A 72,089-nucleotide genomic window follows, 5' to 3' on the forward strand; every position below is an offset into this window, starting at 1 on the left:
CGGTTTGCTGCCACTTGGAATGGCCGTTCTTTCTTTCATGACCTCCAGTGGTCCACATCCCCTGATCTTGATCTCTTTACTGATGCTTCTGATGTAGGCTTTGGTGGCTATTATGCCCGCCAGTGGTTTTTGGGACGGTGGCCCGCTGAACTGCTTGACGAACCGATTATGGTTCGCGAGCTGATCCCTATTGCTCTAGCTTGCGCTGTTTGGGGTCATGCTTGGTCTGGCAAGCGGCTTATGTTCCATTGCGATAATGAGGCTGCTGTGCTGCCATGGCGGAAAGGGTCATGTCGTAACAAGAATGCAATGGCTATTATCAGATTTCTGCTGGCTGAAGCTGCATCTGGCAATTACATTTTGTTCATACGGCACATTGCTGGTGTAAATAATGCTGTGGCTGATGCGTTGTCTCGGTTTCAGATGTCTCGGTTCCGAGAACTGGCCCCCGCAGCCTGCAGCCATCCCGTACACGTGCCTTCCCCCAGCTCGCTGCTCTGAGTACGGCCAGTGACGCGCTAGTTGAGGACTCCGTCTGAAAGCGTACCAAACAAACATTTAAGCCTGGTATTGCTGCTTATTTAGAGTTCTGCCGTACTAACTCCATTGTGGCACTTTCTCCTACTACTGAAAATATTGTGTCCTTCACCGCTAGTCTCTTTGTTGTAAGAAGTCTGTCTCTGTCATCAATTCGCGTTTACCTAGCGGCAGTCCGCTACTACCTGTTGTGCAATGGGGCGGCAGTGGATGTTTTAAAGTCTGCTCGCCTAACAGCAGTGTTGCATGGCATAGAGAGACGGCAACCCCCTCAGCGTTGGCTCGGAGAGAGCTTTCGGTGGACGACTTGATCCATTTCCGGCGATACTTACAACGTTCAAATTATGCATATGTGGATCAGACTATGCTGTGGGCAAGTGTAACTCTAGCCTTCTATGGCTTGCTGCGTGCCAGTGAGTATCTGGCGCCTTCTATTCACACGTTTGACAGCCAAAGAGCACTTGTGTGGACGGCTGTCAGTATTGCACCCGACTCGGTCACGTTGCGGCTGAAAGTCACTAAGACGCGCCAATCTGGCGACGGTGGAACTGTCACGGTGTCTTCTACTGGCGACGAAACGTGCCCGGTACTGGCAATGTCCGAATTCCGGCGCACGACAGCTCAAGCCTGCAGCTCTCAACCTGTGTTCGCTTTTGCTGAAGGGAATTACCTTACTCCGCCATGTTTGAACAAGATACTTCGTCAGGCTCTCAACTGCAACCAGGTGAGCTCCCACTCCATGCGGATTGGTGGGGCGACACTCCTGGCGTCCAGAGGTGCAAGTGAAGCGGTGATACGACGGGCAGGGCGGTGGCGCAGTACAGCTTCTGAGCGCTATGTTCGGCAATCGGCCGGCATGCCACCCCAATGGACAAGTAGTGTAGCATCTCTACGTGACAGGGTGTGAGTGCAAGTGAGTGTTATGCTCTGCTGACATTTATTGATTCCGTGACGAAAGGCGGTATACAGATCCCATCATTTAACTATAAGCATTAGGTGGGGTTTGCCATTGTCACTCATGTCGGCCCTGATAAGCAGTGTGATGGATGCGTTTGGCTCCAGGTGTCTGTTTTTGGGAGGGCCACGTATACATGGCTGCTGTGTTGCTGCTGCAATGTTGTGGCAGCGCCATCTTGATATGATGGACTGGTGTTGTAACAGTGTGCCCATTTGCTGTTGCTGGGTACCGTAGTTTGTCAGTTGTGCCTGTTTGAAGTTGCCAGGCCAGCTTGTATTGGTGCGTTCCCGTTTGCTGTTGCCGGGGCACCATGTTTGTAACGGCGTACCCGTTTGCTGTTGCCGGGGCCGTGTTTGTATTGGTGCGTTCCCGTTGAGTTTGCCGGGGCACCTTGTTTGTAACGATGTACCCGTTTGCTGTTGCCGGGTGACATGTTTGCCAATTGTGCTTGTTGCAAATTGCCGTGCTGTGCTCGTTATGAGGCGATAAGAATTATGAGCCATGCATTGGCTTGTGCCCAATGGCTCTTGCTAACACGGCAATTTGCTATCATTGGTGATATTTCAAAGAGTGACAAATGTGAAAAAAAGATAATGGCAAACCCCCCAACTAGGTTCTATGCTTGGTGTGCTGGTGCGAGCAAGTTTTGCAAGCAAATTGCAATGTGGAATACATGCGTGTGTATACATATTAATTATTATTACGCTTGGCCACAAGGCCTAGCGGGCGTGTGCACGCACACTTGGGTGTGCGGTAGCAGGTGCATGCATGTGGGTTAACGCATATTTGAATCGCACGAAACCTTTTTGTGGACATAAACAAAATTGCCAATTGTGAATTTCTAGCGTAAAACAGACCCACAGGCATTGTCAATACCCACTGAATTTATTCACCTGCGTAATTCTTCTTTCTACTCATATACAAACAAGAATGCATCACGGATAATAATTATGACTTACATTCGTCTTTGGTTCCAACGAATGTCCAGAAGTGAGAAGACATTCTACTACAGAAACATGACCACGTTTGGCCGCAAGATGTAATGGTGTGTCACCACCCTGGAAGTAGCAGCAAAATTAAAGACAAGACATGTACACACATACACACACATGTTGATGCACACACACATGCACACACACATATGCACGTGCACACACACACACACACACACATGCACGTGCACACACACATCCAAAAACACACACATAAACACAAACACACACACACACACACACAGACCTCAGACGTCAGACCTGCCCATCGCAGAAGCAATGATAGCGTACAGCTACGTTAGACATAGCAACTGGTGCTAGGATTACACACACACAGACAAACATACACATACACATACACTTACACACACTCACACACACACACACACACACATACACACACACACTCACACACATACACTTACACACACATACATACATACACATACACACACACACATACACATACACACCCACACACATACACACACACACACACACGTACACACACATACACACACATACATATGAGCCGTCAAATGCGAAAAGGGTGCTTATGGCATCACACAGTAAATCGAGTAAAGTGCGTCAGAGTGACAGGCTGTCATGAACCTGTCACGTGCATCAGTGAATCTTGATGTGACGTCATTTTTTCGATCGTTGCGGGTACCGGGTGCGTGTGCATCACACAGAGCTGGCATATACTAGCGCACTGCTGAGACTCCCATCTTTCCGTAGATACTTCAACCGGCCTGATACTCCAAAGCACGGCGGAAAAAAACTGCCTTTTTGGTGGCGCAGTCCGCGATATTCATGTTAAAACAAAATGGCGCCACGATTTATTGAAAGTGGTATAGTTGGTGGTACGAGTGTTCAACTTCATACTGTTCGTCTTCTTTTTGACATGCTCTCTTTCCATCGTCCTTAGCTTTTGGTTGTTGAGAGCTGTTTTGGCTTTCTCCTATACCTCTGGGGGATGCCAAGTGATGGTTTTGAGAGGCTGGTGATGGCTGTGAGCGAGAGTTTGCCGATCGGCGTCGTCCTCGCTATAGAAATACTAGTTACTGCGCACCTGGCAGATATCACAACACGTCGGAGCGTCCAGGAGAGAAGGAATATTGGGTTTTCACTGGTATCTAGTTCCTCCAGCATCGTGTAGCCCACCGTCGGTGAATGGCGGTCCAGAAAGGTTGAACCTGGTCTACTGCAGCACCTCGCAGTCCTGCGAGGCACACCGTGTACGCCTGCCATGTATTGTACAAATAAAACTCATGCAGTAGTGGATTCTACAGTGATGAGTCTCAGCCTGTATGCTGCAAAAGACACAGGAAATGTGACTGGTGTCTGTACACTCAGTGACTGGACGCCAACACCCCAGTCTTCTCCTGCAGGATCTGTTTGACATTGACATTATGCAGTAGGTCGGCATTGACCTGGTTTAGCAGCTATCGTAATAGTATCTGCCTGGTTGGATGTAGCAGGTTGGCGTTTGCTCGTCGTCCAGTCCGGAATTTTCTTGTAACTCACGGTGAAGTACGCGCAGGGTTTGTGATCATCGCTGTTCACTTCAATAATATTAAACACAACGTTCCCTTTGTCACTCATCTTATCCTAAGTACTGAATTTGCTGACAATATTGCACCACACTTGTCACAACCTACCGCCACTGCTGGCGGTGGCGACTGGTTCGTCAATGGCGGTGACCAGGCTGACTGACTAGCTTCGAGACAGCGGCCTCGTTGTCAACCCCGCGACAGCCTAAAGGTTGATTATATCGATCCAGCCTCAGCGCCATGTTGACGATGCCCTAGTGACTGTGTGTCATGGATTGCCTTGCCATCAGCGGTCATTGCCGTCCACCTTGGTGCAGCCCTCAACAACTGGCTCAGCCCATGGGAGTCTCAAGTGGACAAAGTTGTTGCCAAAGTAGCTCGGAAGATTGGTGCATCGTGGTGTAGGTGAGCACATAACTAGGACTTCCCAGCGCCTATTTGTCCAGGCTGCGATACTATGTGACATGCTGTACTGCACATTCTTTTCAGCACTGCAAGGCCGGCAGCTGGACCGACTGCAGGGGCCGCGCACATGCAGGCCGCCTGTTGCCAGTGAAGCATTCTGGAACGTTCCTTCCTTCTGAGATCCGTGGAATAATTACTTTCTTTGCTTCAAAGCAAGTTGCTTACCTTTCTGTTGTGCTCCCAGTGTCCTTACAACAATAACCAACAGCAATGTTTTATTTTCCTTTCCATTCCCCCACCAATGAATACTACAATGTCGATTCTATTTCTGAATAGTTTAGTGTGTGCCCGCGCACGCACGTGTGTGTGTGTGTATACCTCACTCGCCACTCGAAGTTCTGTTCCCCATTACTGGAACGCTGCCTGTTCTTTCAGGACCTGCCATCATCTGCGGATGGGCATTCAATGATTGTATTGAGTGTGTGTGTGTGTTTTTCATTCAGAATCACGGATCCGCTATCGTTGCTATAAGAGAAAATCAGTGGGTTCACATCCAGTGCATTTGTAGATTTGCGTGCTTTTCTCGCTACAGGCGCATACATGGGACATTGTGTGTGTGTGTGTGTGTGCGTCTGTGTGTATGGGGATATTGTCTGTATCGGCTTTTGGTACTAATGTTCAGGTCTGTGCTTGCATGTGTGAACATGAAATTGTTCGGTTCTGTGCATGCTATTGCTATGTTGTATATTATTGTATATATGTGTGCATTTCCACGAACAGTGTAGATGAGCGTGGAGAGTGCATTCATCCCTTATCAACCACTTCCCCTTGGGCTTACGAGAGTTTTTTCTGCGTACCTCTCATTTTTGTTTGTTTCTCTCTGATACTGTATTGATGCCGGTACCTGTACCTCGATGTGTTCCTCTATCTGCAGTCGCCTTTATCCTTCGGTCAAGTTAACGTTTATTGTGCTCTATTTATCGTGCGAATCAAAATAAACAATAATAACACAAGTCATGCTAGAGTGACGACATGTGCGTGTAGTAGGGTTGATGCGATGGGACGTTATAATTAGGTGGAACAGAACACACATTGGGCAGATTGATTGGGCATCATTGATTGTGCTCAGTCTAAACAGTGAACATAATAATTATCTCCAGTGACAGACTGTAGCGGCTAGCCTCCAATAGGTAGCTGGCACTAGTCGCTACTGCTTGTTTGACAGGTGCCGCCAGAACCCCTGTTGTGTCATGCTATAGATGCACATGCCCTATTCTGGGGCATACTGAGGTTGATTTTGTTGACTGCATGTAGACAGCATCCAATAGTAGTACTCATAGACCTTGGTTCTTTGTAGGTCAACCACCATCGCATGGATCGATCGGTGACTATGCACTTGGAGGTTGGAATAGCCCGCGCTGAACAGATCTTGCCATGGCCCAGGGAGTGAACTCGCTTACTCGACTATCCCGGTTTTAGTTAACCAGCAGGAGTGGTGCAATTTGTCCATACCATGTTGCGAGCTCACAGTTGTTTGGGCAGGTTTTGAGCTTCACCACGAAACAAAGCGAAATAACGGAGTGACTGTAGAGCAAGGAAGCGGCGAGACGGCACTTCCAGGACGAGACAGGCAGTATAGATGTGTTCACAGCACGAGCAACCTCTCAAACCCTGCCGGTACTCCACAGTTACAAGAAAATGTCGGACTCAGACGACGCAAACCTGCAAACCTGCTACATCCACCCAGGCAGATAGCTGCCAAACCAGGCCAATGTCGACCCACTGCATACCGGTATGTCAATGTCAAACAGATCCTGCAGGAGAAGACTGGGATGATATTGGCGTCCAGTGTACGGACACCAGTCACATTTCCTGCGTCTTTTGCAGCATACAGGAAAGACTCATCACTATAACGTCCACTACTTTGTGATTTTTTATTTGTAGAATGCATGACAGGCGTATTCAGTGTGCCTCGCAGGACTGCGAGATGCTGCAGAAGACCAGGTTCGACCTTTCTGGACGGCCATTCACCGACAGTGGGCTACACGATGCTGGAGGATCTAGATTCCAGTGAAAACCCAAGATTCCTTTGCTCCTGGACGCTCCGACGTGTTGTGATATCTGCCAGGTGCGCAGTAACTAGTATTTTCATCGCTATAGCGAGGACGACGCCGATCGGCAAACTCTCGCTCACAGCCATCACCAGCCTCTCAAAACCATCACTTGGCATCCCCCAGAGGTATAGGAGAAAGCCAAAACAGCTCTCAACAAACAAAAGCTAAGGACGATGGAAAGAGAGCATGTCAAAAAGAAGACGAACAGTATGAAGTTCAAATGGGTTTGAACACTCGTACCACCAACTATACCACTTTCAATAAATCGTGACGCCATTTTGTTTTAACACGCATACGGTCCGTTCTCACGAGCTCCGCTCTCTGATTTTGAACGAAATTCTTTTGTCTCCTGACCTGCTTGACTTCTCTGCTCTTTTACAAATTTCAAGATGAGCAGGCAGTCTTACTTTACTTGGGATGAGGCTTTAGCCAAAGTTCTTCAGCCCCGACAGGACATAGATGTAGAATGTTTTGGCTACTCTCACTCAGAGTGCGAGCCAGACAAGGTATTTGACCCGAGCGAAAGTGCAGCACTCGAAAACAGCGATGCAATTTCTGATGAAGAAGAGGACAATGCAGAACCAGTCGAAATCCACGTTGGTGAAGTTACGGAGGTCTTTTTGGCGGCTCATCTTCCCAGGAGCAAGCGTGTGCTGGTGCGGCAGCAGCAGCAGCAGCAGCAGCAACAGCAGCTCCTGCGCAAGCGAATCAGGAGAGCAATTTTTCTGCAACTTTTCGGGATACTAAATTGACGATATCTTCGTGATGGGTTTGGATTTTTGAGTCCGATATTTTGGAGGTGAAGTATAAAAGCCTATAGATTTTGCCTGAGTCCTCATCTCAATTTGACCAAAATATGCCATAAGATCCCTTTTCGCATCTGACGGCTCATATATGGACACATACATACACACACACACAAGTGCACACGCACACGGGGGACTGATAGGTATTGACTCATAGGGCTGAAACGATCGCAACATTTTGTATACCGATTACTCGTTTGCTCGATCGATCTAATGATTATAGCCTCTAAAGAGTTTCAATATTTTCCAAAACGCCATTTTTCAAACGACCGGACATAACAAACGCAACTTGGTGGCTGCTTTTGAATATGTCAACGGGATCAAGTTTGGAATGCACGTTTCAGGCACCAGCTATGACGACATAAGAGGGCGAAGGGACTAAAGGAAGACGCAAAGGGAGAATTGGACAATTGACAGGAGGTAAGTGACTACAACTTCAAACAAATAATACTATTCAATGTTCATGTAAATGTTTTCTTTATTTGAATACAGTAAAAGCAAACAGATAGAACTGTCTAGTGACGAGGGAGTAAATGATGAACGTCATAATGATATTATCACTATATCTGTATCAAATATCTCAGTGCAAAATGAAACAGACAAGAAAGAGGGTTTGCACAACAGTAGAACATAGAGGGGAGCACAAGAACAAAGACTCGGCAGGCGACACCAGAGATGTTGTTGTGCACCAAAAACAGAGGAAAGTAATTCGCACCAAAAAAACTGGTGGGTATAAAACCGTCTCGGCTGTTTTATAGGAAGTGTCGGAGAAAGTAAAAGGAGAAAAAGAAAAGAAATAAAGGGAAGCGGATGCCACTGTGGGCAAATGCCTGGGTTTGAGCAAAAACGGTGAAGGCTAAAAAGCTCTTCAGAGCGGGAGCAGGCCAGTGCTCAGCGTAGTGCAATATGGACGAGACTTTTGTAGTGAAGTTGTGGACGAGACTGTTGTAGTGAAGTTGTGTTGTGGCGTCGTGCAGTTAAACAGCAGCTAGGTGCAGCATACAGCGAATAGCAGCGCGCAGTGTTGCGGCTTTGTGCAACAGTAGCTCTATACGGCGAAAGCATCTACAAATAGACTCGCTGCAGCGCGGCACAGCACAAGCAAGTAGACTAGAAAAAACCCAAAGAAGGCTCGACTTGGTTGGCGAACACCCACCCCCGGCACTTTAGAAGCCGGTGTGGCGAGTTAAAACTAAGATTTGAAGGGTACCCAACTATCCTCGCTGGGTGGCTGTCCGACAACCAAGCGCCAACAAACTGCCTCTCGGGGACTTTTAAAACAGTGGCCAGTCGCGCCAAGCCTTCTCACGTCGCCTCAGCCAGATAACGTAGCTGGAATTTAGTGCTGCGTTTCTGCAGTTTCTTCTTAATTGGCGCTGTTTTTCCTTACAACAGCCCAATGCTCGTGCCAGACCGTCCAGGCTGCTGGAAATGGCTCCTCTAGCCCCCCCCCCCTCCGCTGTGAGGGCCTCGACTTCCCAGCCATTCTTCATACACTCCTGTTTGAGGTGGCGAAACCGTGACAGCTTCTTCTCCTTATACTGGAGGATGTGGTCTTCGCTACACACCGTCAGTTCCAGCCAAAGCACCCTTCTCAATTTCTTTGAGAAGAGAAATATGTCTGGACGACACTTGGTAGGTGAAATAAAGTGTGGGAATACTAGCCTCTCGTCCAGATCTGAAAGAAGCCGCCAATCATGTGATCCCGACAAAAAAACATCGCTCAGACCTTTCCCCTTAGGTCACTCGCCAGGGGGGATGTTTTGACCCGGTTTACAGAAGGTAATGTATGTACCGTTCCAGTCCATTCAGAAAAAGATGGGCCCTAGCTCTGGTGAGCTCCCGTATTAGGCGATTTTTCAAGAATTTATTGTACACAGTGCAGTGCTGTGAAATTTGAAATTTGAAAAAGGGTCCAAAAAGGGTACCTGATCTGGGGCTCGAACCATACAATGCACTGTTGCAGCCAGGGTCAAACGGCCTGGATTTTGATGGATTTTCCCAATTCAGTGCTCTTGGGGCAAAACCTTGCGGAAATCCTATTCTCACTATGGCTTGCTTTTTGAAGAAATAGACTGCAGAAACATAATTGGAAGGGGATTCGATAGGTGATTTCAGGAAAAAATTCTAAAAATACTCAACGTTTGACCCATTTATGGCCAAAAGCTAGAAATCCATCGTTTTCTGAATGGACTATAGTGGTAGTTTGCTCGGTATATGACGACTTTTGCTTAAATTATTTGTGCCATCTTCAGTAGGTCCGTCAAATACAGTAATAGTAGGTTTTTCATTTTGACCCGACGAGACAATACGACGCTTGCAGATCACAGCACGAACAGTTCACCAGCCACACTCCACGAAAGCAAGTAGTAGTACTCCTGACAAGTCTTGTTTCGTTCCATAGAGATAATAACGGGGAACTCATCAGAGGAGAAGCAGTTGTTGAATGAAGGGGTTTAGCTGAATAATGCTACTTTATAGACAAGATATTGCACTATTCCTTTTGTGTTGATATGTCACATATGTGAGTTAGTTGAGTGTTTACACCTCAGTGCGCCAATATCTTGTCTATAAAATAGCATTATTCAGCTAAACCCCTTCATTCAACAACTGATTCTCCTCTGATGAGTTCCCCGTTATTATCTCTATGGAACGAAACAAGACTTGTCAGGAGTACTACTACTTGCTTTCGTGGAGTGTGGCTGGTGAACTGTTTGTGCTGTGATCTGCAAGCGTCGTATGGTCTCGTCGGGTCAAAATGAAAAACCTACTTTTACTGTATTTGACGGACCTATTGAAGATGGCACAAAGAATTATGACTTCTCCTGGACCAGGAAATCTGCCATTGACCAAAGGAAGGATTTGATCTGCTGCTCGGATCTTAGCGTTAGACGCCAACCTTGCAGTCAAGATCAGGATGGATACGTCGCCTCAGCAGCCCGCAGTTCTATGTCACACCCAGCAGCCTTCCTTTGACTATACCGCTGGCTGAATTTCAATTATCGAGGTTTGTGAAGTATTTGTCTTGTGCCGCTAGCAATCTTCAGATGTGACGTGTCTAACGTCGTGATGATTTGTTGGCTTTCACTTGGCGTCTATTTTTCACCTATCTTTGTCACTACCTCAGTACCATTTGTGACGTGTAAACTAGAGCAACCTATTCCTGTGTACCTCTCCTTCTCATTGTGAATGATTTAGCACTTGTGATAGTTGTGTCTGGTAGGGTTCAGAACACCTCCATTCTGCACTATTCCTTTTGTGTTGATATGTCACATATGTGAGTTAGTTGAGTGTTTACACCTCAGTGCGCCAATATCTTGTCTATAAAATAGCATTATTCAGCTAAACCCCTTCATTCAACAACTGCTTCTCCTCTGATGAGTTCCCCGTTACTATCTCTATGGAACGAAACAAGACTTGTCAGGAGTACTACTACTTGCTTTCGTGGAGTGTGGCTGGTGAACTGTTCGTGCTGTGATCTGCAAGCGTCGTATGGTCTCGTCGAGTCAAAAATGAAAAACCTACTATTACTGTATTTGACGGACCTATTGAAGATGGCACAAAGAATTATGACTTCTCCTGGACCAGGAAATCTGCCATTGACCAAAGGAAGGATTTGATCTGCTGCTCGGATCTTAGCGTTAGACGCCAACCTTGCAGTCAAGATCAGGATGGATACGTCGCCTCAGCAGCCCGCAGTTCTATGTCACACCCAGCAGCCTTCCTTTGACTATACCGCTGGCTGAATTTCAATTATCGAGGTTTGTGAAGTATTTGTCTTGTGCCGCTAGCAATCTTCATATGTGACGTTAGACGTTTTGTGATGATTTGTTGGCTTTCACTTGGCGTCTACTTTTCACCTATCTTTGTCACTACCTCAGTACCATTTGTGACGTGTAAACTAGCGCAACCTATTCCTGTGTACCTCTCCTTCTCATTGTGAATGATTTAGCACTTGTGATAGTTGTGTCTGGTAGGGTTCAGAACACCTCAATTCTGCACTATTCCTTTTGTGTTGATATGTCACATATGTGAGTTAGTTGAGTGTTTACACCTCAGTGCGCCAATATCTTGTCTATAAAATAGCATTATTCAGCTAAACCCCTTCATTCAACAACTGATTCTCCTCTGATGAGTTCCCCGTTACTATCTCTATGGAACGAAACAAGACTTGTCAGGAGTACTACTACTTGCTTTCGTGGAGTGTGGCTGGTGAACTGTTCGTGCTGTGATCTGCAAGCGTCGTTTGGTCTTGTTGGGTCAAAATGAAAAACCTACTATGACTTTTGCTTTGCTGATACTACTTCTGTCATGAATTTACTGATTTGCTTGTGGACGTTGTCATGGCGCCACGTGTACCTGATGGAGGCAGGAAGGGCAGGCGGTGAGAATGCGCTTCAGTGTTGATGTCTGCTGACAAAGAGGGCAATACTGGTCGACAACAGAGTTGCCCCATCGTCTCAGATTGTCGGGCGAAGGCAGAGTATTAAGTATCGAGTTTATTTGGAACGATATCGTCTTTCCATAGCCCTCGTATAAGAGTTTCCGCCATGTCATGTCCTCGAACATTGTTTCTGCCAATTTGGTCCAGGCCTCTTGCATTTGTAGGCCCTTTAGGTGCCGGAGCTGCTTCTGGCAGTCGCCTTCTCTGATTGTATTGAGGATTGGTTTCCTTGGTTTTACCACGGGTGCTTTTGGCGTCACGAAACCCGGTCCGGCTCTGGGCGGTCGTGAAGCAGGCGTGTCCGATATGGCCGTTTCGGCACATTCCAATTCCACAACCGGCGAGAACCTACTAGTGAACGTTTGTACTTGTTTTCTGTGATGGCAATACAGCTGAGCGATGTTGTGGTCTTTGCTGTGCTTGATAATGTGTCATTTAAATGTTTGTTGCTGTTTCCATAGTGTTGTGATACACGTGAGGCAGAGGCCTGGCCGTTCTCGATTTCCGGTGAAGAGGATGGCGGTGTTTGCAGCCTTGGGTAGGCCTGCCCACTTTTCAATAAAGGAGAGGCTGATGTGATGAATCATTTGGGCAAAACTGCGACACAGGTCAAGTATCTCTAGGTGCCATGATATTTTCAGGATGATCAGATGTTCATAGAGCCAGAGTTTCTGGTGACCGACAAGGTGGGTTTCATGCACCAGTTTTAAGAGGCATCTAGTAAGGTCAACGAGATATTTGCGTTGTCCGTGCGTTGTCCGTCAAATTTCGAGATCTTTCACGTTGTCCGTCAAATATCTCCCCAGAAATTTGAAATGCTGACCATTAAGCCGAGGTACATCCTTGCTGGAAAATGTAAGGCCGGGGTCGAAACAGGTGTACTTGTTGTTAATTATTAGTTTTGCCGCGTAGGTCCTGCATTTATGTGGGGCAGCTTCCATTTGCGACCAGGACAAAAACTTGTCAACAACATCTAGTTTATTTTGTGCGCCATGGGTTCTGTTACTAAAAACGGCTAAATCACCTGCGAAACCAGTGTTAGAAGCAGTGATAAACTGTGATATCTGTCTGCTTGAAATTGTATGAAAGTGCCTGTAGGGTTTTCCTGGAGGGCATCGAGGAGGACTTGGAAGGTGATATTGAACAGTATCAGGGACAGAGGGCATCCCTGTAACACACCTATACTGTACCGGAACGTCCGGGTCTGGGGCTGTTGTACGAAAGCAGTGAGATGCTTGTAGTAAGAAAATACAAGTCCTCTGATTTTCAGTGGGATATGGTACCGATACAGCACTTGACAGTTTAGAGGAAACAGATATCAGCACAACAACCATCAAGTCTCTACTTTCCATCACGACAGCCAGGATCAAGCTGAGTGGCTCCCTGAGTCCCCCTTTCCCAACTGACATCGGAGTGGTCCAGGGAGACCCGATGTCCCCTATTATGTTCATAACATATGCAGAAGGCACAATGCGCAAGATCAGGGAAGGATACACAATTCGCTCACCAATGCCTGCTCCAACAACGGAGTACGCTGACGATACTAGTCTGCATAACCGAAATGACGATGAGGCGAAGGCTCTTGTTGCTGAGTGTGAACCTATATTTAACGAAGACAACCTCAAGCTCAATACACAGAAAACTGAATATGTTGATGTTGCAAGAAACAGCAACGAATGGAGATCAATCAAGCTCCTGGGTTCTCTATTGGGCTCTGCAGAAGACGTGGACATGAGAATCTCAAAAGCAAACAGGGCGTCTGGTTCGATTTCTTGGAGACAGCATTCCTTTCAATCCCGACTGTGTATGTTTAACTGCCTCATAATGCCGATCCTTCTATACAATTGCGGATTGTGGACTCTGTCCAAATTGCTGAACGACAAACTGGACAAATGGCAACGGAGGAAGCTACGCGTACTGCTGCAGATTGTCTACCCGCAACGCATCACCAATAACAACTTATACACAGAAACAAAACAATCTCCAGTTAGTGTCACATGCCGGCGACGCAGGCAGCTGTGGTTTGGCCATGTGGTGCGAGAGGGTCCGGAATCCGCCTCGTTCCAAGCACTGGAGCTATCAATTAACACAAACGACATAAAAAACCGTGGCCGTCCGCCATTGCGGTGGATAGATACGATTCGGCACGACCTGATTGCAGCGGATCTCTTCGTGGAGAGCGCTCTCCAAGCTGCAGGAGATAGACTAACTTGGCTTGACACTGTTGACAGATGCGTCGACTCTCCTCCTGTCTAACAGGTTCAGGGAAGATGCGAGCTGTGTTTATTATTATTATTATTATTATTATGGTACCGATGCAATGCCGCTTGAATTAAATTGTGCTTTACTGATCCGAATGCGTTCTTTAGGTCTATTCACACAATCGCTATGGAGCGCTTGTTCCTCTTCAAGTCTTTCATGGCTATGCTACACAGACTAACATGTTCCACACAGCCCGACATTCCTGGCAGGAAACCTTTCTGTGTCATGCCATCAAAATACTCATTCACCAACATATGGCGAGTATCTTGGACAGCATGGCAAAGAAGATCTTACCATCGCAGTTGGAGAGAGCGATTGGTCGGAACTTTGCTGGATCTGATACACTGTCACTTTAAGCAATAAGTGTAACCCAGGCGCACTGCCAAGATCGCGGGATGACACGAGTCTTCCAAACTGTTTCGAAGATGCTGAAAAGGATATTGTGGAGGAATTTGCATCGATTCCAGATACTGGAAAAGAATAAACTTTCACGGCTCGCAAATTTCGCGTTTTCAAGAATTGCGCTAGTTCACGATGAGAAACTTTCGCGATCTCATCTACTCAATTGGATCTTGAGGAGTCAAAAATTATTGCACAGAGCAGTTCGCGGCAATTTATATTCGCGAATTCGTGATGGTCGTGAAAATAGCTAAATTTAATCTCTAGCGAAAGTTTCTCACTTTACAGTAATGTACGGAATGCCGTTCGAACCAGGAGCTGACTTGTTCCTGCATTTTCTTAGGTTATTTTGAAACAGAGTCCATGTTGGACTCCAGTCAGTTAACGGAGCGGACGGTTTGCTCGTGGCTGGAGAATCCGGCCGGTAGAAAGTTTGACCACGTTCCGGGTCTTCATGCAACTTGGAGAAGTAATCAAAACAAATTTGTTCTAAGAATTCAGGATTCACGGGCGTTCCTTTCCGAGATAGCCAGAAAGGAATGCCTGAAGAAAAGTAATTCGCACCAAAAATCTGGTGGGTAGAAAACCGTCTCGACTGTTTTTAGGCAGCGACGAAGAAAGTAAAAGGAGAAAACAAAACAAAAAGAAAAAAGAAGCGACTGCCACTGTGGGCCAATGCCTCGTGGTGAAGGCTAAACAACTATTCAGGGCGGGAGCAGGCCAGTACTCAGCGTAGTGCAATATGGACAAGACAGTTGTAGTGAAGTTGTGAACGAGACTGTTGTAGTGAAGTTGTGTTGTGGCATCGTGCAGTTAACCTTTATCATCCCGACCCATCAAGGAATTGCCCTATCATTACGAAACTTTCCACACAAGTGTATTTTGGTTGTATAACCCACGTGGCCAAATCTTTTTTATTTCAGACCAAGGATAGCTGAGTTAGAGGTATGTTCCCATATAGGAACAACGGGATCACGAGCGCATAAAAATACCCAATTTGGATGATACAATTGCGAGTTATGGGATTCACCCAAATGACTATGGAAACCAAATGGATAGGCGAGAGAAATATTTCCCAGTGTTGGACGACGTCCCTTGTGCCAAAGTAGCCAAGAGCAATTGATAACGAAGACGCGGATCAACTTATTCCACGATTGTATATCAAATCAAACGCCGTCACTTTTATGAAGTCATGCCCTAGTGTACACTGAGTGATCGGAAACTAAAGAACGAAGGATAAAGCTAAATCCCTCAGTTACAACCAATCATTAGTCGTGTGGAATTGATATTGTACTCGAACTGCTCAACTTCTTGGCATAGCGGAGGGAAACTAAGTATATGGCATACGCGTGCTCCTCCCAGCCTACATGCATTTTCATTCTTGTTATTCTAATTGTGTTTCTCGGCTAATTTCTATGGAAGGAAATATCTCCAAAAGAAATGATCAAGTTCTCACAAGTAGTTGCTGGATTCAAGAGGCATACTATCACCTATTGCCTGCCGTAGTTGACAGAAACTGTGTCCCATACTCAGTCTGACTGACTTCGCAATAATAACCATGACAAGGAAATCATAGATACGACACGGCATTCGCTGAGCAGATACCTGCACAATGTCTTTACTCTTCTGCCATGGAGCATGCTACGGAAGGGTTTCCATGGGGACAACATCACCCAAATCTGCAAGAGCCCCTGCTAACAACTCCACAACAATTGCCAAACGCAAGCAATTTAGTTGGACGCTCTTAAAATTCCCACCAAGTTTGAATATCATTCAATTCCTCAATGTCAAAGGTTATTTTCTTTTCCATCTCTGGAGCTAGGATGTCAACTCTGCCCCACAGCCAACAGCACGGTCCTTCTTCCATGAAGCTAATGGGGGTGCGAGTTCCGACCATATTTCCACCTCCAAAGGAGAGAAGAATTATAGGACATTTTACAGAGCGGTATCCACAGCTCATATTGATAACCTCACGCTAACTGCAGCTACACGTAAGTCTCTTGTGTAAAATATAAATATTCCACTGCACAAGTTTCTTTCACCCTGATATCTTTTCCGTCCCCAAGTAAGCATGGTTGATAAATATGGTGGTAAAGACACACCTGGCAGTTTGGCGGTAAACACCTGCCCACACACGCTCTCTAGGCTGCAAAGTTCGGGCACAGAGCTCTCCTTCTCACCACCACCACCATCAGTTTGCGCCTGGCGCCTGGTCGATGCATGGCTGGCAGTATCCGGCATAGCAGGCTGGTACATCAAGTAGCGCATGGCATATAGATGATGACACAGCAACGACTTAGCTCGATTGCGACGTACGTTTCGTCCCCGCTGGACTCATCAGGCAATCTTCTTCTTGGATGTCTTCATACGGAGCTTGACTCGGGAGAATGAAGTTGAAGACACCACTGCAGCTGTACTTATGGTTGATAAATATGGTGGTAAAGACACACCTGGCAATATGGCGGTAAACACACACCTGCCCACACACGCTCTCTAGGCTGCAAAGTTCTGGCACAGAGCTCTCCTTCTCACCACCACCACCATCAGTTCGCGCCTGGCGCCTGGCCGATGCATGGCTGGCAGTATCCGGCATAGCAGGCTGGTACATCAAGTAGCGCATGGCACATATTGCCAGGTGTGTCGTTACCACCATATTTATCAACCATAAGTACAGCTGCAGTGGTGCCATGACAGGCAGTCATAGCTCAACCACTTGTTTCAGGATGTCGTGTACCGAGTTGCAAAGTGTTGGGTCATCCTCGGTCAATTTTAGGTGATGCGCTCCTCATCTGGACTTGGTTTGCAGCCAACGTCTCCGTTGCTTGACTGCTAATGCGAAAGTACCCAACCAACAACCAACTTCCTGGTCAGCAAGTTCCGTGGAGGAGCTGAATCTTCAAGCATGCATGCATGTGTAAAGGAGGAGGTCAGGTCAGGTCACAGACGTCCAGCCATGATGTTGGAGCAGATGTCATCCAACAAGCTGCAGTTCCTGAATCGTTGTGTACCACTGCGATCACTTGAACAGGCTTCATCCCCACCCTCTTGGTTGCATCAGACACCGTTTCTGCGATCCTCACCCCGGGTGGTGGGGGACATGGAAGGAGAGCAGTCTCGATGACAGCACTTTGCAACTCCAACGCTTTGTTGACGAAGTGGACAGTTACGGTGTGGGTCGCCTTCGATGTCCACGAGTCTGTCATTAGGCAGCAGCCTAAAGAAGGACTTTAAGCGATTCACGTTTGCATGTGAAGAGAAGTGTTGTCAGAGTACTTCTCGGCGCAGATATGATTGCTGGCGTCGGAGGTGTCAGCATAGGCTATGACGAAGCAGGTGAGATCAACTCTGTCACAATTGGACACGGACACGTTGCAGCCTTCGTTCGCTATCGGCGAAGAGCCAGACACACAAGGCCAGCACTCATGTACGTCGATGCCTAGACAACTATGGCCTGAATGACCTGATCTAGGCCAGGCCCGGTAAGGATGCGCCCGCATGTGTGGCGAAGATACGTACATGGCGGAAGGTCGGAGACCAGTATGAGTTCGTCGATATAGGCAAAGCTTACCTGCAATTTCACGTTGATCCAGCTTCACAACGGTACCAGGCGGTCGTGTGGCATGACAACCTGTACGTGATGACGTGAATGGGCTTTGGGCTAGCAGTTGAATTGAAGTTTATGGACATAATGGTGCGATAGGTTCCACGGCCTTGGCCTGACAAGGACTATTACGTTACAGTCTGACGACAAAGCCACCAGAGCCGCTGTCGACTGCACGAGTGCTGGGACTGCAGCTGTCGACATCTGCTAACAGCGACAGCGACAGATTGTCGAGGCGAGAAAACGTAGATCTTGCATTTGAGCGTCCACTGACGAAGCGAGGCGTCTTCCAGTGGACCGGACGACTGATCAGTTACTACCCAGTATGTGCCTGGCTGCAACCCGCCTGCTCATAATTAAAGCGTATGGCAAGCACAACTACTGGCTGGGACGATCCAGTTCGGCAAGGCGTGGTACGGTGTGCCGAGGAAGAAGTTGAGTGCCTGGGATGTAGTGATCATGGAGTTTGACATGTTTCATCAACGTCAGACGGCAACTGGGGAGTCTACTGCGACACGTCTGGAAACATGGAGACATCATTGAGGATGGCACATGGCTAAGTCATGCAGACGACAGGAAACTAATCAACGTCGCTGAACTCCATGACTCAATTGTGTTTTCTGTCACTGGCTGTTGAGCGGGGCCTGGAATCAAGGCGGCTAATTACCGACTCCAAGGCTGTGTTTTGATGGCTACGTCAAATTTTCGAAAATGTGTGCCGTGTTCGCATAGGAGACCTGCATAAGATGCTCATTGAACGTCATTTACAAATGGCAACTGACCTGATGGAGACTGGAAGACTTAAGGTGCGTATTGAGTGAACGCTCACTGAAAAGAACCCAGCCGACCAACTGACTCGTGTTCCGGTGCACTGGGCTAAGTGGTGCAGACCCGATACAGCTGCTGAGAATGCTGCACCATCGCTAGCGCAGTTGACAAGGCAACGAGACAAGCCGTCATGCGTGATGAAATACAGCATGTCCAGAGAGCATCTCCCAGCTGATGCCTGTACTGTCGACCGCCCAGCTAGGCGATTGAGTCGAGGTAGAGCCATTCAACAAGGTCAAAGACCAGCTTGTTCTGGATGACGGAGTGTTATCTCGCAGCTTCAAGCTTCCTGATACCACATGTGTGGAAGAAGCGCATCGGATGTTTGGGCACGGTAGCTGGGCAGTGATGTATGAGATGTTGCTCGGTATCTGCTTCTTCCCCGGTATGAACTCACGCTGCCAAGAATGTTGCCGTAGCTGTCAAGCAAATGGACGTGGTGGAGAGAGGGTGCCACCTACTGCCCAAGAGGCCCCCGGTGGCCCTTGGAGTGTTCTGCAAGTGAAGACACTAGAGCTTAGTGCAGACCGCAGCGGACAGTACCACGGCGTAGTCGTGTGCACTGATGTGTTAAGAAAGTGGGTCGAGGTGAAGCCACTATGGCGAAAGGATGCTGCAAGTGTTGCAGGAGCGCTAACTAGTATCTGCTGCAGTTGGGGTCCGCCCGAAAAGATCAGGTTGGGCAAAGGACCGAGTTCCACAATACTCTTGTCCGGGCCCTCCTCACCCAGTTCGGCGTGCGTGTGAAGACAGGAGCAGTTCGTCACCCAGAGTCGCCAGGTGGCGTGGAGAGCATGAATCGAACTCTCATAACGCTGATGAAGGAAATATTAGATCAAGCATCTGACTGGAAGAAGGAGCTGGATTTCCTTCTGTTCAACCACTGTACCCGGCCGCATTCTACGACAGCAGTGTCGCCTATGCACGTGCCTGGAAGCCCCGGTCATTAGTTGTGGAAGCGTGCCCAGAGGCCCTTGTGCCGAGCGAGTGGGTTGAGAATCTGAATGGATCGGCTGCCCATGTACACGATCTTGTGGAGATAGAGTTGTCTGCACCGAGCCCTCCACAGCTACCCAGCAGCACCCAATCACCCTAAATTCCCGGTGAGGTAGTACTGTTCTGACGACCCGGGCTTCAGCAGAAGCTGTTGCCCGGACCCCCCCCCCCCCCTCTAATGTTCCAAACGTGCAACGTCTCGTTGGGCAATTTTGGTAGGGCACGCGATCGATCTGACAAGAATTCAAGATTGCAACAGATCATAAATCAGTCAAATCTCGATCGAATCCAATGATCCAAATGTCCAAGTTGAGGAGAAATTTTCAACTAATCAATCACGCAGATTCACGGCGCTAATCCACAGCGCAGCTCCATAACTGGCGCCAATAGAGGTTGCAGCTCACACCTCGTATTTCTTCTACTCCAAACCTTTCCCGCATGCCTTGGGTTGAGTGTTGCCTTTGTGAAAGTAGAGTTCGCTGCTGTTGCCTGGCTTTCACAGTTTTCCTCCTAGCCTTTTCTTCAGCTCGTAGCTTTTCTTCGCTGCCTAGCTTTTGCAGTTTGGTCCGTAGCCTCGTAGCTGCCCCGTAGCTGCTTTTCCTTGAACATCGCATACGACGAGTATAAATAAGTCATTGCAGAGTTTGCGTGTCGCCGAGCTGCGTGAACAGCTCGAAATGCACGGCCTAGACCCATCTGGCACCAAATCGGTCCTGATAAACCGACTTAGGGAGCCGTAGACGAACGTGAGGACTTCGTTCCTGTTACTGCAGCTTCTGCGGTTTCTGTTGCTGTTACGGCGGACCTGGATAATTCGGATCGTGACAACTTTCAGCAGGAACTGCGGCATCTGGTGCGCGAAGAAGTATCAGCTGCAATCTGCACAGTGTTATCGGGAGCACCAGAGGCGGCCTAAACCACAGCAACTGTCACCATGTCCAACCCTGCTCCTTCTATTCCCGGGTTGAGCTCCATTGCACCTGCGCCGGCGGCTAGTAGTACCGAAACCTCAGCAGCAGCTCACCTCCTCGTGCCCAAGTCACTTGAAGGTCGCCTTGTGAAGGGTGAGTTCATTGTGCTGAACTTACTGTTGCCAAAGGGGCTAAGCAATTTTTGTCTCTCAACCTGAATCCCGCTCGTTCGAGCTTCGTACTGCCAATCAGTTTGGGGAAAGTAAGCAGTCGAAGGAACTGGTTGAAACCAGCGACGGTCGAGTACACGACATCGAAACATGGCTAGAGGCCTGGACCTTGTACACTTCGGTTGTCTGTACTCACGCACCACACCGTCTCCACGAATTGTTGGCGTACCAGTCCATCATCCTCAAAGCCAACCGCCAGTACCTGCCATCTGCTTGGCTCAGCTATGACCAGCAACTTCGGCTGTCAGCCTCGCTCCAGCCAGGCAAGCGTATTGACATTATAGACAACAATCTGTGGCAGCTATCCGTCACGGGTAAGGCTAGACCAGCTTGTCCAGTATGCCACACTGTGCACCCTCCGTCCAGTCAGTGTCATTTTCTTCCGAACAGAAGCCCCCAGCAGTATCAGCACGGGTCCACACTCACCCGTTCTGAGAGCGGCCGAATCATCTGCCGTAACTTTAACTTCGGCCAGTGCCAGCACAAGTCGACCTGCCGCTTCCTCCATGTCTGCAACACATGCGGCGGCAACCATTCCCGCCAGCAGTGCCCCAAGGCTGGGACCAAATCCTGAACCACTTCTCAGTAAGGTCAGCAACTCCGATAGGTTGCCTTCAGGCACTACTCCCCACGCTTCCACATTCCGCTCACCTTTGCATGTTACCCGCTTTTCTTCCTAGCAATCTACCCACCCAGTTCCACAGTTTTCACGATATGTTCTGCATGGCTTGCATCATGGCTTCGATATTGGCTTTTTAGGTGGTCGTACTGTTAACATTAATTCTGCTAATCTCCCTTCCGCTGCTATTCACGCTCAGTTTATATAAGACCAGTTACCTGCCTCCTGTAGTCGAAGAGAAACTGCTGGCCCCTTAACGTCACCCCTTTCTCGTTTATGCATTGCTCGGGTGTTGGTGCAGTGCCAAAGAAAAACGGCAAAATGCGCATGATCCACCACCTGTCTAGCCCCCTCGGGAAGAGTGTCAATGATGGCATACCTACTGATATATTTTCGATGCAATATGTTACTATTGGTGATGCCATCAATATGATTATGTCTTTACCCCCTCCAGTTCACCTGTCAAAACTGGATGTCAAGAGCGCCTTCTAACAGATCCCAGTATGCATCAAAGATTTCCCGTCGCTTGGTATTTTTTTGGCAAGGCCGGTACTATTATGAACAAGTGCTGCATTTTGGTTTGCGCTCTAGTCCCTTCAATTTCAACACCTTTGCTGATGCTATTGAATGGATCATACAGCATCATTTCTCCATAAGTGATCTTTTAGCTCCTGCTCTTGTAGCAGTTGAGCACTCTTGCGTGGGGTAGTGCCTTTGCTGTTTGCGTTATGCAGAGCTCACTGACTTGTCAGTTTGAGCACTCTGGCAAGGTACGTTCGGGCCTGATTGGAAATTTTTATTTCCATTGATTTCAGGTTCGGCCTCATTTCCTCTGTGCTGCGCTGATGAGTTCAAAAAGAACGAAACAGCATGCTGTCCGCAGATTGAGTATTTCGCTCCTGCTCTTGTAGCAGTTGAGCACTCTTGCGTGGGGTAGTGCCTTTGCTGTTTGCGTTATGCAGAGCTCACTGACTTGTCAGTTTGAGCACTCTGGCACGGTACGTTCGGGCCTGATTGGAAATTTTTATTTCCATTGATTTCAGGTTCGGCCTCATTTCCTCTGTGCTGCGCTGATGAGTTCAAAACGAACGAAACAGCATGCTGTCCGCAGATTGAGTATTTCGCTCCTGCTCTTGAAGCAGTTGAGCACTCTTGCGTGGGGTAGTGCCTTTGCTGTTTGCGTTATGCAGAGCTCACTGACTTGTCAGTTTGAGCACTCTGGCAAGGTACGTTCGGGCCTGATTGGAAATTTTTATTTCCATTGATTTCAGGTTCGGCCTCATTTCCTCTGTGCTGCGCTGATGAGTTCAAAAAGAACGAAACAGCATGCTGTCCGCAGATTGAGTATTTCGCTCCTGCTCTTGTAGCAGTTGAGCACTCTTGCGTGGGGTAGTGCCTTTGCTGTTTGCGTTATGCAGAGCTCACTGACTTGTCAGTTTGAGCACTCTGGCAAGGTACGTTCGGGCCTGATTGGAAATTTTTATTTCCATTGATTTCAGGTTCGGCCTCATTTCCTCTGTGCTGCGCTGATGAGTTCAAAAAGAACGAAACAGCATGCTGTCCGCAGATTGAGTATTTCGCTCCTGCTCTTGTAGCAGTTGAGCACTCTTGCGTGGGGTAGTGCCTTTGCTGTTTGCGTTATGCAGAGCTCACTGACTTGTCAGTTTGAGCACTCTGGCAAAGTACGTTCGGGCCTGATTGGAAATTTTTATTTCCATTGATTTCAGGTTCGGCCTCATTTCCTCTGTGCTGCGCTGATGAGTTCAAAAAGAACGAAACAGCATGCTGTCCGCAGATTGAGTATTTCGCTCCTGCTCTTGTAGCAGTTGAGCACTCTTGCGTGGGGTAGTGCCTTTGCTGTTTGCGTTATGCAGAGCTCACTGACTTGTCAGTTTGAGCACTCTGGCAAGGTACGTTCGGGCCTGATTGGAAATTTTTATTTCCATTGATTTCAGGTTCAGCCTCATTTCCTCTGTGCTGCGCTGATGAGTTCAAAAAGAACGAAACAGCATGCTGTCCGCAGATTGAGTAAGTGATCTTTTACATTACTTAGATGACTTTCTGAACGCCGTTTCTAGCCTTTCTGTTGCTAACCGCCAGCTGGCTATCTTGCTCCGCGCATTCATGCTTTTAGGCGTACTGCTAGCCCCAGACAGGATAGAAGGCCCCGCTCAGTGTCTTACATTTTTTGGAATAGAGTTGGACTGCGTTTCCAAGCAAGCCAGGCTTCCATCCGACAAACTGACTGAGCTCAGATCTCTGATCATTGCCGCCCTCCAGTGTAACTCCATTTCTCAGCGCAGCATCGAGTCCCTTTTGGGGAAGCTCTCCTTTGCAGCACGGGCGGTTGTCCCAGGGCGCACATTTCTTTGACGGCTCTGGCCGGTGTGCAGCACGTATCAAGAGCCCCACTACAAGATAGTACTGGACTCTGCTGCTATGAAAAATATCAGGTGGTGGCAGCACCATTTATGCCAGGGCATCATTTTCAGGCAAAATCTGAAGATTATGCCAGAAATGATGTGAGCATGATCCGCCAAGGGCTACCTGTGGCTCCTTAAACAAGGGTTTAATGTGATGCGTTCGGAAACCCCCTAGAGGTGACCCCGCATACGCGCCTGGAAGGTGGAGAAGATTGTGCCACCATCCACCGTTGTGATCAGACATGTCAGTGTTGCAGAGGAAGTGGTCAACCTTCTGAAGCCAGATTCAGCTCCTGTATTACCGGACACTGCGGATGTCCACAGCGCTCAGCCGAGCCCTGTCGTGAGTGATACCGAGAGTGACGCTAGTGATTGTGGAGCCGTCGGCCTGGAATTTGACGGCGGAGTCCCACTCTATGATCTCCGTGCCCCAGCTAGCCGTCGACGCCCAATGGGATATTTTTCCTGAGTAGAGGTGTCTGGAGGGAGAGGTGTAATTGATTGACCAAGTAACTGTCGACGCCATCTCACCTCTCTCTCTCTCTATTCCTTTCTTAATAACGAACATATTTACTGTTGATCACTACGTATCAATTCTTGTTGAACTTTGTATCATTAATTCGTGCTGTGTTCGTGACGTTCTTCCTTTTTCCAGTATTATTGTCAGTGCACACGATGACGTAGGTCGCCATTTTGTCCGTGTTGTCTTGGTGCGCAAGCCTTTCTCCTTTTTCACTACCTCTTTTAATTTTCGTTCTTCTTGTGCAAAAGCAAGTAACTAGTCCAATGTTGAGTGAGCTGGGAGTGTTGCTTGTTGGCCAGTGTAGACGGGTACAAACTATCGTAACTCCATGAGACACATATGCACCGCAACAGTCACTAAACCGTTGGAAAGGTCTTGAGCTCATCTTTCCGGTGATATAATGTTCTTCGCCGTAGGATAAAGATTCACTGAGCGGTGACAAGATGAACACGGAAATCACTCCCCAGAGCGAACGGGATTTTTTTCATAACTTCGCAGTGTTTTTGAGCGTACTAGGGGATTTCCCTTTGGCACGTCTCATGCTTGATAGGCATCAAATGAAGCGCTGGGTTCTCAGCTTCGCAGTGCAGTTTGAATCGTGAAACTTGGTTGAATTTGGCAAGATGGCGAACAAGAACATGAAATTGAGTTGTTGTGGCGTTCCGAGGGACGGTGGAGTAGTTTGGAGAGGAGGTGGAAATGGTCCTTGTGTGTCTATGTCGCCGATGGCTACCATGATGTAATCGCTTGGTCCTGATCTTTCCAACGAGCCAAAGATGATGAAAATCCGTCGAGGTGGAGTAAAATGAGAAAAAAATTCTTTCGGAGCTTTGCGCTCAAACTTCACCAGGAGTGTCAGTGCGCTGGACAGCCGGCCTATTGGAGAAAAGGGGCTCAGCATGGAAAAGGTTAAGGCACGAGGTGGATAAATGTAGGCATGCAGATGGATAAAATCCAACGCATGTTCTGAGCAGGGTCATCACTGGCGGTGACATGAACATGAGCGGATGCAATCTACCCCAACCTTGTTGTCACAGTGCATTGTGATACGAAGCTGGTACCATTCCTTGCCCCAGGGGCAGCAAGCTATGACCAACACGTAGTGCTCCTGCTATGTAGTGTAGTTATTATTATGATGACTACATGTTCACATGTCATATAGGCCGTCGAAGTCTGACCTCACAGCTTCTTGACAACACGTAGTTACTGTGCCAAGTGGTGACAAACGAAAGTCGCGAAACCAGCACTTGTCGTGTTTCCAGTGCTGATTTCTTTTAGTTCTGAGACCTACCCACTCCGGGTTCGTTTCCTTGTCCAGCGGCAAGCGAAAACCAGAACACCTATCTCTCAGGTGCTGGTGAACACTCAGCAGGGAAAACACTGCACGATGGCTAGAGAGCGAATGAGAAACTTCTTAGTAAAACAAAATTTGAAGTCGCGATCTTGAAGTGATGCCGTGACCGTCAGAAACACGACAAGAGCAGGTGACGTGACTTTTGTTTGTCACCACTTGGCCTTGTAACTACGTGTAAGTACGAGTTTTCAGGCAGGGTGACGTAAGCACTTCGACAGCCTAATGCGTATGCGTAAGAAAAACATGGTCTTTCCTCTTGGTGAACTTGAAGAGTACTTTGTGTGAGCGTAGACACAACAATGGCGACAAAGATATTATTATTAAAAGAGTTGTCCTTGTACTACAGTCGTGATAGTTACGAATTGTTTCCATTGCCATGGCCAAGGCCACGATAGAGCCATTTCACAGCGGAGATTTTGATGAATGGCGAAAGAAACTGTATTTTTTCTTTTGTGCAAACGAAATCGGAGTTGTGGCGGCGAATGGCAGTACGGCTGAAAAGACTCGTTGTGAAAAACGGGTATCAGCTTATCTTATCTCTCTTCTGAGTAAAACGGTTTAGAGTCAACTTCGCTTATAACGACACTCGGCGGGGCATCAAAAATGGTCCTTATTCGCGAAGTGTCGTTATACCCGAAGTCTCATTATATGTACTACAGTGGGATGGGACTTTGCTCTGGGCATGGAAATTCTGTCGTTATTCCCGAATTGTCGTTATATCCGCAGTCATTATTAGCGAAGTTGACTGTACTCCACACTGAGGACTCTTTGTTTACCTAAAGCTCCGAGTGATTTGAAGTATCAGGAGATCGGGGGAAAACTGACGGATCATTACAAGGTTCAAACATCACGATCGAGCGTGACGCACGCTTTCAGGAACTGTAATCAACTTCCGACCGAGTCAGTGACTGACTTTTCGCATCGACTGCAGTGCAGTGCTGGAGACTGCAAGTGTGAGAGCCATTTGGATAGAGCACTATCAGACCAGTTCATCAGTGGTTTGCGGAGTGTTGCAGTGAAACGATTAATTCTGGCGAAGCCAGACGGAGATGGCGACACATTTCAGAAAATCAGTAAGATTACTCTGAATGAAAAGAGTGTGGCAAAGTTTGCTGCAGAGATGCGTCCTGACACTACGTCTCTAAATGCTGTCAAGTCGTCAGACTCGAGGTCGAGGCGTACCTCTACTGCCACTTGTACTTGAAACCGCACACCAACAAGGTTGACAAATCATGGCATGTCTGGTGTAAAGAAAACGTGTTACCGGTGTGGTTCAGAGAGTCACTTGGCAGACGGGTGTACCCACAAGTCGACGAAGTGCCGTTTCTGCAAGCGCATAGACCATCTGAAGCTCGTTTGCCGGTCGAAGAAATGCCAACAAGATACCTATCAGTTGGATGACGACACGACGTATGATGATTATGATGATACTGGTGAGAGTGTACCGTTGTTTTGTTAGCTGCTCCCGGCTAATGATGCCCCTCACACCGGAACACAAGGGTTTTATATGATCGGATAATTAGAAGTATTCGATAAGAGTGTAGACAGAAGGAGAACAGGACAACGACAACTCAAGACTAGACTAGAACAGAACAGAACCTGGAGCATGCGCTCTTCTATGTGAGTGGCTCATTGCCAAGGGGAACGAGCGGGAAATACGAATAGTGAGTATTCAGGTCGTAGCATTAATACACCTATTACACTGTGCCCCCCCCCTAGCTAAAATTCACGTCCACGGGAATGAATGAAATACCTAGAAAACAAACAAAAGAAAACAAACCAAATAATAAACTCAGTCCAGAACATAGTCAGCTAGTCAAGCAGGTGCAGTGCGAACACGGCCAGAACGACGAGGAACAGGAGAAGAAGTACGGACCGGATCAGACGACGGCGGCTGTAGCGGTGGAACATCATCATCGGACAGCGTAATCGGGTCAGGACGAGAAACAGTAACGGCAGGCGGTTGGCAGTCGGGAGGACGGGAAACGGCTTCAGGCGGACGAACAAACATGCCACTGGCAGCATCATATCGGGTGAAACACTCAGACAGAGCAGGATCAGGACACGGAGCAAGAATACTCTGAGGCTTGAAACAATCAGGTGACGACGGTCCAGCGGCAGAGGAACCAGGAGGACGAACAAAAACGGCCGGAGGAGTAATCTCAGCAGCCGGAGGAACATCAACAGCAAGTGGCACTTCAGCAGCAGCTGACAGCGGAACATCACGGGCAAGAGGCGGCGGACTCGGCGGAGGAGACGGGGCAGCATCTTGCGGCGGCGTTGGTGCCAGTGGCACTGTGCACATGTGCTTCAGGTTCGGCTAGCAAGCGCGACAGACCATCAGCATTCAGATGTTGGCGACCTGGACGGTGGACGACTCGGAATTCATATTCGGATAAACAGTCAAGCCAACGTGCTTTCCGTCCGCGGGGTTCCTTCAGGTTCCGGAGTGCAGTCAACGCAGTATTGTCCGTGCTGGCAACAAATGGTCGTGCCAACAAGTAGTGCCTGAAATACTCCGCAAAATAGACCAGAGCAAGGGCCTCACGATCGCTAGCATCGTAGTTGCGCTCAGCTTTCGTCAGTACACGGCTGCCGTACCCAATTGGTCGCTCAGTTCCATCCTGGATCTGGCTGAGGACTGCACCAATCGACACATTACTCGCATCGGTGTCCAGAATGAATGCACCTGCTGAATCTTCAAACTGGGGGTACGCCATCACCGGCGCACTGGCAAGCGAACGCTTCAGAGCCTGGAACGCCCCTTCGCAAGCTTTCGACCACGCAAAGCGAGCATTCTTGCCTGTCAGAGCACTCACCGGAGCAGCACGCTGGGCGAACCCACGGATGAAGCGGCGATAATATCCAGCGAAGCCAAGGAACTCGCGGACAGCTGTGACAGATTTCGGAGTCTTCCAGTTCCTGACCGCGACGAGTTTGGCCTCATTCGGGGAGATGCCCTCCGCTGACACGCGGTGTCCTAAGAAAGTGACCTCCTGGAAGAAGGAGCATTTCTTCAGATTGAACCGCAGTCCAGCGGACCGAACTCGCGCGAACACGGGCAGCAGAATCTGGAGTTGGCCAGACAGCGTTTCGCTGGCATTCAGGACATCATCAAAGAATACACGGCAGAATGGCTGGGCCGGTGTGTTACATAAGCCACTCAGGACTGCTTCCATCACACGCTGAAATGTCGCTGGGCCATTCCTGCAGCCAATCGGCAAAACATTAAACTCAAACAAGCCCAGTGGCGTGGTAAATGCCGTCTTAGCCTTGTCGCTTCCTTCCATTGCTATTTGCCAGTATCCTGACGCTAAGTCAAGGGACGTGAAATACCGACAGCCAGACAGGGAATCAAGCATGTCATCCGCCCGGGGAATCGGGTAAGCATCAGGCTTGGTGACAGAGTTCAACTTCCTGTAGTCGATACAGAGTCGAAGAGAGCCATCCTTCTTTGGCACCAATACTATGGGTGATGCCCACGGACTAATCGATTCTTGTATTATGCCTTGCTTCAACAGCGTATTCAGTAGATTTTGCAGAGCCTTCCGGCGGTGATATGGAATCCGCCTGGTAGGTTGTTTTATAGGGTTATTTTGTCCAGTGTTAATTTTATGAGGGAATAAGTCACAGTAGCCATAGTCATCATCATGCAAGATAAATAAATCGTGGTTATCATGAAGTAGTTCAGTGAGCATGCGAGACTGTTCTGTGGAGAGATGATTTAGTGCGTTGATATATTCATCGATGACTTTCTTACGTTGCTCAGTTAGCGGAATCGTGCTGGGTGAAACTGAGGAAACCATAGCCTCAGTGTCGTCAATATGTTCACAGTCTGTAGGAATTTGATGAAGTTCGGCAACATTGGTATTTTTATGAATGAGTATAGGATGATTTGCATGATTTTCAACAGCCACAACCACACGTGTTTGGTTAGGGCCAATAGTTACAAGACTAGGAGTCACTGCCACATCTGGATGCTTCGCCATAAAGGACTCCAATGGATCTGCCACGCAATCCATCGCAACCGTGCACACATCAACAACTGCACAAGGCACCAAGACAACATGTCCTGCAGGTACCGACAACTCCATCTCAAACACCACACGAGATGAGTATACCACAGGGTCAGCCACACTCTCGGGCGCACACGCCGGGACAACGCCAGGTTGAGCCATGGGTTCAACAACCCGTGCAGACAATGAATCGTCAAGGGCAACACGAGAAGAATACGACGAAACAGGTACATCGTCGGAGCATGCATCAGAATGAGGAGTATGAGTATTACATGAGGAGGAAGTATTACGCGGAACAATACGATCATAGGGCGTACGTGGCGGAGGACACCCAGAACCGGAAACATGCAACGGAACAGACACATCGCCAAACATCACAACACCACGAGCAATATCTAATACACCACCATGCTGCAACAAAAAATCGGAGCCAAGAATCATGTCGCAGTGAATACCAGGAGACACAACAATCGTGTGCTGAAAAGACAGATTTCCTAGCGACATACACAGATCCATGGATCCAACGACAGGAAGTTGTGCGCCATTGACTGCACACAACCGCGGAGCAGACTCTAGAGGAGATCGCTCTGTCAAATTAGGCAACAATGTAGAATGCACTAACGACACACTTGAACCCGAATCAACAAGAGCAACAACAGGAGACGAAGACGAAGACGAAAGACAAACATCAACGTGTACAATAATGGGTGAGATCGCACCACATACCTCCTCGAGGGGCTCCACTAGGACGACTGACGACGGCCCCGTGTCACCAGTCCAACCTAGTTTTTTGCGTGCGGGCAAGATGCAATGAAGTGGCCCTCTTCACCACATCCATGGCACACTCCACGGACAGGCCTCGCAAAACTCTGGCCACGACCACGACTAGGCGCACCAGCACCAGCACCACGAGCAACAAAACGTACATGGTCTCGCTGGGGTCGGGTGGGGCGATACAGACTCACGCTCTCCATTTTCGCCTCCAAAGCAGAGAGACGCGAATCAAAACTCGACAAAAGCGAAGCCAACTGGTCTCGCTCAGATTCCGATTTCAGTGGACTGACTGCTGTGTAGGGGTCACGACCATGAGCAGTGCGACCGGGCTTCACTTCCGGAGCAGCAGCAAACACGGGCTGTGCGTACTGGTAAGGTACGGTGCGGGCCTGCTCGCGAGCATAAATAGCACCTACCTCGATGGCCTTTTGGACCGCCGCATCCAAATCAGTGGGTCGAGGTGACGCCAACGCCAAGCGCAAATCCTTCGATGCCTGGCCATCAATAAAAAGTTGCAAAAGCATTGAATCAAGCAGTGCACCTTGTTGTCCTGGGTAGGCTCGACGAGCGAGCCCACGAAGCTCCGTGGCATACCCGTGCTGAGTTTCACTGGACAGCTTCACTCGCTGGCGAAGACTGGCCTCGTGCATCAATGCTTGCTGGGGCGGCTCAAGACGGACATGCAGAGCCTCGACTGCGTCGGAAAAGTTTATGTCACGCGTGTGAGTTAGAATTTCGGTGAACATCTCATGAGCTGTACCAACAAGGCGAGCAGGTAGTAGCCGTAGCTTTTGTTCGTCGTCGTACCCACTCAGCTCGCATGTGTGGACGAAATGCCTCATGTACGTGGTGAAATCTTGGCCTGGCTGATTTCCGAATGTCTCAGGAAGCAAAACTGGCTTCGGCAGTGGACGTGCATGTTGTGTGTCTGTGTCCGGCAAACGAAAACGATGGGACAACCCTTGTACCGGCGAACTCTCGCGCTCTTCAGCAATGCTCATGTCACAGCCAGCTTCAACGAAGCTACGCTCTAGCTTATCTTGTCTCTTGGATTTCGCAACGGCCCATTGTGAAAAAAATTAGTTTTTGTATTTTTGAATTTTCGAAAAAATTATCTGCAAAAATTTCCTGTGGACTCGATCGACGCCTCGATCAACTATCGATCTAAATCTATTACGTAACCTATCGTGCGTATAGCGGCAAACAACTAAATTTGGCAGAGACAATTCCAAATAGGCAACTACTCGTACTCTATCTACGGACACAGTGTAGCTAGACTCTACTACCCAGCTAGCAGATATCCTAACAAGACACTAGACAGCAGCCAGTATGCACAAAACACGGACACAGAAAATGTTCTGAAAATGTTTGGCCAGACAGGTTGGCGCCAATGCTTGACCTATGGACTGTAAACCATGGTAAACAATGCATGCAACAAGAAAACGACGAGCAGAAAGAAACACAATGCAGAAAGGAAAATATCGACGAAGAGATCGAGAGTGGATGAGGATATGGTTTCACTTGCGTGGGCCTTCGTGGTTCTTCATAGTCGGCGATCTCCGAAGGCGTACATACTCCGCCAGCGATGTAGTGGTGGACGTTTTTTCGCTGCCACCAGTGTTAGCTGCTCCCGGCTAATGATGCCCCTCACACCGGAACACAAGGGTTTTATATGATTGGATAATTAGAAGTATTCGATAAGAGTGTAGACAGAAGGAGAACAGGACAACGACAACTCAAGACTAGACTAGAACAGAACAGAACCTGGAGCATGCGCTCTTCTATTTGAGTGGCTCATTGCCAAGGGGAACGAGCGGGAAATACGAATAGTGAGTATTCAGGTCGTAGCATTAATACACCTATTACAGTTTCACGTGTGCAATGTATCTCAGTCTACTGAAAAGGGTTCTGATGGACCACTGTTTGTTCCGGTCACTATGAATGGCTTAGTTGTCGAAATGGAATTAGACACAGGCAGCGATGTGTCAATTTTACGAAAAGTGATTTCGAAACATGTGGTGGTGATAAGCGTACATTGCAGAACCAAGGTTTCTGCTAAAAGGGTTTTCTGGTACTAAGATCGAATGTATTGGGGAAACTACAATGTCAGTTACGATTGCCAGGAATACCGAGAATGTCCTATTACGGGTGGTTGAAAACGACAGTCCCTCCTTATTGGGTAGAGATTAACTGAATGTTTTCACACTACCTTGGAAACAAATGTTTGCAGAAAGTGTTCACCGCATCCTGGGTACAGATACAATCAAGAAAGAAGTCCCTGCACTACTCGAGCAACCGTCACTGGGTAAAATGAAAGGTGTTCAAGGGACCCTGCATGTACATGACTCAAAACAATGTTCTTCAAGCCGTTTCACATCCGAGCTCAGCCGACCAATAGTACGCAATTTTAAGCAGAGATAGTAGCAGCAAAACAACTAGTTGAGGAAGCTGTTCCCAGAAAACCAGTACACGGCACCCCAGCAAGCGTTCACCACCAATGCACCAGAGCTAAGAACAAGTTATTATTCCTTTTCAAGCCAGAAGCGCATACCGTAAAGTCGCGGATAAAGCCGGGCTTATAAGCATATAAGCCGCTTTCTGCATCAGGCTATAATGAAAACCAGGCTTGTATGCAAACCATGCTTATATGCACCACTGATATGCGCGACATGCGTACATCTACCACTGACTACCGGTATGACGGCAGTTTTACTATGCACTATACATAGCGCATGCACTCTTGACCTACCCGATCCGCGCTTGCATAGAAGCCAGGCTTCTATGCGCGACAGGCTTATATGCATTTGACCCGTTTGATTTTCAGGCTTCTATCCGCGATGTGCTTGTATGCAAACCCGGCTTTTATCCACGATTTTACGGTATATGCGCTTTGAAACTATGAAAATTCGCGCATAATATTGCAGTGCTTCGACCAGTGTACAACCTATCGTAACTCCGTGAGACATAAACGCATAGCAACAATCAATCAACCGTTGGAAAGGTCTTGAGCTCATCTTTCCGGTGATAATAACGTTCTTCACGATAGGATAAAGATTCACTGAGCGGTGACAAGATGAACACGGAAATCACGGCCCAGAGCGAACGGGAATTTTTTGTTAATGACTTTTCAATTTTTTTGGAGCGTACCAGGGGATTTCCCTCTGGCACATCTCATGCTTGATAGGCATCAAATGAAGCGCTGGGATCTGTGCTTCGCAGTGCAGTTTGAACCGTGAAACTTGGTTGAATTTGGCAAGATGGCGAACAAGAACGTGAAATTGAGTTGTTGTGGCGTTCCGAGGGATGGTGGAGTAGTTTGGAGAGGAGGTGGAAGTGGCAAAGTGTCTATGTATGGCACGTCGCATGCTTGATAGGCATGAAATGAAGCGCTGGGATCTCAGCTTCGCCATGCAGTTTGAATTGTGACAATCGGTTGAATTTTGGCAAGATGCCGAACAAGAACGTGAAATTGAGTTGTTGTGCCGTTCCGAGGCACGGTGTAGTAGTTTGGAGAGGAGATGGAAGTGGCTCTGGTGTGTCTATGTCGCTGAGGGCTACCATGTCGCTTGGTCCTGATCTTTCCGACAAGCCCAGGATGATGAAATCCGTCAAGGTGGAGTGAAATGAGAATTAATTTCTTTCGAACCTGTGCGCGCAAACTTCACCAAGAGAGTCAGTGCGCTGGACAGCCGGCCTATTGGAGAAAAGGGGCCCATCCTGCAAAGGGTTAAGGCATGAGGGGGATAAACGTAGGCATGCAGATGGATAAATCCAACGCAGGTTCTCAGCACAGCAAATTTGCAATGACAATCGGTACCTGTATGTGAAGGCCTTACTACATCGACTGGAATGGCAGCACTGCTCGGTATGGTTGTGCTTAAGCAGCTGCGGCGACACCGCGGAATTCCTCCATGTGTAAACGAGGCAGTAAATCGGCAATGCAGTTAGACTGGCCAGCAACGTGAGCAGCAGTGATGGTGAATTTGAAGCGGGCGCACACAAAAATACAGCTCTCTGAGCAGGGTCATCACTGGCGGTGACATGAATGTGGCGGAGCGGATGCAATCTACCACAGTCTTGTTGTCACAGTGCATTGTGATACGAAGCTGGCACCATTCCTTGCCCAGGGTGCAGCAAGCTGTGACCAAACCGTAGTGCTCCTTCCACTCGATGTTGTGAGCGAGTTTCGCAGGCAACCAGGTCCCTTGAAGCCAGCGGCCGCTGTAGAATGCGCCCCAAACCAGTATGCTGCTGGCATCAGTGAACAGCTCCAAGTCTGGAGATGGTGTCCCATCTGGGAACAGCAATAATGACTTTCTGTTCCATTATTCCAGGAGCTTTAGCCACCATTGAATATCTTCCTGGCACTCGGTAGTCAGACTGTTGCGGTAGTGAGGCTGCTGGTTGTGACTGTAAATAGACTACAGGCGCCGCACAAATATCCGGCCAGGTACGATGACTCCTGCAGCGATGGAGAGTTTCCCCGGAAGAGATTCGAGTCCGCGCTGGCACATGGTGAGGTTGATGCTCGCTGGAGTCAACAGGCGCTTGATGTCACCCAAATTGTCGTCATGTGTCAGGTTTCTATCTTCTCACAATCCATGATGCTCATGAATGTCAGGATACGAGACGGGCCTTCCACCTTCGCAGGTGTGAGCGGGACTCTGAGGTATGACCACTCACGGAGGAGAATAGCCAGCTGCCGCGTCGCCACTGCTCGGCCCGTGGTCACGCATAAGTAGTCGTCCAGGAAATGCAGCAAATTAGGAATGGAGAGTTCGTGGTGCATTATCCATTCGATGGTGTTTGCTACGGCATCAAATACCGCCGGGCTAGAGCGGAGCCCAAATGGCAAGACACGGTCGTAGTAGTACTTCCCCTGCCACAGGACATTGAGGAGATGCCAATCCGGTATTTTTGCAAAAAACGCTCTTCACATCAAGATTATAGAGGTAGACAGGAGACAGGGAAGACATAATGATGTTAATGGCTTTATCATTGCTGATGTACTGCGAAGAGAAATGCTCGCCGTTAACGCTGGAGGGCTGGACAGGTAGTGTATCAAGTGTAGCTTGCCATTCATTTTTGGAACGACGCCAATGCCAGAGCAGTACATAAATGGGAATGTGGGTGAATCAAACGGGCCAGCCATGTAGCCAGCATTGCAGGAACCAGTGAGCTGTGTGCTGATGAGAGGTTTGACGAGTGCTGTTTAGTTATGCAGTTGCCGGTAAAGCCAATGTCAAAGCTGAATCGGAGGCTGTTAATAACATACAAAGCCAATGAACTGTCAGGGTGGCTACGGAGCAGTAGTTTGAAGCGAGAAACAGAGAAAGGTGTGTGGACAGCAGTACATGCGCTTGTGAAATCAGTAGAACTTGAAGTGCAGGGGGGTTTACAATCGCGGTAGCTTGCAGCCAAAGCAGCAGAGTTACTGGCGCCTACCGCACTTGGGTCCGACATACAGACATGGGCGTACTTGCACATGCCCAGACTACAACGCCCAGCATTAAAGTTGCGGCAGATTGGTTGGTCATTAGACACCTTACGGACCCCGGTGAAGGATTGCTGGTTGCTACGTTGGGGACGAAAGGGACACTGGCTACCTCCGGGATGTACGAGGCGGCATGACTCACATGTGGGCCTTGATCGGCTAGTCACTGGCATTTGCCACAGATTAATGTCGATGACGTCGAAGCGCTTGCCTGCCTGAGCAGCAATGGCAGAGTAAAACTGGTTGTAGTACTACAGCCAAGCCTCCAGATAGTATTGCCTGTTGGCAGCAACAATGGTAGCTTGGTATGAGAGCATCTCCTGTAGGCGGAGCGGGTTGGCAGAACACACGACGCTCATAAAGAGAGTCCTTGCCTTCGCCATGTCCGCAAATCGTGGACGCGTCGACAAACTGGCTGGGCAGCGCCACCTTCCACCACCTCCAGAGACTTGCCGCCACTGCTGAACTGCAGCTGCAGCTGGCATGGAGCAGAATACGAGGTTGCCATGGTATCGAGCAGCAACTGGGTGAAATTTACAAAGTCACCCTTCAATATTTTCTCTCGTAAAGTCTGGGGAACGGCGAGATTTCCAGCGTTGGGAGACTCCGCTGGAGGTTGAGTTCCAGATCCAGGGGCAGTGATGGTGGCCAGTATTGGAGCGATGGCCTCCGACAAGGCAACCGTGATGGCGGAGTGTACTTCCTGCCGCACAAACTGCCGCAAATCGTCATTCCTACTCTGGCCTGGGACTAGGGGACTCGGAGAGGCTGCCGCAACACTCTCCAGATGCTGCTCTTTCTCCTGCTCTTGCGCCCGCTGCAAGAATGTTCCCGTGCCGCCGAACTCGACGTGTCCTCTATAGTAATCAGCAAATGGGCAAGTAGCGGGGGCTTTGTTCTCTGCTTATTCAGCCCAAGGCCTTCCAGCTCGGCCCCCAAGTCCGACACGTTCATACGATGTGCTGCAGAGGTAGACAACATGTTTGTCGTGCAGTAAATGGCTGCGAGGCAACTACAAAGAGTCTTGATAAATAATTCTATTCTCCAAGCAAATAAATTCCGGTGGCTGCTCAGTAACACTGCAAAGGAAAGCACAAGCCTAAGTGAGCACAGCAAGAGCTACCCAAGGTGATTTGGGCACGCATGCACAGCAGTTGAGTGCGCCTGTAAAGCCAGCTCAGTCACAGCACGAAATAGAGAGCAGCGCATCGGTCTTATCGCTAACTAGGGTTAGCCCAAAAGCTAATCCAACATTTAAAATTAAAAACATGTTCCACTGATGATAGTCACGAAAAAACATTTGGGAATTTTTTTCATTTTTAATATTTTTTTATACATGGTTATGAGTGCACTGTCTTCTTCGCCAGGAAACAGGCAAGCTTGTGAAAGTATTTTGAGTAGTGGAGCGAAAGGCGAGGGCCTGTTTCGCATTGGTACGTTCAACGTCCGTGGACTTACTTCAAATTTCAAAAAAATTAACTTATTTCAGACCTCAATAAATACAGAGTTGGACTCTGCTGTCTTCAGGAGACTAAAATCTCCGAAGGCTACGATGGAATATTGACAACTACCGTCTACTGTGTTTCTTGTCGTCGTGTCGACATTATGGACTCGGATTCGTGGTGGAAAAGCAATTACTGCACCGAATATATAGTTATTGGCAGGTGTCGGACCGTATCGCCGTGCTACAGTTATGGCTCTCCGGGAGAACGCTGTGCTCATTTGTGAATGTCTACGCCCCGACGTCAACACGCGTTGCAGCAGACCATTCATGCCTAGACGAGTTCTACAACAGCTTGCTTGAAACAATTCAAAAACTAAGGTCTTCATCGCTGCTGTTCCTGATGGGAGACTCCAACGCAAAACTTGGGAAACGACCACCACATGACTGCCACTCCATATCCTATGCTGGTTCACACTCAAGGGGCCATCGCAACTACAGCGGCCAGACTTTGGCTGATTTCGCGTCCAGCAATTACCTATTTGCCTGTAACACGGCGTTTCAGCACCGTGCAGAACATATCACCACATGGACAGGCTGGCGCCACAACCCTAGTGGAGGTCCACCTTTACCCATTTACAACCAAATAGGTTATATCCTTTGCCGTCACAGTGAAAGGTTTGTGGTGACGGGTGCCAGATCATACGCCGGGACAAGCTTAGAAAGCGATCACCGTCTTGTGCTGGCAAACCTCAACCTGACAAAGTTGTACAAGAAGCTCAAGAGGCCCCCAGTAGCCATATCCAGCAATGCAAAATTCAATATATCGGAATTTAGTGACCCCACCAAGAAAGCAAAATACAGAGAGGCTATCAACGAACATCTACAGGACCTCGGCAGAGAGCAGGAAGGTGTCAATGCGGAGCAACATCTGCAGTATATTGTGAACGCTATGAGTGAGACAGCAAACACATCAGTGGGCCGCGTCCCTAAAACAAACAAGACGCATAGAAATGGCTTCAGCGGGGAAATTGAAAAGCTAGCAGCAGAGAAACGCAAACTGCGTCTCGACATTACGGTGTGCAGAGATGGAACGAAGATAAAAGAAATGAAAACACGACGCAACAGGCTGGCACACCAAATTCGCCGGGAATGCCTCAAGTTAGCATCGACTCGACTGGACGAACGTGTAGCTGAAATAGACCAAATGAAAGACGACGCAAAAATGTTCAAAGCAACACGACTACTGCGCCGACAGCAGCAGTCACCAGTTGTGGTTGAAGACTCTGATGGCAAACTCATTGCACAACCTAGTGAATCAGCCGAAGCATTAAGGCAACACTTCCGTGCTATATTCTGTGATCCTGCTGTGGAGTCATCTAGGCTCTTACGGACAGAGGAAGACCTTAAAAACCCTATAAAGCAGACAGAGGTACATGCCGCAGCTAAGCGCTTGAATAATGGCCGAGCTTCGGGACCAGATGGGATACCTGCTGAACTTATCAAATATGGAACACCCGCACTGTTTGTACATTACCACTACATTCAACAATTATGCCAAAGACAAATCACTCAAGCTAGGCGATGGGCTACTGATCCCGATACCAAAGCCGGGAAAGAAAAGAGGTCCTCCTGGAAATGTAAGGCCAGTTACCCTGTTGAACACCCTACGGAAACTTCTTTCATTGGTCATCCTGACGCAGATCAAGCCAGCTATCAACGGGTACTTGTCACTGAACCAGAGCGGGTTCCGGTCAGGGAGAAGTACTGGAGACGTGGTATATAGCTATCGGTGGTTATCAGCAAGATGCCAACGGGTTGCGTCGGAGATCTCAATCGTAGGCATTGATATGTCAAAGGCATTTGACACTATATCGAGGGTCAGGCTGGTCGATATACTGTCATCAGTCATTGATCATGATGAGCTGCACATCATCCGGTGCCTTCTGACAGACACCACAATAAAAGTAAAGCTGAATAACATTCTCAGCCAACCATTAGTCACACATAATGGGACCCCACAAGGTGATTCTCTATCGCCAGTCTTGTTTACTGTCTACCTCGAGGCTGCATTGAGGTTGATTCGAGAGTGACTCTCACCGCGACCAGCATTGGATATTCAGCTTCAATTGCCCAATGAAACAGCGTATGCGGATGACGTAGACTTCATCAGCACCAGCCTACAATATTTGCACGACAATCAACCCATACTATCATCCTTGTTAGCGGAATACAATTTAAAAATGAATGAAGCCAAAACCGAATATACTACAATTAACAGAGAAAAGGACAGAGTAGACGAGCGATGGCGGAACACGGTCAAACTAGGATCGATGCTTGGAGTGGAGGAAGATATCAGTCGGAGAAAACATCTAGCAACATGTGCCTTACATCAGCTGTGGGTGATATGGCTAAGAGGTAACCATGCCCGTGAACCCCTTCGGATTAGGTTATACAGCAGCTTTATTCTCCCAATGCTTCTTTATAACTGCGGAACATGGAGCCTGACAGAGACTCAAGAAAAGAAACTTGAGTCGTTCCACCGCCAGCAGTTACGGGCAGTCATAGGGGTCAAATATCCCCGTATAATAACCAATGAAGCACTGTACAAGCGCACTGGCTCCAAGCCACTCAGCAGAATCATCCAGTCTGCTAGGTGGAGAATGCTTGGCCACATGCTTCGACTAGACACCTCATCCCCGGTCCAGCAGGCTATGTCAGCATACTTTCAACCAGGAAGCTCAGGGTTCCGAGGCCGCCCGAGAACAACCCTCCCGCGATCTATAAACAACGACCTGAAAAATTCCAGATCCACAAACTCCCTCACATCACACAAGGATCTAGTTGCACTGAGGCAGCTCGCCCAGGATCGTCGAAAGTGGAAGGAACTAATGTGTGCTGTGTGTAGTGGCTGAAGTTATATAATTACACTAGATACTCTAAAACAATAATAATGGATACAATTACACTAGATACTCTAGATACTGGATACTCTAGATACTCTAACAATTTTATCAACCATTATGATAATTACCACATCTAATGCTGCGGAGACCTATCCAGAATCGGCAATATGCTGGCCCTGGCCTGGAGATCTGCAACTACAATCAGCTTCTACTTTGCAACATTAACCATTAACGGATTAGTCCCCTTTTGTCGATTGGTGGATCAATCGGTAGATTCGGCTCTGTTTTTCTTTCCTTTCTTTCTTGTTTTGAATTGTATGTTGAACTCATTGGATCTCTTTGAATTCTGTATCTCGTTATCGTTATATTTTCCTCTAGCCCTCTCGCTTGGGATGAGCTTTCGTTTTCATGGCAGCTTAAGCGAAGGCTATAATACCTGCTTTATGCAGGTTGATGCCAACGCGAACAAGCAAAATAATAATATGAGTGCACAAGTAGTTATTCATTGCTATTTACGACTATTGTCTTCTCGTAGGTTATTGACATAATTATGTGTACATGGACACATTTTCCCACAGCAGCACCAGGAATCTAGAAGCAGCTCGGACCTTCTCTGTAAGGGTTACCTGACGGCAAGAACGTGTTTTCATGCCGTCACAAAATTGCTTCGGATACTTAATGGCTGGTGGACAGGTCTCATTCCTGCAGACATCGCTAAAAGAAACTGGACGAGGAGAAGAACACGCGAGAGAGGCGTCAGCAGGTGCAGTACAGGTGAGAGGGGCCTCAGCTTCCATTGAGGCTGGCATAAGTGGCTCACTACCTGTAGCTGATTGTGGGGCGCATGGGCTAGTCGGTCTCAGAACCCTAACGGGGGGCGTCGATATTGGTGGTACTGAGGCAACAAACTCAGGCTATTCAGACGATGCAGCAGCAGGTGAGACCAATTCCCTGACATGCTGGCGGTTACGAAGCAGAATCGGGACACCATCGGCTACTTCCACAATCTTCGCATACTGCTCCATCCACCGTCCACAGCTTGGCTGGATCATTGTATCCATCATGGAGTATCACCCTGTTGACCGCCTGCAGATCTTACAAGGCTTTCACTCCTCGATGTTGAGAATGTGAGATGTCAAACAGAACCTGGTTCAGTCGTCGACGGAAAGGTAAATGAGGCTTGAGTGCCACCAATCGTTCCTTGACGAGACAATGGAGTCGTTCCATCATGCCATTGGAGTGGAGATACCGTGGGCTTGAGCGGATGTGACAAATGCCGAGGTGCTGCAAGAAAGTGGCCGTCTGCTCCGATACAAACTGTGGCCCATTATCTGAACCAGTACAGACAATAGACTCAATTGGCCAAACACTTCATCTAGCTCGTCCACGATAGCTGTAGTCGTTGTAGAGGACAGTACCTTGAGAATAGAGCACCGGGAGCCACATTCAACCAGGGGAAGAGAATGAAGTGGCCTTCAATAGATACCAATAGATGCCAGGTTGATCACCAGCTTCTCCCACAAGCCTCAGTGGGAAGAAGATCATGTGGACTGGTTGCGCGACGTCGCCAACACTCGAAGCAACATTCCACATACAGACAAGCGTCCTTGGTGAGCCCTGGCCACCAAACTCTCTGTCGGAGGGAATGTTGAAAGGCTTCCTGGCCCAGGTGTCTCTCATGCACTAAAGCCATGATGGTATGGCATAGCCCGCCTGGTATCACAACACATGCCGACAATACCAACACACCGTCAGCTTCTGTGAGTTGATCTCTGACGGCTGCTCAGCACATGAGGCACCTTGCGAGGATGAGGTGAGCATATGCTGCAGGAAACTGTGATTGTTGCGTCGTGTTGAGTAGAACAGCGGATTTCCTAAAGGTTGAATGATGTTGCCTCAAGAACAATGTTGATGTACTCATGCAATGAGCGGGACTCAGCTGGATACAAGATAGTGGTTTTCAGCGGAGCCTGAGACAAAGCGTCAACGCACAACAATTGCTTTCCTGGAATACGCTTGAGTTCGTACGAATACCGCATCAGAGATAATAACCAACGCTGGAGACATGGTTGAACGTCATCAAATGTTTTCTGAACTATATGGAGGAGTGGTCTGTGATACATGAAGACGTCCTCATCCCGGCCCAAAACGCACTGGCAGAAGCGAGGTAAAGCGAATACCACACTCAACATGTCATGTTCCATCTGCGAATAGCATATCTCCCCATCAGTCAATGATCGGCTGGCGCAAGTGACCGGCACCCACTGGCCCTTGCCGCAGTGCTGCCTGAGAATAGCGCCCAAATCTTGAGGTGAAGCATCGCATCTTACAGCCGTACGGACATCTGGAAATGGGCGGAAGTACGCCCGTGTCTGCAGAAATGAAGCGACTGGCTGCTTCACTGCGTTGAATGCCGCAATCAGGCTCTCAGTACCTACAAATGGTTTGGTTATCGTAATCAACTCCTCCCCAATAGTGTCAAGCATGAGGAGTACCGTTAGATATTGGCGTCCGGTTTTGTACAATTCGTTTTCTCAAAGCCTCTTCCTGTATCTCTGATATTACTGACCCACCCAAGTTGGGTGATGGGTTGCTTTGCTGCTTCGAATTGTAGTTAGACCGCATTGTCATGTTATTAACTGGTCTCGTCATCGTCTTGTAACGGTCGGCATTCTTTGTTGCGTGGGACTTAGGTTGTGCACATTTTCGCTGCGCTCATCTTTTCCTCTTTGGTCCTAACCAATCTCGAACCTTCCGAGTTGGATCCTGCTTTGCACACTGGAGATGTGTTAGAGCTAAGTCTTAGGTCGTTGAATGTCTCAGTAGTCTGTGAGTTTTGTTCCCTGTTATTGCACGTTATAACTGTTTATGATCTTGGCACAGTCGTGGATAGTTGCTTCAGAATTCGTTCCCATGTGTTTTCTTCTTCTATTTTACATTGATGTGGAAAGGAAAAGGAAATAATTATAGATACGAGTTGAGAGTAACTCTCCATCACTCTAACCAGATAACCTTCCAAGTTGGAAGGCTGTCGGTTAGCGCTACGGATATGTGTTGAAGCAAGGTGTAAGGACGTCGAATGTCTCAGTACTCTGTCAGTTTTGTGCCTAGTTGTTGCACTTTGTGACTGTATATAGTATATGGTTAGAGTGATGAAGAGTTACTCTCAACTCGTATCTATTATTGGCTCAACATCCGAGTTTCAAATTTTACATTGAATCGACATTTCTGTATACGTTATTCACACAATGTAAAACAGTGGAGACAATGTCCAATAAAACGATGGAAGTAGGAAGAAATAGTGTAGAGGAAAACTAGGATTCAAACAAACTTTCGTACAACACTCATCAGGAACTGTCGTTGTCTATGAAACAAAATTGAACGGTTATAGAAAGAAAAAAGACATGTTTACATTATTCCCTGTACTAAGCCATGATGAGAAGGGAACGAAAACGTTCGGTTACTAAATTCGCTTTACTTAACTGTGTGGATTGTGCCGGTGCTGAAAATTTTCTTTCGAAATTGGATACGCCTCCAATTATTTCCTTATGTTATAGAAGTTCAGAAAATGGTGGACATCACACAACTGCATTGTCAGTAAAAGGGGGTTTGTCAACTAACTACCACTGTATTCAGTTGCTATTCACTCGGAGTATGCGCTGAATGAAAATTCTTTTCTTCGTGATGTCGAAAACCTTATTGACGTTTCAGGCCCGTCAATCATCATCAGAACCATTTTCTGACGATCGGTGACTGGCCCGAAACGTCAATAATATTTTCAACATCATTAATAAAATAATTTCATCCAGCTCATGCGCCGAGTGAATAGAAAATGGATACAGCGGATGTCAGTTGACAAACCCCGATTTTACACATTATAGAAAGCTTACGTAAAACAACGCCAATACCAACAGGAGTGATAAACACAAGTGTGAATTTTAACAACGAAACCAAGAGTAATCATGAATCCATGTGCTAATGAAAAAAGAAGAGAAAGAACGAAGGACGAAGTAATAACACAAACAGCGGTGCATTTCACCAGAACTCCAGCTCCCTTCTATCCTCTCTGATCCCCTTCGCTCAGCCTTAAACTTAGCTTGTGTCTCCCAGTCATGGTACCATATACGAATATCAGCTCTCTCCATCTTCCTAACCCATGGTGCACTGCTTTTGCTATTGTGTTATGTCATATCTCAATCTGAAATTCTCCCCATTATCGTTTGCAAATGTGCTTCCCCCTTGGAAGCACATGTTCATTTCTCCTACGTATCGGCTCACATGAGTAACGATGAATCCGAGACCTTTGATCGGAGGAGTTACTTTTGCCCCGCCTCCACTTCCATCCAATATGCCACCACCCTGCTTTACAGCATCTGATGGTTATGTGACATTCAGTAAAAAATAAATAAATTAATTAATTAAATAAAAACATTACCGGCCAAGGTTAGCCACACCAAACATGACACGTTACTTGAACCATTTCTAACTAATTTGTACCATCTTCTGTCTTCAGGATGCTGAGTCGAATGGTCTTGGTTCGAGGAATTTGAGACGCTCCCTTCCTCCTTTATCCCCAATCGAACTCCCGCTCTTCCACCGAAACTGGGTGACCCTATCCGAGGGGGATTTAGGAAAGGGTTTGCTCCCACACTGGAGCTAGCGCTATTCCGCCGACTTGACTTGACACTTGACTCCGGTGTGGGAGCAAACCATTTTCTTAAAAATCATCGCCGAAGTCGCAACCACTATTTCATAGAGGGGGATTTGTATGCAAAATGTCACTAAAAGCGCCATTTCGTTCTTATGAAAGCACGGATGAAAGCTATTGGCCCATATGTTGTAGTCTTTTGGATGCTGAGTCGATAGGCATTGTTCCAAGAAGCCTGCTATGCAGCGTTTGGCCCTTATTCCCCAATCAAACACGGGTGAGTAAGCGGTCACGTGCTTGTGCATACACCAGTCACCTGGTCATCGTACCTAGCCAGTGCAGGCTAAATTTTATTTTTCAAGGAAACCCTTCGAAAATGTACCAATCGATTCAGCATGGCATTTTCACTCCTCCTGCAAAGTTTCAGCTGATTTGGAGTCATGACAAGGACGCTATGGCGATTTGAAGATCGAAAAACTTCACTTTTGTTTGTCAAGAAGAAAGACCATGATCGCACACAAATCATACAACCCGTGTGGCACAATGATTTTTGAACGAAGTTGATCCGCGGACCCCGTGCTTCCCGCATGCACGCATGCATACTGCACAGTACAAAGGCTTTTTTGAACGCAGATATGTAGTTCTTCGTCTTCTTCGAAATGTCTTCCAAATGCGTGGTGCTGGTGTTGTTCTCAGCTTCGTCAAGGCAGAATGCAGCTGCCTGTGATGCTCCTGTGTGTTCATGCATGTTCTCTTTTCGCGTCTCGACATTGTAGCGTCCAGACTCAGCTCGACTGGAGAAGATTGAGGAGACTATGCTTTGATCCACATGGAAAATCGATGAAATTTGGTAATTATCGTCGGGCGCTAAAAAGCGCTGGGGAGCATGGGGCTAAAACTTCGTAGCAGTCATCCCTACCATGACAGGCATCGACTGGTATATGTTCCATTCTGTTCCCAACCACTACGGGTCGTCTGCGAAGCTTTCTTCTTCGCCGATTCTCGGACAGATCGTACGTCTTCACACTCGTCTCCCTCGACGGGTCAAAACACGGTTTTCGCCAGGACGAACACAAACCCCCAGATTTCGCGGCGGCAACATCTTCGAGTAGGGAAAAGCTAGCAGCTAACCAAGAATCACCAACAAACACGTGTAATACTCAGTGTGATTTGCGACAGCTGTCATTGTGCCGTCGCACCATGCATGTACCATGCACGGGAATGGAACACGGATGAGTCGTTTTATTACGACAGCCTGCACTGGCTATCGTACCTGCAGGCTACACATTTTTGGACACCAAGGTTCAACTCAAGAGTTCAAAGGGGGTTCAATTCGAGTGACAGGAACGCGCCCAAACAGGCTTTAAGTTGTAAGGAGAGTAGTAAGTGCGGGGCGGGTTCTGGGCCGCGTTTTGACCTTTGACCTTTGGGCCAAATAAGGCACACTGTGTCGGGCTCGTTTGGTCTGGCTCGGGGACTCCCCCAGGGTTTGACCTTTGACCTTTGGGTTAAATAAGGCACACTGTATCGGGCGCGCTTGGTCTGGCCCCGGGACCCCCTAGGGTTTGACCTTTGGCCCTGCCATGCCATAAATGTTCTTTTGCCGTGGCGACCGTGCACTTGTGCACTTTCGGTGCATTCGCACCAGGGAGTAGTAAAATACATACTACTCCCTGATTTGCACATCGTAGATGTGCATGCAGTGACATATTGCGCATGCGCGCATACGCACACGGAGCGTGCGACCTTCAGTAGTGACTTTACTCCCTCGCACCCAGACGCTGATTTTTTGGAAACAAGTTTCTATACTTCCGATGGGAGAATCCGACATGGCAGTGCATTTCGGCGTGGCCAGGTCAAATTGTAGAATATCGCATCGAGTGAATTGCTTTATCTGAGAGAGGAGATGTTCGTGCCCTTGAGACCCGAAGTCCCGTTTCCATACGACAAAATTTAGGAGCTCTGCGCTCAGCGCTTTTCAGGGTATGAATTTCGGGTTATTCTGGTCGGGTCGCAGCGTCGCGGACTATACCATCGTCTTCAGCGTCGAAAAACTACTGGCCATGTGAAATTACAAGGCGGTGAGACGCTTTCGTCTTCCTCTACGAGCGAATTTGTTCTGCGCCAGCATACCAAAGTATGCAATTTCGTACGCGCAGTTCGAGTGACGAGGCGTGTGTGTAGTATCCCTGCCCGACCAATACGGAAGTAGTACGGAACTAATACGGAGCTTTGCCTGATGTATAGTTAGTGTATCTCTGTATGTAAGCGTACGGCGTCTGCTGCATAAAAGCGGCTGCGCATTTCTGTTTTGAAGGAGATGAGATTTTGATAATAACGAGCTATTCAACCTCCAGGTGTGCACCGGAGAGAAAGTCAGTTATTTTGCCGCTTCTTCTTTCACTAACGATTGTATCTCAGGTGTGTACCTGAAAGTAGAATAAAAGTAATTCTTGTTGATTTCACCGCGCCTACCACTCGGCTACCCACTACATTGGTGGCAGCGGTGTATTTTTGTAAAATAAAACAACGTGATTCGACCCCAGACCCCCATGGCTCAACCCGCTGCAGCTCCGTGCGACGAATTAAGATAAGAATCATGTTTCTTGCCTTCCTGGGCTTGGCTCTGCTTATTAGCCTGCAGCACAGTCATGGTGCTAGCATAGATCACCCTTCTCTACGCACGGCACACACTGGCTGGGACAATCAGTAAATTGCTGTGCCCACCACGAGTTTGAGTGGAATTACTGCGGCTGAAAAAGTTAGCGAACAACATGCTGATGTTAGAGGAGTCATGGAGACAACGCCAGATAAAAACCAGAAGGTGCATGTTGGTGTATGTGGTCAATGTTTGGATGTTCATGCGTGTACGAATATTGCTTGTGGGTGTCCCGGGAGGTACCCGACAGACTGTGCGTACAGCACGCTTGAAGAGCCCATTAAGCCGTCGACTTTGATACGCCGTGAGAAATGGTAAGTAAGCAGAAGCGGCATACATAAAGTGTGATAAAATGAAAGAACGAAAATAGGCTATGCGACATTGAAAGGGCAGGAACGTAGCGTATCGTCTGAGCACGCCAACTTTCGACGCGACGCCCCGTGCGACGTGGTCGACCATGGTGTTCCAGCTCATGTCCGCATCAAAGTGGAGACCTAAATATTTCGCAGAGCGAACAGTTGGCAGAGGCAGTCCATTACATTGCACTTGCAAGTCAAATGTTTGAGATCGTACTGGCGATATCGACATGATCTGTGTCTTCGTTTCATTCAAGATGAGACCGCGGTTCCTAAGCCAATCGGCGAGGTGCTGGACAGCACTTGAGAGATTTTGGGACACCTCATCCATGCTCATGCTGCTGGATCTAATTGAGATATCGTCCGCAAATTGCAGGGTCGCAACGTTGTAAGGGGACAGCTCTTTCGCAATGTCACGGACGTAGAGAACAAACAACAGGGGCCCGAGAACTGACCCCTGTGGTACTCCGGAGAAGCTGGTGTATGGTGAGCTCTGTACCTGGCCGACTTTAACATACTGTGTCCGATCTGAGAGGTAGTCTGCAAGCCATTGCAGCACCGTTCCACCAATTCCGACCTCGAATAGGTCCTGAATAAGGGTTTGGTGCTTCACCTTATCAAATGCTTTTGACATATCTACGAAAGCAATCCCCGTGAAGTACTTTTTTGTCTGGGCTTGGCATATGCCCTCAACGGCTAATACAAGGGCATCACATGTGGAATGATGTGAACGATAGCCGAACTGAGTTGGTGGAAATAGATCATGTCGGCACAAGTACTGAGTGAGCTGATCATGGATGACTCGCTCCAAAAGCTTTGAAACTATCGACATTAGAGACACGGGTCTGTGATTCTTTGCTATGCTGGGATCACCACCTTTAAATAGAGGTGAAATGCTGGCCACCTTCATAGGAGCTGGGAAATGTCCCTCCCTCATGGATTTGTTGAACAGTAAGGCCAATGACGGCGCAAGAACATCTGCATGAGCTCGAAGAAGGGCCGCAGGGATGCCGTCACTGCCAGTTGCCTTCGTTGGATTCTGTTGCTCTAGAAGCTTCCGGACTTTTGCAATAGATACAGGAACAAATTCCACAAAACTAGTTGCCGTTCGTGGCCCTTGGGGTAGGTGAAGATGAACTGGGCGGCTGGGATCTTCCACGATCTTGGCGAAAGCACTTCGAATTGCCTCAGCTGAGCACTGAAGCGGTGCCGATTTTCTTTGTTTCCCCGTCAACTGGTTGATGATTCGCCAGGTTTGTTTTACATCACAAGTCGCAAGCTGAAATTTTGTACTGTAGTACGCTTCTTTCAGCTTCCGGTTACAGGTAGTGGCCTCCCTTCTCGCCGCTTTGAATGTAGCATACCTTTGCTCAGATCTGTCTGACAGCCACTTTCTATGAAGCCGGTTGCGCTTACTCAAAAGGTGCAAGAGCTGGCTGTCCATCCACGGTACCGATTGTCGCTTGTGCTGCTTACAAGATCTAAGAGGGGCATGAGTGTCAAGCACCTGCAGGAAGCGATTATTCCACTCCGTCCACATGTCTGTTGGGCTGCCTTCGATGCTGCAAAAATTCTGCTGAATCAAGTCAGCTTTGAAGCTTTCATGATTTATCCTTCGGTAGTTCCGGCACAACATTGATGTCTCGGGACTCCTTGTCGGGTCAAGGTAGAATTCACTTATGACCGCTGCATGGTCGCTGAAAGCCACGGGATGGATCGTTGCCACATTGTGCTGGTCAAACGTATTGAAGAACAGATCCAATGTGGTGGCTGTGGAATTAGATGCAAACCGTGTCCGCTGATGAACGCACTGGTGGAGACTGTAGCTTGCCGTTAGATCAGACAGGAAATGGAGCTGATGATCTGGAGCCGTTGATGGATCCACATTCACATTTAAGTCACCGCACAGTATAACGTTCCTGCCCGGAGTGATAGCTGAGTGTAGAAGACCATCAAGGCGATCCCAGTAGCCAATAGGTTCAGAGGGAGGACGATAGATTGTGCCTATCAAGCAACTCCCACCAGTGCAGGGAACCTCACCCCAACAACTCTCAACCCCAGCAGCAGCTATATCGCATCTCGGCTTGAGAGGCAAGGATGTTCGGGAATATAAGCAGACACCTCCACCAACTTGATCCTCTCGATCAGCACGCAAAACATTGTAACCTGCCAACGTGATTTCTCCATCAGTAATTGTACTATCCAGCCATGTCTCGTTCACACAGACAACATCAGGACAATGCTGGCGGGTGAGTTGTGCTAGGTCATTAGTCTTGTTTCGAAGGCTTCTGATGTTTATCAGTAGAACTTTCAGCTTAGCGTCACCACTCAGTCCTCCCCTGTCTCTGAAAGGTGCTTTCGGATGGCGCAATCTACCCGGAAAGAAAGTTGGAGCCTGCGCATTCAGTATCGAGGTGTTCATTGCGCCTCTGCTTGGTCGGACCTGAAGCGCCAGTCACGGAGAGTGTATGCAACTGTTTCAGGCCAGAAAGACTTTTCACTAACTTTGTTCACGTCCTGAGCGTCAACTGTTATTCTCGCGGAGGCCGTTCTGAAGTATTCAGAAGAGTATATAATACATTGCACTATCTCCACGTCCCGATCTCTGCACCATTCAGCGATGGACTGTGCCTGGCAACCATATGGGATTTGCCCCAGGTAGAGAACTTTCCGCGGGCCTCTGGGGACGGTGTCTAAGGAAGGTGTCGGGTTGCTATCGGACGTACGTTCCCGGATGTAACGTGAAGACTCGTGGCGGCGGATGGGATTTGTCTGCGCTTTGCGACTGTCAGTCTGCCGTTCCGCAGGACTTGTAGCCTTCTCCGTCCCGGGAGGTTCTGATGCTAGCCGGCTCTTGAAGCGTCGACGCTCCTTCCTGGACATGACATCCTCGAATGGCGCCTGGTCAACCGATATGTCCATTGGAAGGTCAATTGGGGCAGTATCTCTAGATATGGCCTGCGAATACAACTCCTTGGGTTCATTCCTAGCAACGTCTTCAAGCACTGATCCTTCACCTCGGGATGTGGCATGTAGGTCTCTTTGTGCTCTTTCAATCTTCGAATAGCTCGCCAGGGGAGCAGTCATCTGCGGCCGGGCATGCTTGTGCTGTTTCCCGCCGCTGGCCCTCTCCAAGTCTCCTACTCTGTCCGAGAGAGATGCCAGTTCCCGCTTTACAATCGCTTCAACCTCTAGTAAGGGGATACCCTTCTCCTCTGCAGCCGTGATCTGCCGCCGCTGGTCGTCTCTCAGCGCTGCCAACTCGTCACTGATGCTAACAACAATCCGCATCATCTCACCCAAGCGTTCAACGACTCCAGCAGCTGATGGGTGTAACACACCCACACCAGCCTCGCGAAGTTTCCCGACCACCTCCGCGCGAGCCATACTGTCCAGGCCATCAATGCTATGCCGCCGAGCTAAACCTCGCAGTTCCTCGAAAGTGAGAATGGCTAAGTCTACAACGTCACCCAGGCTCATCTTGCACCAGATTACCGCAGACACGGCCGCAGCAAGTCGCGAAAATAGCGTCGTGAAGACAAACCACCAGTGTGAACAGAGGCGCGAGCACTCCACTCCAGCGCGTGATCCAGCACGTGATGCAGCGATGTAGCGATGTAGGTAATCCAGCTAGACGCAACGCACAACCCAGCCCTAGCGCTAAGGATTAGACCAGACCTGGACCAGGACTTCATCCAATGGCAGGACACTGCCAACTCAGCCAACCTGAAGATATAACAGCAGCCCAGTCAGCTCCAGACCAAACAGCAACCAAGCAACTCAGCAGCCAAGCAAGCTTCTTCCTCCAACACTGTCATTACTATACCAAGAAGCACTTTGCACCAGATGTACAAGTCATTGCCTGCCTGCTTTTTGTTTCACCTACTGCTTATTCTTCCAGCCACGAACGCCACATCAGAGAGGTCATTCAGTGGACTTCACAGCCTGAAGACGTTTATTCAATCCACATAAAGCCGTATCAATCATCTTTCTCCAAAGTATGAGAATTCGCATACATCAAGTGGTTATACAAAATGATTTCATAGAGATTTTCGAATGGACACACTAGTATACGAGCCCAAATCAGCAGATTTTCGAATATGTACAATATGCGCTGTGCCACGATCACTCACGAATCTGTGACTTCGCCAAAAGCATTTCAACTGACGATATAATTGTATAACCTGTACAGGTGCGCTACATGTACTGGTACATTGTAGTAACTTGATTCAGTTATATCATTTTAAGGTGAAAATGTTCCTCCGGACCAGTCAAATATGTGGCAGCTGCGGCCCTGGCATACATGATGCCGTGCACTATGTCCACATGCGCACATCAATACTCAGCACATGAGGACAATTTATTTGGTTTTGTGTCTTTGAAAAATACTTGATTACACAAGAGTTTGTTGCAAAGCGCATTTAATTGATGCATTCCACCCCCAAAGCTCACCTCATTTTGGACATTAACTGCTATGCCTTTTCTCATCAGCAGCTCACACAGTGCTTTATGTCCACGGGCCGCGCAGACATGTAGAAGTGATGCTAGTTGGCAGTACTATTAGGTCACCATAGCAACAAACAAACAAACAAACACACACATACACATTCTTACAATCACCCGCAAAGCATGCAAGTTCGAGATTTTTCCTTTCCATTGCAGAATAGTACCATACACATGTAATCAAAGTGCAAATGACTTGTTTCCAAAAACAGAGCATATCTCATCTTAGTGTGTGTGGTAGAGGACAGGGACATAGTAAATACTGGCTGGAACTTGACGTGAAATCCACAAAAACACTTGGATCAGTGGTCCCCATGTACAGAACTCATAACCGCAGGTTAGTGATACAAAGAGTACATAACCCCAAGAGTTTGCAACTGCCCACACAACCTTTAGCGAGTGCTGCTACGCCAGAACTTCACATCACACGTGATTCAAAAGTTACGCTGGCAAGCAGTGCAAAGTGACCACAGGAGAGTTGAGTCCAAAACAGGGTTGCGTTCAACCCTCTTTCTATCATGCACAGTGTGAACATACTGTGTGCAAGCTCGTCATGTGATGTGAAATCCTGCCATCTCATAAAGTGTTACAACAAAACTGCAGTAGCACACTCTTGGGGGTTGTGTACCCTTGGGAGAACTACAATACCTTTTCCCTTATCGTTCACCTCTACTAAAGTATACCCACTGGCCAGTGGTTATGTTGTACCTCTACTAAAGTATACCCACTGGCCAGTGGTTATGTTGTACCTCTACTAAAGTATACCCACTGGCCAGTGGTTATGTTGTAGCTCTACTAAGGTATACCCACTGGCCAGTGGTTATGTTGTACCTCTACTAAAGTATACCCACTGGCCAGTGGCTATGTTGTAGCTCTACTAAAGTATACCCACTGGCCAGTGGTTATGTTGTACCTCTACTAAAGTATACCCACTGGCCCGTGGTTATGTTGTAGCTCTACTAAAGTATACCCACTGGCCAGTGGTTATGTTGTAGCTCTACTAAAGTATACCCACTGGCCAGTGGTTATGTTGTACCTCTACTAAAGTATACCCACTGGCCAGTGGATATGTTGTACCTCTACTAAAGTATACCCACTGGCCAGTGGTTATGTTGTAGCTCTACTAAAGTATACCCACTGGCCCGTGGTTATGTTGTAGCTCTACTAAAGTATACCCACTGGCCAGTGGTTATGTTGTAGCTCTACTAAAGTATACCCACTGGCCAGTGGTTATGTTGTACCTCTACTAAAGTATACCCACTGGCCAGTGGATATGTTGTACCTCTACTAAAGTATACCCACTGGCCAGTGGTTATGTTGTACCTCTACTAAAGTATACCCACTGGCCAGTGGTTATGTTGTAGCTCTACTAAAGTATACCCACTGGCCAGTGGATATGTTGTACCTCTACTAAAGTATACCCACTGGCCAGTGGTTATGTTGTACCTCTACTAAAGTATACCCACTGGCCAGTGGTTATGTTGTAGCTCTACTAAAGTATACCCACTGGCCAGTGGTTATGTTGTACCTCTACTAAAGTATACCCACTGGCCAGTGGTTATGTTGTAGCTCTACTAAAGTATACCCACTGGCCAGTGGTTATGTTGTACTTGGTCCGACTTACTAAAATGTGCGCTTTGTTTCCGAAGCCTACCAAGCAAATCCAAATTATCTCAGGACGGAATAAACTTCCCAGCTACCTTACAGTGTCCTTCAGTTGTTGATTTGTGACATTGAGGAAGGAATGGCTCACAACTCCAAAGGAGGCAGCACCTCAAACTCCTAGACGACTCGTACGTTTCGCGTTCAAATGTTGTCGTCAGAGGACTCTTGTTACTTCACCTGCAACACTGAGAAGGCCTGTTGATGATATCAAGACCCCCAATACGATGGAGAATTGTCACAGAGCACCAGGAACTCAAGGGCGATCGTTCTTGATTCCCTCCTGACAGATTAAAGTCGCTGCAGTCTCTGTTTCCTGGGCAGAATTTTCTGCAAACGCGTCAGCCAGAGACTAGTGCAGCAGCACAATCATCGGGTTGTCCAGCTCACTGATGTATCCCGCAGTCGTCCACGATGTGGGGGCCGACGACTCAAGATCGCCGAGCAACTGATCGAAAAAAACAACCACCCCTGGAGTCGTCTTTCCCACGAGAAACTGGCTGGAAAACTGAAATGAACAAACAGTGAAGTTTTCTGCGGATGCGGCTGGTGGATGGTGTGGAGTTTTCGGAGCCGCGAGGCGTTATCGTTGCACCAAGCCAATGTGAATGCTCCATCTCGTCTCCAGTGACAGTGTACTACTACCGGTAGTGGCCCATTGATTCATACACCAGGGATGAGCGCATACGGTCAGACTGTATGACACAGACTGTCAGTAAGCGGAACAAGGTGATGAGAAGTAATCTTTTTGGTGCGTGGTGGTTTACCTGTTCACCTCATTTGAAGGTTTCGTGGCAACGTCGGGTGTAAACCCCTATAGCTATTCTGACAGTTGCACTGCACGAGGGAGAGGCGAAGGCGATCGTCAAAATCTAATGATAGAAAAAATCAAGAATTGCAGCGTAGCTTGAAGAAGACAAAAACTGGCGATGTTTTGCAGGGTGACGCGCTTGCAGATGCGCCCAGAGACACCAGCAGCGATGAAAACTAGAAGGTCAGCCCAAGAGACGATACACGGTAGATATCTATCTACCATCTCTTGGTTGAGTTTTTAGTTGGTTTGTATTTGTATTTATGGATTTTCCACAGGCCTTAGCCTAAGTCGAGGGAGTCTCCGTCAACAGCTTATGAAGAAGAAGCTGAGGAGAAAAATAAAAATAGGAAATAGAAAGATGCGGGGTGGTAGTTATATAACACACTGCTCTATGACAACGCTACTCTACTTGGAATGAAACCAGAGGGCTCATAACGGATGATAGCAAAGCGTGTGCGGACAAGAGCGGTAAAACATTTTGGGCTGGATACAGAACGAATGGCAGCCGGGAGGGAGTTTCATGTGGCAGTGGTGACAAAGAGAAAGGTGGCACGCGTGTGTGTGCTGGCTCTAGCAGGTGGGAGTAGATGTTGGGGGCGCCTGGCGCTGTTTGATACTGGGTAGTCTAGGTCCTCCAGGGACGTTATCTGGCTATTGATAAGGTGGTGGAGCTCAAGAAGGCACTGAATGTGTCTTCGCGATGCGAGGCTGGGCCACTGGAGGTGCGCAAAAAGTGAGGCTTTCGGCTCCGTTTGAGGAGGGTACACGCCATACGGCCGCAGGATCACACGTGCCACTCTTGCCTGTAGCCGTTCAAGGGTAGTAGCCTGAGCACTGGAGAGTTGAAACTGCCAGAGGGATGAGGCGTATTCAACCACAGGTCGAACATATCCAGTGTACAAGCGGCTGGCTACGGCTGGGGTGATATGCTTGGTCATGTGGATCAGCAGGACCGCTCGCTGGCGAAACTTTGTCGTGATGGTGGCGACGTGGTTGGTGAAGTAGTTCTCTTGCTCATTTGTACAAATGATTGAGTTTTGAAGTGAAGCGCACATTTCAACAAGCCGGACAAAGTAGCTCAACTAAAGTAAACCGTGTGTACAGTAAAACCTTCAACTAACGACCACCCCTTGGTGCCAGAAGAAATGGTCTTTAGTGGCATGTGGTCTTAAGTTACAGATTTGAACCGCACGACCATAATTCCATGTCTGATATGCATGTTAAAATGCAGCTAATGAAAATTCACACCACTTGCACAATGCCATTTTTCCTTTGAGCAGTAGCATCGATCATCGAGCAGGTTCGAGCAATTACTCTCCAAGACGTTTCCTATAATGTTTGCTCATGAGAGCACTTGAAACTATGACAGGTGCAGTGCAGCCCATAGTCAAAATGAGATTGCGTTCATTCATGCAGCTGTAGTATCCAAAGAGTCCATTCAGGACAGAAAATCATCAAAATTTCGAAGAAGGAGCTTCGAACAACCTTTCATTTCCTGCACTGCTGTCGCTAGTTACTGGTCAAAATCGACTTTGGGACAAGAAAAGGCGGTCGCTGGATGCGTTCAGCAGGTAGTCGCTTGTCACAGTGCATTTTTGTATATGAGACCGACCGTGCCTGGCGAAGTGGTGTGTAGCAGCAGGCTGGCTGTTAGTCACGGTCGTCTTTAGTTACAGGTTTTACTCTATTATGGCTTTGAGGCGCAATGTTCACCACATTTACAAAGAGAGGAACATTCAATTTTCTAGGAACATCTTTGACAGCGAAGTGACGCTGGATGAGCACATGCTCAGTTTATCAGAATAAACCAACCAGTGATCAGAACATACAGTTTCACGCCGAGCACTTCGGCCAGTACTCACCCTTCGTGTCTCACTAAAGGGACTGAACATAACTTTGCCATTCAAGAGCGACGGATCACACCAGAGTAAAAACTGGACACAATGAATGCTGCCACAGAAGCATGCTGCCAGCATCAGAAGAGCCTGAGTATTCAAGCACAAATGCGCACGCACGCACACACAAGCACACAGATACGTACGTACATGCATGCACACACGCACACGGTGACATGCTCTCACACACACACACACACGCATACAGATACATACGCACACATATACACACATACACACACAAAACACGCAAACAAACAAAACACACAGATAAAAATACACACATGCTATCATGCTCAAACACACGTACACACAAACACACAAACCGAAACAGACAACACACAAACACACAGACACTTGCATGCTCGCACATACACACACGCACACGCACGCACACGCACACGCATATTCACTACAACACACAGCAACTTGCGGTACGGGGGAGTGCCGACCACAAAGTGAGAGGCTACGGAAAGAAAAACGTAGACACTGTCGGAGCAGAATGTTGGCGGAGCCAAGTATCTACGAGAGAGGATTCAGGGTCGGCCGGATAGACACTGCCGGAGCAGAATGTTGGCGGAGCCAAGAATCTACAAGAGTCTGCGTCCGAGGGACGGCGACCGAGGCCCTGAGTAGCCGTAAATGAGCGTGGCCAACACCCCGTTTATTCACTTTATCAAAGCATATTAGTGATGAGAAATGGGAGGTGGGAGGGTGAAAGACTACGAGCAAGCAAGAATGATCATCGCACAGAACGGATCGAAATATATAACAGAGCAAACTCTAGCAAGACATGCAACGAAGCATGCCACCCACGTTGAGCGCTACAAGCAAACGTCATCATGACGCCGCCACACGCTGCCCACATCGGAGCCGAGCGACACGCATGAACGCCACGTAGAGAGACACGTTCAATGTCACCTAGAGAGATGCATTCAATATCATGCAGAGTGCCAAGCCGCACAGAAACCATAGCCAGCAGCAAAGCATGGGCATGCAGTAACAGCACTATTAAACATAGCAGCATAGATTGAGCGGTAGCACAAAGCTGCGTGCACCCATTAATCTGCAATAGCACCATAATGCTACACACACACCCACTTACACACTCAGAACTCAGAACTCAGACATGCCCATCGCAGAAGCAACTTGTGCTAGGATCACACCATTCAACAGATTGTTAGGCTGATGATTTGACCGCAAGTAATTCTAGCCTGGTATCCACCACGCAGCTGATTGAAGTGGCTTTTTCTGGCCAGTGAATCTCTATTTTTAATTTTTATATTTTTCATTTTCCGCTTTTTGCTCACACACACACACGCACGCACGCACGCGCGCGACAACACACACACACCCAAACCCACACACACAAAGAAAAACACACACATACACACACACACCAAGAAACACACACACACACACACACACAAAGAAACGCACGCAGGCTACTCAAATACGCGCGTACACACCCAAGTATGTACGCAACTCACACATACACACACGCAAGCACGCACACACGCACACGCACATGCTCTTGTACTTGTACTTGCTCAGTGCCAAAACTGGTCACGTGAGTCGCTCCGGGGAAGGGGATAGAGACTCAAAAGGAATGTTGGAAAGATGGCTCAATTGGCTATTAAACCGCGGTCTTTCAAACTGTTTCTTATTTTCGCACCTCAGTGTTATGCGCCTGGGTTGTATTCTGGTGACATCCTGTCAAGAAATTGTTATGCTTCGCCGATTATTTCAAGGACTCCCCGCTTTCGGAGGTTCAAAAGCCTGTCAGAACAAAGGACAACACTGCGGATAGTCTTTGTAGGGGAGAGATCACTGACATGTTTGTCTAATGCCGACAGAAAGACAATTACAAGAACACAAAACGGAACAAAGTTTTGCTTAACGGAGGAAGAACACTCACTCACACACACACACACACACACACACACACACACAACACACACACACACTCACTCATGCAATCACAAACACACACAAACACACACACACACACAAACACACACACACACACACACAAACACACACACACACACAAACATAAACACACACACACACACTCACTCATGCAATCACAAACCCACACACACACACACACACACACAGATGCAAACATACACATACACACACACACACACACAATGTACAACCTTGTTTAGAGCAATACAACCAACTCACTTTTGCCCAGGAAGCACTGAAGTTCTCACTATCATGGTTGCATCGTTGTTCCTCAAAACTGTATACCACGAGATGTTGCTGAGAGTGGGCTGCAAAAGGGCAATGCCTCTCGGCGTCACTTTTCTCACCAGCCCACGGGTGACACTAACTTATGCGGTTATCCATGACGCGCAGGTGCTTTATCACATCAGAGAAAGGAGCACCACTGAAAGTCTGTATCCGCAGTGATCCTTTCTGCTCGTGCTAAATCTAGTGCTCCTGAATGTGTTTTTTTCATGGCTGAGCTCAGCGAAAGAGTGTAAAACGTATTTTTTCAATCACTTCTTTCTGTCGTGCACTGGTGCTCTTCCACTGTGCAACTCTCTCTCTCTCTCTCACCTGCCATCGTCGTCTTCTGTTCCTCGTGTTAGCTTGGAGTTTTTTTAGGTCCAAATATTTCAACATGCCAATGTCCACTCACAACCATGGAACCGAGGCTCATCTTGTTCCTCCTGAGCTAGCCAGGACTGCAAGATTACACCCAGCTGCCACCTCCGCTGCCTCACCTGACCCACCAACACCGAGCTCAGCAAAAGAGGAGATGCCATCGTGGTTCGCCTCCCCATTTACAAATATTTCATCACAAATAAAAGGGGTGCAGGAGGAGGCCACGGCGGACCGAGCTTAGGTGGCCAAACTAAAAGCAGCGCAGTCTCTGACAAGTCATCAAAGCGAAGCCCAGAAAAAGCTCGAGTCGGCAGGGCTATAGGCTCAGTTCGTCACCAACAAGATGGTGTTGCAAAAGGTTGATGCCGCCATATCGGTGCTATCGGACTCCACACCTGAGGCCAAGGTGCTCTTGAGGCAGGGTGAGACTGAAATCTGTAGAAGGCAGAAACAACTCAAAATAGCCGTTTCCTTTGACTGGGAAACAGTGAGAGTCTACGAGGAGGGCACCCTGGGTGACAGCCTTGCGGACGACAAAAGACTCGGCGAGGCAGCCCAGGCAGGAATATCCGTGCATCCAACATTGGCAACAACGCCCAATTCGAGAGGAGACCATCAGGCCACGGACTGTTTGCCTACGGTGGCTGAACCCCTGGCAGCGGCCCGCATTGCTGGAACTGCCAGGAGTTGGGTCACGTCAGTAGGCATTGCTCCCAGGTCGGCTGAGGCAGTAGTCGCCAACCACACTGGACTCAGCAACCACAACCCACTGCTTGAGCTCGTCCACGGATGGACGGAGCATGAGTTCCCGGACTGGCTGGAGTCTGACGAGATAATTTTATGTGCTTGTGACAATACTGTCAATGGGCTGTGACACCCTATTGCATTTTGGTAAAATATTGGTGCCTCAGTTTTTGTTTTACGTATTATTCATTATGGCTATTTTTATGTGTTGTCACACCATTTACCGTTATCCGAGAAGCCTTCCAGCCCGGGTTTGGCTCATTTAGGCACACACCACAACCAGTCTGTCTTTTTGGGCCGCAACCACCGCCTTTCCGTTTTCATGCAGTTTTTGTTCTCTCGGAAACTGTGCTCGTTAGAGGTCTTACTGTACGGCCTCAGGTTTGTTTTTTGGTTACCTTGTCCTCCCCCACCCCCCCCCCCTCCCTGTGTAGTCTGTCCTCTGCGGGCTGCCTTTTCTGTAGCCTCTTGGTGTTTTTTTTCTTGCGCTTGCTGCCTATGCTGTTCTGTTCCTTGCGTTTTTTAGTATAGGGTGTTTTTCCGTGTGAATTGCCAATTCAATGAACTTAACCTTTCCAATTAGTGAGATGCCCGAGGGGCAGGGATGATGAGGGAGGGAGAAGCCCGATGGGCAATGATGATGAGGGAGGGAGAAGCCCGATGGGCAGGGATGATGAGGGAGGGAGAAGCCCAAGGGGCAGTGATGATGAGGGAGGGAGAAGCCCGATGGTGTTAGAGGCAGAGGAGGGTTAGACACCTCGAAAGCGCACTGATTGGGGGAGTCTGGAAACCTACGAAACATGAACAGAACAACGACAAAACTCACAGGAGCAACACACAGTCTCTACATACCTGATCCCCTGTGTGTCATTTTCCTGTCTGTGTGTGTGTGTGTGTGCGTTTTGTATATGCCTTGTTCAGCGTCCTCCCCCTTCTGGACGGAACTAGCGTCCATACAGAATCCACTCGTCCAGCACCTGGTCGATGTGCTACCGTTCATCCTGCTCACTGACGTGGCACAATCTACAGGCAGGGCATATCTGCAAGCATTCGGTCCCTGGCCTATATGGGCTTCTGGGGACGGATTCACACCTTTTCCCAGCTCTCAAGGTACACCTGGTGTTATACCTAACGAGTTTGATCCAACAAGGCGCTACGTTTGCCTCTGTTGCACAAGGCTGAGCGGCTTTTCGTTGGTTGCACCATAAGGCTGGTCAACCACATCCGATCGCGGAGCCAGATATCTTGCAACTGCAAGTCGCCGCTCACCATATCTGTTCTCGTCCCGTCTCCCGCCGCACTCCGATCTCACAGTCCTTGTTCCGCCAGCTGATGTCCACCCTGGCCCAACCAGATGCGTCACTGGGGATCTGCAATGTACCACCATGATTTGTCTTGGGTTCTTTGCCCTACTGCCCTGGGACGACTTGCATCGTCTCGTGGTGTCCTCGCTGGACTCTACCTGACCCATATGTCCGTGCACCTGCCAAGCCGCAAGAACGATTAACTGAAGTAGGGGACGTGATTCTGGTTGCTCGCCAATTCACCGGCTCTATGTCATGTCCGGTCCGCATAACAGAGATTTCTCCATCAAGGAGGACATTCACCTGGCCAACATGTACTGGGAAAAGCAACCTCCGCCCGCTCTGGGCCAGGCGTTCGCGGCACCATGAGCTACAGCGGAGCCACGAAAATCCTCAAGTTGGCTGTGGGCCGCACCCAGCCTGACCCGACATCATACGTCTCCTCAGCCTCCGATCAGGTGTTGCGATAGCCGCAGCTAACTCGGGCATTGTGGACAGACTGCTACAACAGCACGGCGGTTGGAGGCCCGTGTCCTCCAAGGATAAGTAAATCGCGGACTCACAGCACGACTTTCTTTCTGTATCCACACACATTGCTTCCGCCTGACTATCCTTCGCTTCGTGAGTACATTCTCTGGTAGACCACTACCCCATGAACAAACCGGTTGCTATGTGAGTGAAAAATGTTGCTTTTCAGGACTGAGCTTAGCAAAAGAGTGTAAAAACTTATTATTTATTCACCATTTTCTGTTGTGCACTGTTGCTCTTCCACTGCGCAACTCTCTCTCTCTCTCTCTCTCTCTCTCATCTGCCATCATGGTCCTGTGTTCCACGTTTTAGCCTGGAATGTTCCCACCCACCCTTCCTCCCTTGGGTCCCGGACGTTTTTGTTTTTTTTGTCCCCTGTTATCACACATGCACTCGCTATTGCAGACCAGTGCAGAACACACAAATTATGGAGGATTCATGGAGTGCAGGGCAACCGAATCTGGCATTTGATAATCATATGTAGGATCCTCTGCACAAGAGATGCAGCCCGTGAAGTAGGCACCCATGAAATGGGCGGAGATTGGACGGCTCATAATGATGGTATTATGATATTCCACGCATGAAGTGCAGCCCATGAAATGGACGGAGTGTGGACAACCCACGCACAAAGTGCGATGCCCGTTAGGGGGCATGAGTGTGGGCGTGTGAGTGTGGTGGTCGAAGGCTGTGGTAGATTGCCAGATGAGAGGAGATAGCTTGCCCATGTTTGCCCAGCCTCCATGCTAAGTTGTGACATATTGCAATGCACGCACGTGAATGATGCTGCTGTTGCTATCAGTGCAGTCAGTCAACATAATCTTAGCAGAGCAAATTGCCATGCTGTTCCAAGCAATCGGCAGCTGGTCTAAAAAAAAAAAAAATCCAGATTTTAAGCCCCTGCTCATGCAGGAAGAGAATGCCTTGCCTGAATCATCAGCGAGCAGTCTAGTAAAGCTGACAACATTGATGGGCGTGTAAATACATGGCATATTGGAATCAAGAGCAGGGCTGGCTAGTATGGTGAGTGAGAGAAACTGTGTGTTACTGCTGTCTTCACATGTCTGCTTCAAAGCAGAGCTAGTGGTGTGGCACCCTGCCATGCTTGGGTCGGGATCTGCTATGGGTGACTTACTTGGCTGACCGTTTGGCGGGTTGAGCTGATGTACTAGGCTAGTTGCTGGAGGAGGTCGGCGTGCATGCCAATTTTCAGGTGGTGGCCTTGAAATTATCGTAGAGGTGCGCTCTCCCACACTGCCCTTGGCATCAGGTCCAGTTGTAATTCCGGCAAATTGGGTGGCCACCGACTGAGGGTGAGGAATGTGCAGCCGAGCAGAGTGGCAGAGGGACGACGGGGACACAGCCCCCAGCGGATGGGGGGGGGGGGGGTGAACGAGTGAGCCTGCGAATCACGAAACTCGAGCCTCTCGAGTAGTGCTCAGTTGACACGTGCTTTGGTCCTGGGTCCCTCCTGTTAGCTTGAAGTTCTCCCGCCCACCCACCCTTGGGTCCGGTACCTTTTTGCTTGTTTCGTCCGCTGTTTTCTCGTTTTCAATGGCATGCCGCATGCTCTGTTTGTGTTTCTGTCCCGAGGGTCAGCGGTTTTTTGGCATGATTACTTTTTCTTCAGTTTGTTGGGTGTGACTGGCAGTGGGGCAGGTCCCATATTAGTAGAAGGGTTTTTTGGCCGCAAGGCGAGTTTTTCACACAGCCCAGCTGAGCAGCCCTGGCTGGAAATTTTGGAAGTCGCATTTTCAGGTGCTCCCCTGCTGCCAGTCACCCACACCGTGCCATATCTCTGCCCGTGTACTACACTGACATCTCTCTTGCTGGCCGCCATGCTCTCTATTAATTTTTTGCCTTTTTTTAGCTAGCGTGTGGGTGCGAGTGTGGTGTTACAGTACACTGAGTACATTCTCTGGTAGACCACTACACACGTACATTCTCTGGTAGACCACTACACACGTACATTCTCTGGTAGACCACTACCCAAGTACATTCTCTGGTAGACCACTACCCACGTACATTCTCTGGTAGACATCTACTCGTGAGTGTTGTGTCCTAATCGGACTCTGAACTGATTTCTAGTTCCAATGCTTGACCTGATGATAAACTGAACACAATGCAAGATGACTTCTAACTTTAAAACACATAAGTAATAATACCAATGTTATCTAATCTCGCACTCAGTGTGTGACACTGTATGTGTTATCATGCGACTCAATATCACATCACCTCCGTCATAAGATTGTCCTCTAAAACTGGCAATGCCAAAACGTGCCACTGGCTTTCTTGTGCGATCAGATCTTCACAAACGTCATCATCGTTGACGCCTTCTTGATCCATCTCACCCAGCTGGTCTCTCCCTCCTGGCCGATCCACTGGCGCCCTGGAAAAGGCGTCGGCCAGGAAGTGGTCCTTTCCTTTCCTCCATTCCGCCGCAAACTGAAATGCCTTCGACAGATCTTCGTTGATCGTGGTTTTCTTATCCGCCGTAATTTAATAGTGCGTCTAGATGTTGACTATAATGCCACGCACTGTCTGGGCCACTGTTGTGGAAGAAACCCTAGTGCCTTCAGGGTAGATCGTGATAGCAGCGGGGTCGAAATTCCTTCATAGACATGAATTGTCCTGCGACAGCAGTGACCCGCTTCAGTTGCCAAATCCACCTTCATTGTGCCGCGATTACGGAGATGCTGGCCATTAGCATTTGTGATCGTGGCGTCGTCTCCATCTAGTTTTTTTCAGTTGGCAATCCAAGCTGTTCCAGCTGTTGTTGTCCGATCGCATTAACATCACTGCCAGTGTCCGGCAACCATGCGAAAGTGACTTGGACATGACCATTGTCCTGATTTGTCTCCAATCTCAGACTGATCGTGTCACTTTCTTCCAACGAGACCCGTTGTAGAGATATTCTTCCCACTCGGTCTCTTTTTTGCTGCGTTCCTTGTTGGTCGCAAACTTTCTTGAAATGGCCCACCTCCCCGCAAAGATGGCATGTTCGTCCTTCAGCCGGGCATCTGATCTCTCCCGGATGTGGCAACCCGCACTTCTTGCACCTTGACAGGGAGGCTGTTTGTTTCTCCGGCGGATTCCATGGTGTTTTCTGTTCCCGATTGCGTGCAAATTTCTCTTTCTTGTGCTGGGATCTCATTACAGCTTTGAGCTGTAACTCCTGGCATGTTTGTTCCATACTTGACTGCGTCTGCGCTGCAGCTTCCTCTGCATGACATAATTATTGCTATCGCTTCCTCTAGCGTGATTTCTGCTTTCGCAAGAAGTTTATGCCGAGTTTCATCGCCTCTGATTCCTACGAGGATTCTGTCCCTCATAGTCTCAGAGTGAACTTGCTTCACGCGTGTGTTGCAGTGCTCATAAGCTTCAATTGTGGTCCTGCAATCATGGCAAACGGCTTCCAAGAGGCTCTGGAAATTACACGCTGCATTTAACTCCTTGAAGATGGTGTAAAAACTTGTGAATGTCTCTCCCTCTGTTTTGCATGCTCGATAGAATTCCATGCGATCAAGCAAAACATTCCTTTGTTTCCTGATGAAGACTTCCAGAGCTTGAAGCCAGCCATCCACCGTGGATTGCTCGTTCAATACGATGACTCCTTGCCTTGCAGATCTCCGCAGTTCTTTGTCCAAGCATTGTCTAAGATCCGCCTTCTGTGTTTCTTCCTTTGCTGCCCTGATGCCTTGACACGCTGCAAAGCCAGACCATGCCTCTTTCCAACCGACAAAGTCTGCGAGACTGGCTTTCGCTCTCAGGATAGGACGGTCAATGCCGTTCACTGTCTTGTGCTGTCTTGCTCTGTCATAATTTTCTCTTTGACCGTTTCCGTCATGTAGTGTCCTTTCCAACAGTGCTGCTAAGCGCTCCTCTCGCTGGGCTGACGCTTGAAGTTGTTCTTAAAAAAGCTGAATTAGCTGTGGGATAGCGTCCTCCTTAACATGATCTGTCGGGCTCGTTCCCGCCGCATTCGAGTCTGACTGCGCCATGTTGTGTCCTGATCGGACTCTGAACTGATTTATTGTTCCAATGGTTGACCTTAATATATTTATATTGATGATAAACTGAACACAATGCAAGATGACTTCTAACACATAAGTGATACTATCAATGTTATCTAATCTCGCACTCAATGTGTGACACTGTATATCACACGACTCAATATCATAATATCAGTGAGTACATTCTCTGGCAGACCACTACTCGTGAGTACATTCTAGGGTAGACCACTGCTCGTGAGTACATTCTCTGGTAGACCACTACTCGTGAGTACATTCTCTGGTAGACCACTACTCGTGAGTACATTCTCGGGTAGACCACTACCCGTGAGTACATTCTCTGGTAGACCACTACTCGTGAGTACATTCTCGGGTAGACCGCTACTCGGGAGAGCATTCTCTGGTAGACCACTACCCGTGAGTACATTCTCTGGTAGACCACTACTCGTGAGTACATTCTCGGGTAGACCACTACGCGTGAGTACATTCTCTGGTAGACCAATACTCGTGAGTACATTCTCTGGTAGACCACTACTCGTGAGTACATTCTCTGGTAGACCACTACCCGTGAGTACAGACTCTGGTAGACCACTACTCGTGAGTACATTCTAGGGTAGACCACTACTCGTGAGTACATTCTCGGGTAGACCACTACGCGTGAGTACAATCTTTGGTAGACCACGACTCGTGAGTACATTCTCTGGTAGACCACTACTCGTGAGTACATTCTCGGGTAGACCACTGCCCGTGAGTACATTCTCTGGTAGACCACTACTCGTGAGTACATTCTCGGGTAGACCGCTACTCGGGAGAGCATTCTCTGGTAGACCACTACTCGTGAGTACATTCTCTGGTAGACCACTACTCGTGAGTACATTCTCGGGTAGACCACTACGCGTGAGTACATTCTCTGGTAGACCACTACTCGTGAGTACATTCTCGGGTAGACCACTACTCGTGAGTACATTCTCGGGTAGACCACTACTCGAGAGTACATTTTCTGGTAGACCACTACTCGTGAGTACATTCTCTGGTAGACCACTACTCGTGAGTGCATTCTCGGGTAGACCACTACTCGTGAGTACATTCTCGGGTTGACCACTACTCGTGAGCACATTCTCGGGTAGACCACTACTCGTTAGTACATTCTCTGGTAGACCAATACTCGTGAGTACATTCTCGGGTAGACCACTACTCGCGAGTACATTCTCGGGTAGACCACTACTCGTTAGTACATTCTCTGGTAGACCAATACTCGTGAGTACATTCTCGGGTAGACCACTACTCGAGAGTACATTTTCTGGTAGACCACTACTCGTGAGTACATTCTCTGGTAGACCACTACTCGTGAGTGCATTCTCGGGTAGACCACTACTCGTGAGTACATTCTCGGGTAGACGACTACTCGTGAGCACATCCTCTGGAAGACCACTACTCGTGAGTACATTCTCGGGTAGACCACTACTCGTTAGTACATTCTCGGGTAGACCACTACTCGTGAGTACATTCTCGGATTGGCCACTAATCGTGAGTACATTCTCTGGTAGACCACTACTCGTGAGTACATTCTCGGGTTGTCCACTACTCCTGAGTACATTCTCTGGTTGTCCACTACTCGTGAGTACATCCTCTGGTAGACCACTTATCGTGAGTACATTATTGGGTTGTCCACTGCTCGTGAGTACATTCTCTGGTAGACCACTACTCGTAGGTACATTCTTTGGTAGACCACTACTCGTGAGTACATTCTCGGGTTGTCCACTACTGGTGAGTACATTCTCGGGTCATCCACTACTCGTGAGTACATTCTCTGGTAGACCACTACTCGAGAGTACATTCTCTGGTAGACCACTACCCGTGATTACATTCTCTGGTAGACCACTACTCGTGAGTACATTCTCGGGTAGACCACTACTCGTGAGTACATTCTCTGGTAGACCACTACTCGTGAGTACATTCTCTGGTAGACCACTACCCGTGATTACATTCTCTGGTAGACCACTACTCGTGAGTACATTCTCGGGTAGACCACTACTCGTGAGTACATTCTCTGGTAGACCACTACTCGTGAGTACATTCTCTGGTAGACCACTACCCGTGATTACATTCTCTGGTAGACCAATACTTGTGAGTACATTCTCGGGTAGACCACTACTCGAGAATACATTTTCTGGTAGACCACTACTCGTGAGTACATTCTCTGGTGGACCACTACTCGTGAGTGCATTCTCGGGTAGACCACTACTCGTGAGTACATTCTCGTGTAGACCACTACTCGTGAGCACATTCTCTGGTAGACCACTACTCGTGAGTACATTCTCGGGTTGTCCACAACTCGTGAGTACATTCTCGGGTCATCCCCTACTCGTGAGTACATTCTCTGGTAGACCAAAACTGGTGAGTACATTCTCGGGTAGACCACTACTCGTGAGTACATTCTCTGGTAGACCACTACTCGTGAGTATATTCTCTGGTAGACCACTACTCGTGAGTACATTCTCGGGTAGACCACTACTCGTGAGTACATTCTCTTATAGACCACTACTCGTGAGTACATTCTCGGGTTGTCCACTACTCGTGAGTACATTCTCGGGTAGACCACTACTCGTGAGTACATTCTCGGGTAGACCACTACTCGTGAGTACATTCTCGGGTAGACCACTACTCGTGAGTACATTCTCTGGTAGACAACTACTCGTGAGTACATTCTTGGGTTGTCCACTACTCATGAGTTCATTCTCGGGTAGACAACTACTCGTGAGTACATTCTTTGGTAGACCACTACTCGCTAGTACATTCTCGGTTAGACCACTACTCGTGAGTACATTCTCGGGTTGTCCACTACTCCTGAGTACATTCTCTGGTTGTCCACTACTCGTGAGTACATCCTCTGGTAGACCATTTATCGTGAGTACATTCTTGGGTTGTCCACTACTCGCGAGTACATTCTCTGGTAGACCACTGCTCGTGAGTACATTCTTTGGTAGACCACTACTCGTGAGTACATTCTCGGGAGGTCCACTACTCGTAAGTATATTCTCGGGTCATCCACTACTCGTGAGTACATTCTCTGGTAGACCACTACTCGTGAGTACATTCTCGGGTAGACCACTACTCGTGAGTACATTCTCGGGTAGACCACTACTCGTGAGTACATTCTCGGGTAGACCACTACTCGTGAGTACATTCTCGGATTGGCCACTACTCGTGAGTACATTCTCGGATTGGCCACTACTCGTGAGTACATTCTCTGGTAAACCACTACTCGTGAGTACATTCTCGGGTTGTCCACTACTCCTGAGTACATTCTCCGGTTGTCCACTACTCGTGAGTACATCCTCTGGTAGACCACTTATCGTGAGTACATTATTGGGTTGTCCACTACTCGTGAGTACATTCTCTGGTAGACCACTACTCGTGAGTACATTCTTTGGTAGACCACTACTCGTGAGTACATTCTCGGGTTGTCCACTACTCGTGAGTACATTCTCGGGTCATCCACTACTCGTGAGTACATTCTCTGGTAGACCACTACTCGTGAGTACATTCTCGGGTAGATCACTACTCGAGAGTACATTCTCTGGGAGACCACTACCCGTGAGTACATTCTCTGGTAGACCACTACTCGTGAGTACATTCTCGGGTAGACCACTACTCGTGAGTACATTATCTGGTAGACCACTACTCGCGAGTACATTCTCTGGTAGACCACTACTCGTGAGTGCATTCTCGGGTAGACCACTACTCTTGAGTACATTCTCGGGTAGACCACTACTCATGAGCACATTCTCTGGTAGACCACTACTCTCGAGTACATTCTCGGGTAGAGCACTACTCGTCAGTACATTCTCATGTAGACCACTACTCGTTAGTACATTCTCGGGTAGACAACGACTCGTGAGTACATTCTCGGGTAGACCACTACTCGTGAGTACATTCTTGGATTGGCCACTACTCGTGAGTACATTCTCTGGTAGACCACTACTCGTGAGTACATTCTCGGGTTGTCCACTACTCCTGAGTACATTCTTTTGTTGTCCACTACTCGTGAGTACATCCTCTGGGGGGTTCTTATTAGATTTGGATCTAATAAGAAACCCATGACCACTCTTGATCAATTACAGGCAAGGTTTGCTAGAGCTCTACTGAAAAAGACAAAAATTGTATTTGATTACACTTTTTCCAAATCTGTCTTAAATTCTAAATGCTCCCTAGAGTCACTAGCCTATCGTCGTCAAATCATCAGTCTCACTACTTTTCACAGATATGTTTTCTATCATCGTGATTACCTTGCTGATTTCCATTTCAAGATTACGAATAGTGAGCGACGACCAAATAAAATCATTCTTCCCAAATTCAAATCATTGTCTAAGTCTCTTTTCATGTTCCGAACTGCTATTCTATGGAACTGTTTACCCCCCAGTCTAACATCGGAAGCCTCGCTCTATAAGTTCAAAGCTGCCCTCAGGAAATTTACAGCTGACTATGCTTATGCAATCAACGGAATTCCGCCACCTTGCAGTTGATTTTCCCCATTTCTCTCCTCATCAATCCCTACTTCTCTTTGTACATACATCTACATCTACTGTTCTTTCAATCAAATGAACCCCTCGATAGGCACATTGCCTTTGGGTCATTTCATAATAATAATAATACTGATCCTGGTAGACCATTTATCGTGAGTACATTCTTGGGTTGTCCACTACTCGTGAGTACATTCTCTGGTAGACCACTACTCGTGAGTACATTCTCTGGTAGACCACTACTCGTGAGTACATTCTCTGGTAGACCACTACTCGTGAGTACATTCTCTGGTAGACCACTACTCGTGAGTACATTCTCGGGTAGACCACTACTCGTGAGTACATTCTCTGGTTGTCCACTACTCGTGAGTACATTCTCTGGTAGACCACTACTCGTGAGTACATTCTCTGGTAGACCACTACTCGTGAGTACATTCTCGGGTAGACCACTACTCGTGAGTACATTCTCTGGTAGACCACTACTCGTGAGTACATTCTCGGGTAGACCACTACTCGTGAGTACATTCTCGGGTTGTTCACTACTCATGAATACCATACTGGCAATATATGTTGCCGCGTAACGCGTAACGCAGGGGGGTGCGGCGTAATGCGCGACCAGGCTAGTGCGACAAATTTTCGTTGAGTTCGTAAAGCGCGTCCGGCGGGGTGCGGCGATCTTTTCATTCCAGTTTGCACTGCAAAAAAAAGGCTGAAAACTGTGAAAGCACGTGTACCGCGTGGTGAATAGTTCAAAACTGGACGCAGCAGGAAGTCCTGACACTCGAAGGCGCATCATTCAGTGGTTGGCGATCTCAATGGTTTCTTCTTACCCGAGGTCGTTTTGCACTCTGATAGTTAAAATTTACAGTCTTCTATTGATATCGTTGTCGCCCTTTGGCGTCGGGTTTGTAACAGTTGGATAGCAACTGAATTTCTGTGCCTTCGATGTGGATGAAAAGAAAAAAATGATGCGGCAAAAGCAAAAAAATGATGTGGCAATAGCAAAAAAGTGATGCGGCAATAGCAAAAAAAGGACTGCGGCAATATAGAAACCTGTGTAACGGCTCCTGAGCGACTTTGCATGTAACGCCCTGCGTGCGGCAAACATGTGCCAATGTAACGCTTCATGGCCTCGCTGCGGCAACATATATTGCCAGTACGGTACATTCTCGGGTTGGCCACTACTCGTGAGTACATTCTCTGGTAGACCACTACTCGTGAGTACATTCTCTGGTAGACCA

General features: G+C 48.2%; 1 protein-coding gene and 1 long non-coding RNA gene across 2 annotated transcripts; one reads left to right on the plus strand and one right to left on the minus strand.

Moving 5' to 3' along the window:
- Window positions 1–901: 901 nt before the first annotated feature.
- LOC135827050 (uncharacterized) lies at window positions 902–1,444 on the plus strand. Its single transcript, XM_065339573.1, has one exon. It carries the CDS (start codon window positions 902–904, stop codon window positions 1,442–1,444), a length of 543 nt encoding a protein of 180 aa, XP_065195645.1.
- Window positions 1,445–2,454: 1,010 nt separating this feature from the next.
- Window positions 2,455–57,833, minus strand: LOC135827488 (uncharacterized). Its single transcript, XR_010555464.1, has 3 exons — window positions 57,091–57,833; window positions 52,702–52,806; window positions 2,455–2,553 (listed from the first exon to the last, which is right to left on the minus strand). It is a non-coding gene; the product is annotated as an uncharacterized LOC135827488 (long non-coding RNA).
- Between the last annotated feature and the right edge of the window lie 14,256 nt (window positions 57,834–72,089).

Source organism: Sycon ciliatum, chromosome 11 (assembly GCF_964019385.1).
Source record: "Sycon ciliatum chromosome 11, ocSycCili1.1, whole genome shotgun sequence".
Lineage (NCBI taxonomy): Eukaryota > Metazoa > Porifera > Calcarea > Leucosolenida > Sycettidae > Sycon > Sycon ciliatum.

Excerpts from the sequence above, each read along its gene's own strand:
- LOC135827050 (XM_065339573.1), top strand. The coding sequence starts at position 902 with ATGCTGTGGGCAAGTGTAACTCTAGCCTTCTATGGCTTGCTGCGTGCC.